Consider the following 60,948-nt stretch of genomic DNA (forward strand, 5'->3'; position numbering starts at 1 on the left):
CCCATACTTCTTTCCTTCTTTCTTCCTCTCACCCTCTACTCCACCCCCCCCCCCCTCATATTGATGTCTTAGCTCCTCACTCCAATAAGCATCTAATCAACAGCAGAGGGGATCAGATCAGATCACAGCAGGATGATGGATCTGGGAATCATTTACTGGGACTGGCCCACTCTGCTAAACCACGGGTACGTATCTGCAGGATGATAGCTTGATGAAATGATGAGCTCACCGTTCCACACCGCGAGTCCACTGCTAAATAAGAGATGGAGAAACTTCATATTGGGAATTTAGCCTCTTTCTGAGCTTCATTTTGAGGAAAAATGCTTCTTATTCATCACTATTTGCATAATAACAAACCGATATTCACCAGGTCGATACTATGATTAATCAATCAGGTACTAATTTAATGTTCAATATTTAATGTTTAAGTTCTTAATTTGATCATGATAAGATTCCAACGTCACATGAATTATCATCTTGATTGTAAGTTTAACATGATGGTCTGTATTCTCAGAGGCTCTTCTATGGACACCAAGTCATTGTAATATTTTAGATATATTAATTATTACAATAACAACAACAACAACAACAACAACAAACAACAAAAAGATCATTAGGCAACATTTTATTCATGTTCATCTATATGCGTGAGCATACATAAACTCAACATAAAAACTGAAGCTCTATTGGAACCTAATAGAATGTCACTGTTTAGTCCACCTGTAGACCAATACTACTTTCCAACTGCAATGATCCACACCAGCAACACTACAAGCAAACAAAACAAACATCTTATCATCACAATTCGGGCCTTTTTCACAGTATACATTTTGACTTGTCATAGCAGAAAAATCACTAGTGTTACTAATAATATCAATAATAATATCAACATTGTCTCTGTTCCATTCAAGTGTCCCAGTAAGCCATGCCAGTGTGAAAGTGAGCCAGCATGCACAATACCAGGACCCTGAAACTAAAGCAGCTATATGCTCATATTCTTATCTCCTATTGTGTTCCAAAGGCCTTGCTTTACACATGTGGTTCTGTTCATACTGTCCACGCATATGGACAGAGCCAGACTAGCTGTTTCCTTCTGCTTCCCATCTTTATGTAGAGCTAAGCTAATATGCTGCTGGATGTAGCTTCATATTTAGCATACAGACATGAGATTGGTGTTGGTCTTCTCATCTATTTTTAGGCAAGAATAAAAAAAAAAAGCATATTTCTATCTGCAACCCAAATCTCTAACCTGACATGCTGCTGTGTTCAGTATTTGCACACCCAAAATAATGATGAATCATGTCATGCCGCTCTCTGTGTGGGTCATGGTTCAGTGAGTATTTCTGCCCTCCATGTTGTCTGATGCCAGCTCCCCTCTCCTCTCCCAGCAGCCTCTAAATTTGCATACAAATGAACATCTAAACGGGCTCAATGACATAATTGACTTGCAATTAGAAATATTCTTGAGCTGGTCACTTTGCACTGGATCGACCAAGTGCACAAAATGAGGAACCACACACACACACACACACACACAGAAGGAGAGAAAAATGGCTGCTATTTTGCATATTAATGAGAGTCATTAGCTGTCGCTTGGCAATGGCTGACAAGGGGACTTATTTATGCCCTGGCCCTCGATGCCTTGCTGGGGGAAAGTGTCCACTTCAGCGACCAGCGCTAATTGTTTCTGAGCATGTTGTCCGGCTGATCATCATCATCATCATGGGAAATTAGGCTGGCTTCAAAAAGACGACTTGGCTGACGTTGAGGGTGGCCTATTATGATAACTCTGTGTAAGCTTTTAACTTCTGATGCTCTACAAGAGCCAAGCTTTTAACTTGTACCCATTAAGGGCCTTGTATCTTGCTGTTTCACACCAAGTAACAACTATTGAATTCCAAAAAGCTGAGCGATGAGCCAGAATAACAAGTGACTGGAGATGCAGACCATTATGCTAATATTTTGATAAATGGAAGTGGGGGAGTTGAATAAGCCAGACTTTCATGAAAATGTATTTACTTTCTGTATTGAAAACAACCCAAATGCAAACAGATATGTCCAAACATTTAGTATCCCATCTCATAGTTTCTTCACTTGAATCTAGTAATATTATTGCGTGTTACAGGATGCTGAAATGCAACCAAAACGATGGAACCTCTGTAGCAAAAGTCTTTAAGCCTCCATATTAACATCATGTCGTTGTGGCTGCTGGATGTGGCCATTCTTGACGGATGGCATAAGTTTTCCGTGCAAACTGACAAAGATTTGTTTCCATCCATAATTCTTTGAACACTGACGTAAACATATATTTTATGCCATAATGGGCTGTGAGAAATATGTCACAGCTGCATACATTTTGGATCAGGGCTCCAACAATTCAGAGCTGTCTGATATTTTAACTGTGGGCTACGCGTCAGAAAAAATCTTTCCCTGTAGATTTGTCACTGCTGTCTCAGTTTGCAGAGGGATTAAACACAGATAGGGGGGGCCTCATTCTCAAATATTTATTTCTTTTTTTTTAAGTTATGTTGAGTAAAATTTGATGCATGCTCAATTGGATGGATGGATGGATGGATGGATGGATGGATTACACCGTGTTCAATGCTGAATCCACATGTGCACTGCATGCAGAAGTTCAAATCAAAGTAACTACAACCAAACCATCTGTATGTACAAATGTTTCATTGATGAATGAGGCCCCATATCTTTATCAAACCTTTTTTTTTTTTTATTGTGCTTTAAGTCCCCCTCCCCAATAAATAATGACTTCTTGTTACTACACCTGGATGTTTAAAGTAAAATTAATCTACTGGTCAGACAAAACCAATCATTTTAGAGATATCAACTTGGGTTCTGGGAAACTTTATTAGTATTGTTTCACTCTTTTTTTTCACTATTTTTTAAAAGATAATTGATTAGTTGTTCAAATAATCTGTAGTTAATTAAATAATGAGAATACTATAATTTGCAGCCCTATATCTGAGATACTCTGTGGCTTCCCCGACACACACACACACACACACACACACACACACACACACACACACACACACACACACACAACCGTTCTAAGCTCTAATTATCATAGCTACTGTGCACTCATCTGTGTTCATCTGTGTCTTGTTATTGGTCTATTCCTCCAGGATGTAGGCGTATAGGCTTCTTTACTGAAAGGTCTCTCGCTCTGTCCTTCTCTTTCTCCGTCTCTCTCAGCTGGAGTGCCAGGCAAGCCGCTCTGCAGCGATCTGGAGATGAGGAGTGTGACAACAAAGAGGTGGAGGACAAGGAGGTATTAGTGCAGACACACACACACACACACACACACACACACACACACAGAGCAGTGTGCGGTAGTTATGGTCTCGACAGCTTTAGCACCCCCATATTGTAAACAGGGGGGTGGTGACCGCCTCCCTGTGCTTGTTAACATCATCTCCGTCATTCAGCAGACGCGGCACTGTCAGCACCTCGCTGTGCCCCGACACAATCAACATTAACCATGACACACACACACACACACACACACACACACACACACACACACACACACACACACACACATGCACACACACACACACACACACACACACACACTTGCAAGACACACCGACTATGTACATTCATCCAAACCTTTACACATACAGCACACACATACACTAGCAAATGTGTTCACATATCCTGCGATACATTTACACACAAATATGCAAACACACACTTAGATTTATACACAAATATAGATACTGTATAGTGTATGCATGCACAGACACACACACATTTAACCTCAGCCTGCTGAGCATGCACATGCATACAGCACACACACACTACAGACATCCTGGCAGCACCCCATGCAATCAGCATTATCCATGTGAGCTCCTTAATGGGCACCTCATAAAACAGACGACAGTTCTGCTACCAAGACCCATCCACAGGGGAGACAAACTACCTGTGCTGACACATACACACACACACACACACACACACACACACAAACACATTAAAAATATACAGGAATGTGAGCACAGTATTATCCATGAAAACAGTGCACATTACCAAGTATGAAACTGATATCTACTTCAGTAGTCTTCTTTTATGTTGTCTTCCTGGGTGACTCAAAATAAAGAAATATCCCAGTAGTTAACCATAGTCCTCACCGGAGTTTAAAATTCCAACACAAAGAAAGCGTAAGGTAATGGACATCTGGCCGAAAATAAGGACATACGGTGGAATTTCCGGCGGGAACGGAGCAACCCGGAAGTGGAAGGTCGTGGATATAGACCACTAAGCACATAGACATGAAACTGGTATTATCCTCCTATCTAACTCCTGGTAAGACATCAAAGAAGCCAACTTTCAAAAGTCACTGGAATTGGTCATTGTAATGTTATTACAAAATCCTTACACTAATCGTTACTGGGAAAAAAAGTAATCACATAATTGTAACACAAAGTAAAGTAATCTGTTACTGCCCAACACTAGTTATGATAACTTTGTACTATGAACTGGTTAGATCTGGCAACTAAATTGTTAAATAGAAGTCAAACACAAGCAGACGGATAATCAGACAGGTGTGAGCCAAATTTAATTGGAAAACAAAATCAAAAACAGTTTGTCTTGATTTGACTTTAACGGTTTGTACTTGTTTTTGTAATGTCACAATGGGGGATTATTATCAACATTGTGGGTGTGCTCACTTTAGGTTTCACCTTAAACTAAAATGGTTTTCATAATCTGGCTAAACTGTCCGAGCATTCTTCTCATCTCATCTCATCTTGCCCATCTGACTTCCCAGATACAGTGTTATCATAATGATGAGAAGAGAAGAGTGTCTATTGGAATAAAAGAGGTATTATCCTTTAATTGAAGACATTTTGAAGCTTAATTTTTAAATTCAAAATGAAAACGGGACTAACATTTCAGGTAGATTCAGGTTAAAATGGACAACAAAGGCCTGATCGGCTTTAGAGATAAGCAATAAAGCTTGTCAGAAAGAGGTTCAAGCAATCAGTGAACACTGCACCTTCACAATGTGACATGACATTCACGTCAACCCACTATCCAAAAGAAAACAGGACAAAAAAGGACAGAAATCAACACGCACTTCACCCACAACAGTGTTGCACTTCAAGGCTCAGAGGAGTTGAAGATGCTATCAGGAAAAGCACCTGCTGTGTATGTGTTTTTGTGTTTGTGTGTGTGTGTGTGTGTGTGTGTGTGTGTGTGTGTGTGTGTGTGTGTGTGTATGTGTGTGTGTGTGTGTGTGGTCACTGGGACATAAAGAGGGAGCACGCCACCCATGTCAGATATGCTGCCCTTTCTGCTAACGGCTCCAGAGGCCACAGAGGCTAACTGCCGCCGCTGCAGCCCACCTCTGCTGCCCACCCACCCACACAGACAGCCAGCCTTTACCCTCTTCTCACATGCGCACTCACGCACTGTCACACAATCAGGCGTGCACAGGGCTGCAGTCCACACAGCCGTGCGTCCATTCTGGACGTCTCCAGCCAGCTAGCGGCGACGTTCCCGCCACAACTGCCAGTGCATTTGACCTTTCCTGTCCAGGCCTAATCGGATTGTGTCCCTCTTTATGAAATCAGACGCTAAAGGTCAGCAGGCTGTTTAACATGGGGTGGAGGCCCAGAGCTATGGAATTTGCCTTGGCAGTAAATTACCTTTATTATGTTTGGTCCGTGTGATTCTATACCCTCCCAAAGGCCGCGGGGCTCTGGCCATGGTGATACATGGAGATGGGCTACCAGGCCACGCTTTCCCTCAAAAGGAGAAAGAAAGTCTTCGCTATGAATAACAACTGGGGTGTTGCATGATGTTACATAAATAGTGCATTTGCAACCCAGTGAGCTTTCTTTCACCTCTTGCTTTCTGTTGCGTGTCCCGGCATTCTTTGTAGTCTCTGTGTAGAATATAACAGATCAATCATAGGTGCCTTTTTTTTCTTCTTTTTTTTAACGTTATCAAGAACATCTGATGGAAGCAAACCTGACAGGGAAAGCATTTATTAGGTGAGAGGAGAACCAAATCACGACAATTGTTTCAGCCAAATAATGATATAATAATGTTGCATTACTGTTGTGCATTGAGGCGTGCACCATCTTCATTTAGCCTCAAACATCATTTCCCTGATGTTCCTTACAGGTGAAATTTAATGAAAAAGTCAATTAAAACTCTCCCCAAAATCCACTCCATTTTTAAAAAAAGCCCTTGTACGTTTATGAAATAAGGTTTGGAATTTTAACACTTTTCCCACTGAACTTGAAATATTTGCGACCCCGTGCAGATGCACACACTCTTTCCAATGGCTTGATATACAATCGCAACACATCTAAAATACACTTCTTTCTCTGTCTGAACACACCAGGCACACTTTTCACAGGGATTAGACTTTGTAACTAATGACTTTTTAATGGTTAATGAATCATGTATTAAGGGTTTATAGATTATCACTAAGCCATTTGTAGTAACACATTTTGGGTTGGCAGGTTGTGAAAAAATTCCTTTAGGTTCATGTTCAGACCGACATTAGCCCTATGTGCAGACTGATCTCATGAAATGGTGTATGTATGACACGCCAATTCGTATGCCATTATTGGCGTGTTATAAAGACGCATACTCGCTTTTTAGCGTGCTTATCAACGCCGTTTGGCCTCCATTCACTAACATGATCTTGCGATTGCGTGTAAATTTATGCTGTAGCGAGTAGTATGAAAGGGTGAAAATCCGCATAGGGGCATTGGTTGGGGTGGAGGATGGGTAAAACACAGGATTTTCACCCAGGAGACCGGGGATCGTGTCCCGTGTGTGACTTTTCCTAAACTCAACCGTCGCTTTCTTCTTTTACTAAAGCCAACCCTGTTCGTCTTTTCCTAAACCCAACCGGTTCTAAACGTAACCGTAGCTTTCTTCTCGCGATAACACGCCAAGTGGCGTGTATGTGTACGCCCGCTCTATACAGTGTAGACATACTGAATAGCTGAAAAAGCGTACAGATAACACGCCACTTGGCTTAAGAAAGTTGGCGTGTATATTTACGCAAAGTCATGATGCCATGTTGCTGTGTGAAAGAATGCAGCCCCCTTATTCGCTTGAATGGGCGCTGGCAAAAAAAACTTTTGTTTTGCCAGAACGCAATGTGACGTTATGTGGCATGGCACTAACTGCGCTGGCCAATCAAATACGTGCAAGCACACATTCCTGGTAGATTATTTTGTAATGTGAACAATGTCTTTCTCATGTTTATTTTGCTATTGTTGCTATAAAACATAAAAGGATTGCCACTTTAAAAAACTTTAAACGCAGTAAAGTCCTTCACCATAATATAATAAAACCCTGTTAACCCTGATAAGCTTTCTAATGAACGGGGTCAATAACTCAAACTGGACTGTTTAAATATTTTATTTTAATGCTTTCCTTTCTTTTTTAAGACAGGTTTTATTTTTTTATCTGAACGCTCACTAAGTCATTAATAAATAAATAGTCTGTCCAAAATGTGTCTTTAATAATGTCTTCTAAGTGATCTATACAGCATTAAAGTATTAATAAGTGAATGATTGAATATTAATAAATGTGACAACTCATAAACCATTAAGGTACGCCTAATCAGATCATAATCCAAATCAATGTGATTGTCTATCTCTGTTTTGTTTTTTTTGTTCCAGCTTTTTGCAACTGATACTTGGAATTCTCAAACACTGACAACAAACTGCATTTGAATTCAGGTATAATATTCTGGCTAAACCATAAAGATATTAAATTCATGGAGAGAAGAAAGTCTCACTTTGACACGTATGTTTGTACTTGTATGTATGTGTATGTAAGAAAGACACAGGGAGAGATCAGAGACGATCTATTATATCTAGACTATTATAACTACTACTTCTAGTCATTATCTTTATTGTGACTATTATTGCCACTGTTCATCACACCCCCAACCGGCACCATCAGACACCGCCTACCAAGAGCCTGGGTCTGTCCGAGGTTTCTTCCTAAAAGGGAGTTTTTCCTCGCCACTGTCGCACTTACGCATTCATGATTGCTCTTGGGGGAATCACTGGAATTGTTGGGTCCTTGTAAATTATAGTGTGGTCTAGACCTACTCTATCTGTAAAGTGTCCTGAGATAATTCCTGTTATGATTTGACACTATAAATACAATTGAATTGAATTGAGTGATGAAGATAAAGACAGACAGAATGACCGGAGATGAAGAAAACACATCATCCCAGATACTGGACGCTGTCTATTTCAGGGCCTGATCTCTTTCTATTTCTCTCTCTCTCTCTCTCTCTCTCTCTCTCTCTCTCTCTCTCTCTCTCTCTCTCGTGTTGTCCATTTGAGGAATGTTCCCGTCAACCAGGAAGTCCTCACCTGGTTGTCATGTAACCCTTTGATCCATCACGCAAGCCACTTCCTGATCCTTCACCCCTTCATACCGAATGATCATCACTCACATGACACACTCCCCACACGTGTGTGTGTATGTGTGTGTGTGTGTGTGTGTGTGTGTGTGTGTGTGTGTGTGCGCGCTACTGAACACATGTTTGTGTCACTAACGGACAGAAAGGCTGCCGTATTCAGGTTGACATCAGACGTGCTCCTGGCTACTAACCGAATGATATGAGATGAAACTGATATGTGCAGACAACAAAGAGAAAACGTCTTCAAGGCCTTTTTACGCACTGTGGGTATCATCAAAGACTGCAGATGGCGGCGGACGTTACCAAAGACGACCGTTATCCTTTAAATCGTTACCCTCGTGCCCAATCGCTCATTTAATTGTGGCTGTAAAAGCAACATTCTTACCCTTTGGTATACATTGTGGCAATGTGTGGCACTGTGGTCACCCCCAAACTACATCCACTTTACCCTTCATAATTTCAGCAGTGATGAGTTTTGTATCTCTAAAATGAAGAAAGAAAGTGAAAGAAAGAAAGAAAGAAAGAAAGAAAGAAGGCGAGCAGTGGATTCTAATAGAATCTTAACTCATCTCTCACTAAAAGCCTCCTCCAGAAACAATTACAGATAAAAAATGAACATTGCCTATTTCAAACAGAACATGCAGACATTCATAATCCCCTAAACCAATTGTAAAAATGGCCCCTTCTCTGGATGAGCTGCAAATGTTTTCAGACTAATACCATTTCCCTCATCAATCGGCTGCTAATGACTGCGAGGTTTCAGAGTTGATGTGAGGGAAGGGTCGGTGGCACATAACTTTGTCTGGAGAACATTGTCTGCAAACTCTGGGGAGTGATGCTTTACAGTAAAGGTGAAGTCCACACAGTTTACGTATGTGATTCCTGTGATCCAGGACTCTTTTATCAATATCGACTAACTTTCTATCTGAGCACGTGACTAGAAAGAGCCAAAATTATCATTTGTGATGTTATCGAGGGGCGGAGAGATTTATAATAAATTGCATTGGACTTTGTGAACCTACGGGCTGTTTCTGCAACTTTTGTGTGAAAAGGAGAACATGTAAATCTTATGCTTAAAACGGTCAACTCTACCATTTTTCACAGCAGACATTTTGACTTGTCATAGTAGGAAAAGCACAGTTATTACTAATAACATTAACAATGGTTCTGTTCCATTCAAGTGTCCCAGTAAGCCATGACAGTGTGATAGTGAGCCAGCATTAACCAGGACACTGAAACTGAAGCAGCTACATGGAATTCAGATGTCCTTCATTTAATTATTCACACTGTGCATTTTTCCTTTTGTGGCATGTCAAAATGTCTTCTGTGGAAAAGAACTATTACAACAAGTTTCTCATACATGTGCTCCTCTTTCTGTTCAGCTTTGCATTGTGGGATACAAATTTCTACACTCACTGATGAAGCATAATAATATAACTTTTTCAATTCTTATTGAAAGGACAGGACATTAGTACAAACTATGTAATGTGCAGTTCTTTAATGCACACGCATAATTGCAATATGAAACCAAAACTACCCGGATCAAATGTATAAAATGTCACAAAAACATGAACCTTGGTTACTTTCAGGTGGGAAAAAGCCCTTAAAGGCCTTGCACAGACTTTTACTGTTGTTTTCAATTATTCTGGCTGATTAGGACTCTTCTTAGGTATGAGTTGGACAAAGCGATGCTGGGAACTGTGACAGGTCACCAAACTCTACGAATAAACATGATAAAGGTGTAAGTTGCACCCTAAAAGAACAACAGAACAAATAACGGAGATGGCAAACAAGTAGTCCATAGACACACGCACAGCTAAAGCACGAATGGAAGCTGTGAGGCTGAAGAAGTTTGACAAAACACAACAAAATGCTCATTACCCTAAGTCATAAAACTATAATACACAAACTTGCATTATAAAAAAACTAATTTACACATTAAACACTCTACACTTGTTAGGCTATGACTCTGTTATCATTACAAAGTCCACCACTTAAGGCTACAACATAAATACAAGGCTGCGGCGGGCTGTACAGTAAAAACACTTGAGGGTGCACATGCCTTCCATCAAAAATTAACTTGAGTAGCTTTGATAATTATACGATGGTGTAAAATATTTAACAGCGAGTGGAGAGAGAGCTGTTTAGAGCGGCACGAACGAACAGTAATTCATCCAGAACAATAACAATTACAAACTGCTTACTGCTCTCTCGGCTGCTGAGTATCTCACTGTGTCTCACTTATTCCACTTTGGCTCTTTGGTTCTCTTTCTGCACCTTTCTATTTGCAACCCTCCCTCCCTCCCTCTCTGCAGTGAAGGGAGGGAGAGGAAGGGAAGGGAAGGGAAGGAGATGATTTAAGGTAATGAGAGGAGTAAAACATCATTAGTGCAAATTAACTTTTGTCAGCTGAGGTGATCTTGGTGGGGGCACTTCTGTCACCGGCGGCAGCTCAAATAATGGCAATTTATGCATTAACGTGTGTTACAGTGTGTGTGTGTGTGTGTGTGTGTGTGTGTGTGTGTGTGTGTCTGTGTTTCGTTTTGTGTGTCTTTGTGCGTGTGTGATGATGGCCACCGAGGACGCTTACAGTCTTAAAGGGCAAGTCCAATCTTTTGAAAGGCCTCAACCCTAGATGTTTCCATGCTAGCTAATCTGAATACTATAGTTGTTTTATAAAGGCGAGAAGTCGTCTCCATAAGGCACATAACCGGCAACTTGAAAGAAAATGTTGCATTTATGTTGAAATTGTGACCTAAATATCTTCCTGATATTAGTTCCAAACGTATTACAATTCTCCTGACAGTTAAATTGAATTGTTGTACAGCGCTAACATATTTCAGATTTTGCAATGTAGGTACCTTTGTTGTTATATGTGTATTTTTTTTAAGTCATCTGAAGTGTTACAGGTGCATGTTGTTCTCTGTTGTCGCCTCTCTCTCTCTCTCTCTCTCTCTCTCTCTCTCTCTCTCTCTCTCTCCCTCCATCTTTCTGTCTTCCCAGCTCTGGCAGCAGAGGGAGGCATGGTCATGTTTAATGCATGTGGTTTGTGTTGCACTCAGCGCTGGAGAATGGGCTCCAGTCCATTAATTAGTAACAAACGGTCGTTGGAAACAAGACAGGCCCAGCACAGGTCAACCAGCTTCCAAGGTCTGGAGTGATGTGGACACTGATGTCTGCCCTGGGCCATCTACAGTCTGCAGCTGGCCTCCACACCGCCTCTTAACTGAGTCACAATGTGTACAACACTGGGCACATTCTGCCCTGAATTACTTATCTGGGATGCCAACACCGGTGGCTGCTGGTGCATGCATAAGCATAGTCAAAAGGAAAAGGGCATACTGATATGCAGTCACATTCTAAAAGACTCCAAAAGGTTCAGTATACATTGAGTTAAAATAATATAATTTGTATGGAACATGGACATTAGATGAGAAGGGGGGGGGATGATATGTCCCTGGCTAGAGTTGAACCAGGCATGCTGCAATTATATGGTCAGCATCCTAAATCCTGAGGCCACCAGGACACGCTTACACTTAATATCAGGGTTTTCCTGCTTCAATAACCATTAAGACATTCTTGAAATATTATTTATGGACCTGCATTTTTTTCTTCAACAGCAATTTAATACATTCAGTAATTACATCTATAGTAGTTTTTATTGGTAGTGGCGGAGTCCGCACTGGATTCAGATCGCCTACCTAGGTACAAGAGATTCACAGGAAACAATGCACGCATGTAATCCAGCACACTTGTATCTCATTGAGATTAGCCTCACTGTGTACTGTTTGCTCTCTTCCAGTTGTATCAGAGCTGTATTAAGTTACTGCTAAGGCCAACAGAAGATTTGCATTAACAGTAAGCAGTTGCTCCTCTGTTGTATTTCTGACAAAGTAGCGACTCAAGGAGTGTTTGCTGTATTACTAATGCCAAATCAACTAGGACTGAAATATTAAGGATTACAAGTTAAAATAAATGACAATTAAGGCCTTGTTTGATGTAGTCAGTGTTGTTTTAACTGCTAATATTTGTGTGAGCATCAGAAGTTTAGTATATTTAAAAAATGGCAATATCATGTTCACTTCACATGTGTGTTGATTGTTTTTCGTTGTTGAGTAATTACAGCAAAATCAACTGACTGAGTTTCACTCTTACCTATTTAAAAATATTTCCTGTATTTTCAGGACTCTGTGCAAAGCATTTCGGTTAATTTAGCAGTAGGAATAAATTATTTGTAATTATCACCACAGGACAAAAGCACAGAAAAAGACAGAGAGGGAGAGGAAGAGAGAGGGGGGGGGGAGGAAAGATAAAACTCTTGTATGTTAATCAAGCCATGATGAATTGTCCATGTTCATACAAACACTGCCTCTTCATGAGTCCCCTGTGCATTCCTCTCATACGCACACTTACACATGCACGCACGCACGCACGCACGCAAACAGCACAACAGAGTGGGCGGAGAGGAGAGAATTAATTCTATGAAGTGAGTTGGCAAGAAGACACTGTATGTAGATAAGTGGTGGTGGTGTGGACGATGTGTGTGTGTGTGTGTGTTTGTGTGTGTTTGTTAAGTGTGTGAAAAGTATGGGATTAACTGACCAACAGTATGTGCATATGTGAGACTGTGCAGAATGCCAAGCAGAAGTGTGGCTGTATACAATAGAGCGATGTGTTACTGTGTGTGTGTGTGTGTGTGTGTGTGTGTGTGTGTGTGTGTGTGTGTGTGTGTGTGTGTGTGTGTGTGTGTGTGTGTGAACATAAGTAGTGTACTATTGCCATCCTGGTCGCGGTGGCAATGACATATCTTAATCTGCTTAGTTAGCGGCCAGGGGTCTTTAGCTAACGGATTATCAGCCATATTTGAGTAATATACTCCTCATTTAGCTTTAATGCGTTTTGCATAGAGAGCAACCTCCCCTCATCACTCTTTAAGATGAATCGGCTTCCCAGCTACAAGATAAAGGGATAAAAAAAACTTCTAAAGATATTACTCTGCCAGCAACTGCATAAATCATAACATTTTGCTAATGGAGGCAAAGTTAAAACACTTACACAGCCTCTGTAGTGCACGGACACTACAATATACACACATACACACTTGGGTAAGCAGACATACACACACATAGTGGTAATACTATTTCAAATGAGTATCCTTTTTTCTTAAATTTAACCCTCCATTACATTGGTAGGTTCAACCTTACTCCTAGTCCTAATTCTAGCCCCCTCACCCTTCCAATCCTGTTTGGCTTAAAAAGAATAGTTTTACATTTTGGGAAATACATTATTTTCTTGCCACGAGTTAGATGAGAAGACTAATGTAATCACTCTTACCGTATATCTATACACTAAATATGACACTAGAGCTAGCAGGCACTTATCTTAGTTTAGCATAAAGACAGCAACACTGGGAAACAGCTAGCCTGCTGTCCAAAGGTGACAACATCTATGTACCTCTAAAGCACATGAACACAACATAGGCCTATCTTGTTTGTTTAATCAGTACAAAAACCGAAATGTAAAAACCACAAGCTGTGGTTTTTACGGGGAGCTACGAGCCTTCTTGGCCAGGGCCAGGCTAGCTGTTTTCCCGTGCCAGGCTAGATGTTTTCCCGTGCTTCCAGTTGATGCTAAGCTAATAGGCTCATTGTGTTTGTCAAGGTGGCAGCTGAATGCTTTCAGTTTTCTATGTTCTCCAGGGTTGACTTTTGTCAACTTTTGTCTTTTTGCTATATCTGCATCCGCCCGCTTTCTGTATGTCCAACGAAAGAGTGATTTTTCCCCACTTGCTTTATGTTAATATGTTTTACTTAGAGGTCAAATTAACCACTAAACCACAAGAAAAAAAGGCAAAGATTAGAGTCAAGTCTAAACAAAACAAAAACATAATCACCTCTTGATTAGCTCGGAACACCATTGCTTGGATTAGCACTGCTCTACTCTGCCTGCCTAATAATTCCAATTTAAATGCTAAACCTAAATTCTTAATTAACAGATTACTTGCAAATTGTACTCACTTAAGGATTTTTCTAATTTTGTTTCAGTATCGTAAGTATATTTAGTCCTTGTAAATGTACAAAACAGTGATAACACAAACAAACACACACACACACACACACACACACACACACACACACACACACACACACACACACAAACACACAGTAGGACATCCTGTAAATGATACAATCCTGACATAAAGGTTGCCTGTATTTACATCTGTTTCTGTCCACATTCCCTGCAGGAGACCTACAGCTTTCTTTTTTGTTTTAATGATCATTTATCATTAATATATCATTATATTATCTCACCCACCTCAGTGTTTTAACAGAAAATGAGTTGTCATTTAGTTGCTTTGATACCATTTTTGTGAATACAGGTACAAATTAATGTTGTATTAATTCCTGGCTAACATGAAAACATATATGTAAACTATAATAATAATAATAATAATCACTGATTGTTTAGTATTTGTTTTAAATGGTGAAAAAACTGAATAGCTTATTTTTCAAGAGCTGCTGGATTTGTAGACCTTCAAACTCCTGTATAATCATATAAAATCGTCTGAATGGAAATATAAGTTTACAGTATGCTCAGGCTGGTGTGTGTGTGTGTGTGTGTGCGTGTATATGTGTGTGTGTGTGTGTGCGAGTGACACTTACTATACACACCTCATTATATTCTTTCTCCAATCCAATGTTTGTGTGTATTTGTTTATTGCAACCAAGTAAAAGATGCATGTAAAAAAGGTGTATGCCACAAAATCCAAGTCTCTTTTTCTCTCTCACTCACGCACGCACACACACACACACACACACACACACACACACACACACACACACAAACAAACAAACACAGACAAAGCAGCCCAAGGCCTACCACTGCCATCATACATGCACCTTGGCCTGTCTGTGTGACACACACAGTTTGTTTGGTAGTTTTAATTTGACAGGGCTCTGAATAGAGCTTCTGAAACACACACACATTTGCACACACACACTTTCCCAGACCTACACACACACACCTTTAATTTGACAGCGCTCTAACAAGAGCCTGCTGCTTGTCAAATGTTCTCCAGTGGCAGCAGGGATCCGCAGAGCCGAGGGGGTTCTGTTCAAGGACATCTGTGAAGAAACACACACACTCCTACACTCACACACACTCGCTTTGAATAGGCTGAGAGAAGCAGCCTGCTGCACCACACGATGGGAGAGAGGCTGCACACACGCTGAGGGGTTTCTACACTACTGTTCCTCTCACTTTCCTTCTTCTTATGTCTCTCTGTCTTTTTTTCCCCTTTATCTAACATTCCATTGCTTTTTTTTGCCTCTTTTGGTCTTAAGTAGAGGTCTGAGGGGCTGAGATAGACCAGGGGAGATTTTGATGACGGCTCCCTGTCTGGTCCAACAAGCCGATTCCCTTCTCAAACTGCACACACACACACACCACATACAGACGCACACGCACACATCAATTTTCTCTTCGTTCTTCAATCCAAAACGCCAGGAGACCTTTTAAAGTTACTCAAAGGCAGATAGGACTTTGGTCCTGATCCCCTGGATTTCATCCCACAAAGGTGTGTGTTTGTGTGCATGTGTGACGCATTTGTTCCTCTTTGTGCGAGTGTACTTGTGTGTGTGGGAGCTCCCATGCTGTCTCGGACTCTGCTTCCACGAGGCACTTTGCTCATTAGAGGGAGGCGAGGGTGACTTGAGTGACTTCTCGCCGGCTCCCCGCTCAACTTGATCACAAGGCCGGTGCCGTGGAGAAAGAGAGAAAGTCAAGGTTTTGACGCCGTGTGTGTTGCCTGAAAAATACAGCGTGACACACCTGGGTATGTGCGTGGAAGAAGACAGATAACAATGGGAAGTCTATAAAGATTACAAGGAGGGACGCAGTAATGAAAAAATGGGATAATTTATCTATGAATCTAACAAAGTGATACAAATCCTAGTATAAAAAAACTAAATTTAAATACATAAGCATTATTGCAAGTACCAGAGCTTTTAATTGCGTTACTGCTGACCTGCGTGTAAAGGGAAATTCCTAGAAAAAGAATCATAGTTATCACTGACCATAAAAATCACAGTATGTCAGACTTAAAATCAAAATGTCAAACATTGTACAAAATCACTTCAAATCAGTAGAGAAAGAGGCACAGAGATTTGCCATTAGATCATATCTGTTACTGAGTGTGCCTGTCAGATAAAATTCTGCATTTCCTCATGCAATGATCTAAAAAGGGGGTTTGTGGGGAAGCATCCAAAATGTCAACATGTAGCCTACATAAATACAAACATTGCTCTTCGATTTGGAATGACATTAAACCAAGGGAAAATTGTTGCCGGGAATAAACTGATCTCTGAAAGAAAGTTGGTTTTGGGGACTTGCATGATAACCAGCAATCCAAAGTGCATAAGGGAAACATTGCCATGTTTGAAGGTATCAATTGTATTTTTTTCCGATAAAACTGGCGCTGATGTGACTCTGTACTGAAGATGCTCGCAGGTCTTGCGATGATGAAAAGCCACCCGGATTATTTGAATCCTGTAAATCACAGCTAAAAGTCAATGTGTAAAGCCAAGGTCTATGAAACTATCAGTGTGGAATAGAGAACATAGACGATATGTTACCGCATTGCCAAGTGCCACCACTTAATACCATTAATCTACCCCTCCCCCATCTCTCTCACTCCATCTCTGCACTGGAGTGCTTGGCGTCCTCTAAAAGTATGGATCTTGACCGCAGCCATTTTCCGCGGAAGAGGGAAAGGCTAAAGAGAAAGCGCTGACCCCTCTTCGCCGCAATTTTCCCCTCATCAACTTGTGAGACTTCATTAACTTCCATGGGGTAATTTCGTCTCTCAGTGCGTTTCTGAGAGGGGGGAGTTATGACGTTTTCTTCCCATCCATTCTCCTTTCTTGCCTTTATCTCCCATCCTTACATGAAAAGACTCATTCTGTCTTTACTTACTTGTGCTTCATTCTCTTGTGTATCATCGGTAATGTCAGACAAATGACAAGAAAAGGAAAGGCAGGATCGTAGGAAAGTAATGTTGCTATTTACCTGAATAACCCCAATATTTTAAGTGTGAAGTGTTATTTGTTAGTGCACAAATAATCCCTTTATTTTTTTTACAAATTCACAGCAGTGCAAACGTGCACAGGAATAGCTTCTGAAGGTAACATTTCACAGCCTTTATCCCTCAGGAGCCCAGAATAAAACACCCACTGCTGAACCTGATCGTGGTCCGCTTAATGCTCAGTTGAGGCCTCAGTGACATGACACGTTGCATGATGGGAACTGTGAGCCAATGCTGCCCTCTTCAGGGTTATTAATGCCACTGAATTTATCAAACGTCATTCAGACATATGTATGGATGTTCTGGGGTTCAGTGTCAGGTATACAATCGACCAAACTGTGTTTATTGATTTGATTAAATCCCTGTACATGTATTGTGATAGTTGCTATGATATGGTGGTACTTTGCTAGTTTGCATGGGTATTTTATTGTAAATTATACCTATTCTTGTAATGTGGGTTTAGGCATGTTTACCCAATTGCAGTGGTGGAAGAAGTACTCAGAGTAGAAGTAAGAAGTAAAAGTAGCACACATACCACAGTGCAGAAATACTACAAGTCATGCATCCACAATTTTACTTAAGTAAAAGTAAAAAAGTACTAGCATCAAAATATACTTAAAGGACAAATCAGGCGCAAAATGAACCTAGGGGTTAATAACACGTGTACCGAGTCGACTGTTCTCTGGGATTTGTTTTCATGCTAATCGAATGTTACCAGTTTTATCGCAAACCGCTAATTAGCTTATTACGCTAGTCGTCGGGGCACGGGTAAAGTAAAACGAAATCGCTATTTCTATACCATTATCAAGGCTCAAAATAGCACCACATTTCCACGGTAGCATAAGGAGGGTCCCTACATGTACACCGAAGCATTGAGAAATTTGTAAGTGTACAGACAGTTTATTAAAAAGATAGTTTAGAAAGACAGTACCGTTCACGTATACAGGCGGGTGCCATCTTGGGAAAACAGTCATGACGAATGCCATGCAACCAGTAACCAGTAACATAGCTCAAGCACGGCGTTTGTCGTTCGACTGGTCGTGACTGTTTTCCCAAGATATCCCAGAGAACGGTCGACTTGGTGTTATTAACCCCTAGGTTCATTTTGCGCCAGATTTGTCCTTTAAAGTACCAAAGTAAAAGTACTTATTATGCAGAATGGGCCATTTCAGAATAATATGCGTTATTGGATTTTAATTGATGCATTAATGTGTACATCACTTGAATATTACAGCGATTAAAGGTGAAGCTTCTTTTAAGCTTGTTATATACCGCTGGGTAGTCTGTCTACTTCCCCCCCGGGGATCTATAATGTATCTTACCTTAACATGTAATAATACATCATCATTCTTTTTGTAAATTATATTTTGTATTTTTAATCTCAGTCTGCAAAGTAACTTAAGTTATCAGATAAATGTAGTGAAGTAAAAAATACAACATTTGCCTCGGAATGGTAGTGAAGTAAAAGTATAAAGAAGCAGGAAATGAAAATAGTAAAGTAAAATAGACCTTTTTCACGGCAGAACATTTTGACATGTCATAGTAGGAAAAGCACAGGTGTATTCAAAACTATTAATGATGGCTGCATTCCACTTAGAAGAGGCCCTGGTGTTGTGCATTGGTTTTATTTCAGTTAGCCTAATAGCTGGTTTGATTTGCATTGAGAGATGATTTTATGGAAAGTACCCCATGCCAATCTCTAGGTATGGTGAAGGCTATGTGATGATGTGGGGCTATTTTAATTCCAAAGGCCAAGGGAACTTTTTATCAGGATGCATAGTATCCTGGATCCATGAAATAACTGGCCTTTAAAAATAAAAAAAAGCCTGCCTCTATGGGAATTTAACATAGGGGTGTACTTACTTATGCCCCCAATTTTTCCTCATTTTTTAAATTAAGGCATTAAGGCATATTTTTTTATTCCTCTTTTTAGTCAACTTTAGCATGGGTGTCCTAATTTTTTCACATGACTGTACCTTAAAGTAAAGTGTTACCGAAAGTTCTATAGGGGTAGCTTATAGTGCTTTTATCACTTAATTTTTAACTTGGTGTTTATGCTGTAGTTTATGTTGTGCCAGTCATTGTCAATTCTCTTTTTTTTTTAATTATCTGCTTTGGCAATAGAGAACGTCTTGTCATGTGAATAAAGATAGCTAGACTATGATACAATGCAGTAACCTATAGTAGACACGTGGTAAAAAGTAAGTACATTTACTCCAAAACTCCACAATTTTGAGATATTTGTACTTTACTTAAATACTGCCATTTAATGCTAATTTATACAAACTCCACTAAATCGAGAGGGAAATACTTCACTTTTCACTCTATGACTGATGCAACTTTCTTACTACTTAACTTACTAACTATACTTTGCAGATTCCGCCTTTATGTATGAAGCCTATTTGTTTGTAATGATCATTACAGTATACTATGTAGTTGTATCGTGTAGTATAGTGTATGTTGTGTAGACTATAGAATAGTATGTGCAAACATTTTTTTGTCTTTTTTTCTTATATTCTGATGTGCAAATCTTGTACAACCGAATTTGGCAATACTTTACCTAATATGGTCATGCCAATAATTTTTTGGGCTTTTCCACCTTTATTTTGACAGGATAGCTAGGTGAGAAAGGGGAGAGAGAGGGGGAAGACATGCAGGAAATCGTCACAGGTCGGATTCCAAACCTGGACCTCTGCATTGAGGCATCAACTTCCAAGTCTATGTGCGCCTGCTCTAACCACTGAGTCAACCCGGGCACCAATAAATACATTTTTAATTTGAAAATTTGCTCCACTTTGGCCAACTATTACACTTAAATGAAGTTTACATAATAATCCAATGATATAAAACATACAATATGTTTATAATAAAGTAGGGCTGTCAGCGTTAACGCGTTAATCGCCATGTGATTAAGGGCCGACGCGACGCGTTTCATTTTTTTTAATCGCATTACTCGCATGGCAGCATTTATTCATTTATTTTACACTTCACTCGGCTTTGCGTCGTGCCTAACAGGCTACTATTTTGACCCTTTGCAGCACCGTTACTTATCATCAAGCTGACACTTCCTCGTATCACATCCTGCTGCTGCAGGCATGATGGAGAAAGGCAGCAGCAATGACTCTGAATGGAGCTTTTTATTTTCCAAAACTCCCGGACGGCTCGTAGACAAGTCGAAAGCCATATGCACGTTGTTTAAAGCCGAATTAAAATATCACCGAAGCACGTCAAGCTTGAGCTACCACCTACGGAGCTAAGCATAGTAGTACAGTTAACGTGATGCTACCTGCTAGCAGGCTAAACAGGTGGCAACTAACTGCAGACCTGTCAGCATCGTAGAGGACTCGGTCTTAAAGACATACTACGGTTGACCTGTCTCGTTGCCGTCGAGGGAGACAGTAGTTTCACCATACACATACCACACAGAGAAAGCACCCACACTGGAACAGCTGCAAGGTGCTGCAAACGCTGTCTCATTAACCGATCACTGGACGTCAGTGAGTAATCAACATTATTTAGGAGTTACTAAACACTATACTGACTCTAGTAAGGAGAGGGATTTTTAGTTTTTTAGTTAGGTATTTGGAGGAATTGTGCAATAATGACAAATTCACACATTTTCCTTTTGTTTACAGTAAATAAATACTTACAAATCTTAAAATCAAGTTCATAAAGTAACTTTCTTTGCATTCGATTCCCAATCAACATACACTGGTAACAATTGCTTTCCATTGTTAATACGTACTTAAAAACTGTTCTGAAATGCAAAATAATAGAATTTTAATCATGTGATAAAATATGTGATTAATCGCGATTAACTATAGACATTCAGCGATTAATCACGATTAAAAAATCGTAATCGTTTGACAGCCCTATAATAAAGGCATGATTTTGAATAATTACTTTGCTGCTTATTCATCTGTACTTTTGCTTATGTGGAATTTTCAACATTTAATTGTAATGGATTATTTTTACATTGTAGTATTTCGCTTTACTTTCGCTCAAGTAAAAGATCTTCATGTCCCTAAATGGGATTCCATTTCCAATCCTGCAGACTGTAATCCTGCAGATACAGTCTGTGACATGTGTTTCCAAAGATAACAGTATTTGTGTAGAATAAACAGGGCCACGACTGAGCACTTCTTATGTCATTGAAACAATGCAGGAGACCACCGGCAAGAGCCGAGCAGCCTGTCTCATATGCACTCCAGTAAGCGATGTTCATCCGTCTCTGCCGATATGTAAACTTTCCTCTTTCTCCCTTTCCTCCAAGCAGCTCTACATGATACATGAAGTGCCAGCGCGAGGCCTGGCGCAGAGACAAATGCCAACCACTCGCTCTTCCAAATGTCAAATCTGACATGTCGTAGACATTCGATAGCTATGCGTGCTGGACCAATTCGGAGCCACGCTCTTCAAACAGTCCCTGATGTCTCATGACGAGCGGAGGGGAAATGGCCGGATTTTTATCTGCCTCTGGGTATGACATCACACAAACATCTTGTCTTGATGTCTTCTTTCCAGTGAGCCCTCCAGCAAAGGAACACAATCAAGAGTTCAACTCAAGTTAAAGGAAAACAACACTCATAACCAATAAAAGAAAAGAGTTGCCATAAACCTTCCTTATTAAAATGTTAGAAATGCTTTCTTTAGGCCTGGGTTTTGACTACAGCCTGTCCATTGTGTAAATGAACAATAAAAGCAGGACTCACTAACTTTCACTTTACATTTTAAACTAAAATAACTTACATTTGTAGACCAGTATCACAGCATTTCATGTATGATACTGGAACAAGCTTTTTGCAAGCCTGCTGCAAGGGAGAAAAGCAGCATGACGACGACAAAGGTATTGATATTGCAAAACGGCTTTACAAAAGGATTTTACTATCACAAATGACAGACCAGTATCAGCTTATTAATTGCATCATTTTGTAATAAGGTTGCTGCACCAAGCATTTCTGAGTGATAATATTACTGCAATTTGAACTTTATTTCACTGCATGGAAGCCATCTTTCATTTTGGAGATTCCCAATAAGTCAACTGACTCACTGGCCAGTTAATCAGAGGCTGAGATGCTTTCAAAATTCATTTTCATCTGATTTTGGAACCACTCTTCAGCCACTGTATTTCCATAAACCTGAAGACAAGCACACCTATTTACTTAAAAGGTGCTGTAGGTAGGACTGTGAAGATCCAGGACTTAGTCAAAACAATTGAACATCGACAACTTCTCAGGCCCCCCCCCCCTTCTGCTAAAGCCCAAAACGGTCTCCTAAGCCCCTCCCCCCACAAGGGAGAATGAATGCGTGTGCATGAGCAGTGATTGACACGCAGTTAGACACCCCCCCGGCCCTGATTGGTGCATCTGAACATTGCAACACAAGCATTTAGAATCATTCAAAAATAAATAGGTGGACACACTTTTCTATGATCATTCTACTTTATTGAAGGCACATCAGTTAAAAAGAACACAATATTTGTTCTGGACATATACATTCATTGTCAATCACTTTTTCCTTGAACTAAATCAACTGTGTATCACGTATTAGGGCTGGGTGTTCTACAATTTATGGACCCAAAAAAAAGGCATTTGCTTATTAAGGCAACAATTGAGTCGTTTTTTTTTTTTTTATTCCTTTTTGAAAAGTATTCATTTTTGACTGTCGCCTTTATTGTAAATGCCCTTGGGATCTAATATTAATGACAAATTGTAAGATTAAAACTATAAATACATTGTAAATGTAATAAATACAGCCTCAGATTTAGAATCACTACAACTAATGTACAATGCATCACATTTCACAGCAATATCAAATATTTAAATTATCCTAAAGGATTTATTTTCCAGTGTATAGCAATTGTTTGTATAGTTATTTTTTACATAAGGTATATGACTGTTGCAAAAACATTGGAGTTGGCAGGGTTAGGCCATACACTTTGAAGTATATGAATTACAGTGTTTCATATGGCTGGTTTTCTAGACATGGATTAGTACACCTAGACCACATATCTGTGGAACCTTGCCATTATGTGCACTGGGACAGAAAAACATTGAGATCTTGTACTAGTTCTGCTCAAATTCCAGCAGTCTTGCAAAAAAAATGCCTCCTTTTCTAACCGATTTTTCAGACCACTGAGAAAAACCAAAGTTTGTCGGATTTTCTTCGCAAGACAGCTTAACAGAGGGTTAGCAAAATCGTGTGAGCTTCTCTCCGAGTTTCACTGATTCGGAACCCTCTGTCTCTTCTTTGTCTTGTTTCCTTCCAAGTCCTTCATGCAAGCAACCAGGAAACTGCGGCACTTCAGAGCATACTGCTCAGGAAAGTCCCGGAAATGACCAACGTGGGGACTGGAAACAAAATCAAAGCTGTCCACCGGGACGCCTTTCTGCTTCAGGGTCTCCACAAAGACCTTGATGTCTGTGTGCCTGATCACCTGGTCAGCTCGGGAGTACAGGTAGAAATGAGGCCAGGCAGGCGGACGCTCCTGCACGGCGTCATAGTGGTTCTTGTGGATGTACTTGGTCAAGGGGTACAGCACGACTCGCAACAGGAAAACAGTCACTGCGAAAAGCGCTAAGAGGACGTACCTTAAAACAGGAGTTATTTTGGGCCCCAGGGTGGCCGTCAGTGCACGCAGGGCCCCGCGGACATTCCCACTACCTGGGGCACTGTCCACTAAGGCCCCAATCACACACAAGGAACTGAACTGTTTATCATTGTGCAACAAATCTGCAATGTAACGATACAGCATGAAGCCACCATTACTGAATATGTGAAAGAAAATAGGACTGTTCTCCACCTCATAGTCATAGAGGATCTCCAGCAACTTAAGGGCCGTACTGCTCAGCTCCTTGTAGCCAAACGACTCTGAGATAAAGACTGTCTTCAAGGGAGCTGTGTAGCGGATGGTGACACATCCCTAAAAGTGAGGAATAAAGAAAGAAAGAATTAAATAAAATGAGTTTGTGATGTTAATGCTATATGCTATATGTAAAATGCCATAATGCTGCTAAATTGATAGTACAAATTAGCAGAATGCCTTGTGAGATGATCGTATTTAGTTTTCACCTGTTCATTGTAGATGGAGCTGTATTTGGAGAGGTGTTTGTCTTTGCAACCAGCCCAGCCCAACAGAATCACAACTGGCTCCTTTGTCCCCTGCCAGTGTCTCTCTGAAAACAAGACAGACGATAAAACAGCACGCTACCAAAGCTGTCACAGCAAGCTAAGCTAAAACGAAGCTAGCGAGCTAAGCTTACACAGCCGGCAGAATTACATTTTTACGGCTTCTTTGTAAGATAAATGTTAGCATGTACGCTACGCTAACTGAGGTATTGACATACAGTACAATGAAATGATGCTCACCCGATGTCCCCGCATCTGGAAACACGATATTGTAGTCTATTTCATCGTCTGCCATTTCTGTATGCGAGAGTATCAACTGTTGTTCTCCAACGTTAACGTTCGGTTCATTTGGCTGTTGAAAAAAGGGTTATAGAGAAGCTACAGAGCGCTTTAATTAGCAATGGCAGATTGTAACAAATACGTTACACACTGCAGACAGTTACAGCACTATTACGGTCCCGCTTCTTCTTCTTATGTGGTTGAACGGCGGATAGCATCCAGCTAATACTGCAATACCGCCCCCCTCTGTATAATAGTGTTATATGTCGGACAAATTGGTGAAATTCTGCATAATATTCCACAAAACTATATATAAAATAATCTGGCAATGCGAGACTAGCATATCACTCACCATGTTTAAGAAAACATATGAAGAGACTCCAAAATTCCTAAAACCTATCCCACACAATATGTTATCTTCTCCAATGACATGTTTCTCGCCATTTAATTCAACCAACTTTATGGTTTATTTTCTTCCATTGTAAAGCAATAAGACATTTTTGCTTGTAAGATGCACGTCAAAATGTATATTCCTTTCTTTTCAATCGAATGACATGGCTGGTGATAATTAGTTTTTTTTCTATCATACAATTCATATCTTTCCAAAATGTCTTAATGTGTTCACATTCCTACATACAGTGGAGTAACTTTATCTTATTGCATTTCACGTCAGGAATATTTCATTGTATTTAAGCAAAGTAACTGGGGTCACACAGGAACCCCTTGTATTGCTATATTTAATATAATAATAAATTAAATAAATATATTTAATCATGTTTTTACCATTTGGATTTGAGCTTTCTTGCATGCCTCTATCCAGTCACTCACATGAATCTCCTTTAAATCCTTTCTCCACGCTTCTGATCTGGAGTCTGACATCAGTGTACCTTTCACAACAATGAAGTTAAATCTCTAATAGTATTTCTTTTGAACTCAATTAAATACAATTTGTGATTGTGGTACTGATGTTTTACTCCTGATTTATTAACTATATACTTTTTTTTTACTGTAACCTATTCAGCCTGAACACACAGCAATTCTACAGAATTATTTGCAGTAGTACCGTACCTTGGACTGTTCATTCACACTGTGTGTACAGAGTTATATTTATTTATTGTGCTGGCTACATAAAGAGATTTTAGTTCAGACCAGTTTATTCTATAAAAGTAAAGTGTGTTCAAACGTTTGACTGGTACTGTAAACCTGGACGACAGAATAAAGAAACATTGTTAAAGAGCATTAGTTTATTTTCCACAGGTAACTTCAGAAACCGTTAATGATACAAAATCTGAAATGTGGTATAAATGCATATCAATCATCATCTCACTTTGGCTGTTTCCATAGAAACCATAGAGATACTAGCTGACTAAATTAAAACAGATGCCTCTCCATTGTATATATTGCTGGTTTTACAATCACAAATTCCATTTTTTATCTTTTTTTTCCAATAGTATTTACAGTATGTTTAGTTAAGTCTGCTAAAGAAATACAAATAATATGGGAGCATAAGAAACGGATCAAAATGAATGAATAATTTGACATTCTATCCCCCTATTCCTCAAAATCAACAGAAATCCAGAAACTAGCTGCTGGCATGGCTAAAAAAAAATCTAATTGTGAACCTGCACATGTACAGTATACGCTATAATGCTGTGTGCACACTACACTCTCCGTCCCCATACTATCTCCATCTTCTGCACATGGGCCTTGGATGATTTGGAGAAGGTGCTTTTAACCACATTGAGAGGCGCTGTCTTGCGGCTGAGGTAAACCTTATTGACACATGTAGGAAGCCACGACTGCTCCTCTTCCTTCTGCTGCTCCTTCTCTCCAGCTCCCACTCCTTCCTTCTTGATGATGGTACATGAGTGGGCAAAAATGTATCCCGTCATAAAGGCATCAAACCCGGCCCGGTGCGTTCCTGGGTCAGCTTTCTTCGCCTGATCGCCATTCTTGGGTGTGGGGTCACTAAACCGTTCTCCAACTGCATCTTCTGTTCTGCCTTCTACACCGTCGTTTGTGCTGGTTTTTGTGTCTGCGTCGTCTTCATTTGTGGACGTTGGTGCAAGGTTTCGGAAGTCTCCGTTGTCTTCACACACTCTGTTCCCCTCGCTGCCTGTGTTCATGGCCTCTCCTTCGTTCGGTTGGGTGTTCCCGTCACTGACCGTTAGAGGCCTTCTTTCTGGGGTCCGCTCAGCCCCTTGCTGGTCCTCTGGCATTTCTTCGGGATCCACCTCCATGTGGGGTATTTTGCTTTCGGGGGCACCATCAAAGATGGAAGAGCCCTCCGCTGCTTTGCCTCCACCTTTCTTCTTCTCTCTATGTCTCTTCCTCTTTTTTCTCTTTTCGCCCGTGCCTTTCTCGTCCTGGAGGATGATCAGGTCAGTGTCATGGGATAACGGACACTGGTTGCCATTCGTACACCAGCCGAACCCCTGTCAGACAAAACACGTACAAACCGAAAGACAGGGTAGTTAAAAACGTTTACACAAATACATACCGTCTACTTGGCTTGTAGGTTGTAATTGACACACAGAAAGAACACGCACAGAGGGAGAGGGGAAGGGAATTTACATTTAGTTTGAAACTTGAAAAACTCAAATTTGTTTCATTTCACTTTAGCTTGAGAATTTCGGTAAAACTGAAATTTTCCTCTGGTTACGAAAAGGTTCAAACTTACAGAGAAGTGCTCGCAGATTTCAGTCTGTCCCTCAGCAGAGGCCACAGCGGGACACACTCTGTAGTCCACATAGCTGGACATGTGACCCGGGTACTGACAGAACTCTACATGAAAGTGAGGCCCGCTCCCTCCAGAGGTCACACTGCGACTGTTATCCAGCTTACTGAAAGAGGGGACGGAGCGGGGCATTATGAATGATTAAAACAGACGCTTTAAAACACCGGCACAACTCCCTTTTTACAGTAATGATACTAGCACAGTAATGCACTCTGAGGTTTCTTGATATTGGAAAAAAAAAAAAAAAAAAGTACACAGCAGAGGAAACACCTTTCTTCTCTGCTTTTTACTTCAGCAAACCTGTGCATTATGGTTGATGTAGATACAATTCAATTTAATTCAAAACACTTAACTTGTCCCTCCAGGGCAATTCTGACGCACACACGCACACAAATTCACATATTTAGCGCTAGGAAATGTATATAGCGCAAACACTGGTATTCTATATATACTGTATTATATACGTTTGTGTTTCTACTGTGTCGATAGTTCACTATAAACCAATACTCACCATTTCTTATAGGCATACTCCAAATAGGAGGCAGTGAGCCGGAGCTCAAACTCAGTGACATATTTGGTGTCATAGATGCCAGCAGGAAACATCTCAGACAGGTCGGATGTGAAGTTGGCCAAGCGGTCAGGCAGATATGCATAAAAACTCTGGTAAAAAAAACACAGTCATTAATAAGTGCAGTGTGCTGTGAGAAAGGCATGGGCTTTACAAGCCAATACAAATCAAGAATTATATTATGAGGATTTTTGACACGGTGTGCACTCTCTTGTTTTTACCACAGCTAATGGTAACCCTTGACAAAGACCATTTTAATCTGTAATGCTAATGTTGATGATTATTAACTTGCGAAATAACGAGAAACCAACAAGGTCTGCAACTACAATTGATTTAATCCGTGAAAATAGGTTTCTTAATTGTTATTTAAGAAAATATTGATAAATGTCCATTACATTTTTCTCCGGACCTTGGTGGCACCAACAGTCCAAAACCCAAAGATATTCAGTTTACAATGATATAAAATGAAGTGAGGCAGCAAATCAAACTGGAGAAGCTGGAACCAGAGAACCTTTGGTGTGTTTGCTTGAATAAAATACTTAACAATACTCAAACAATATATCAATTATCAAAATAGTTGTTGATTAATTTCAATTACCTAATAGAGTAATCGACTTTGCAGTTCTAATACCAACGGCTAAGTAAGATGTAACAAGTGCAAAACATTTTGCTGTATGTTGAGAGCAATTATTTATACAAAATTACAGATTTTAATTATCCAGTCAGTATTTCGTTACCTAATATTTGAAAAAAAAACGGTGGTACTTTCTTTTCGTAAGGAAACATAAGTGAAATGAACATCAAAAAGACAAAAGGAATGAAAGTGAACAGCAACCACAATAACTTGATGGTACCTGGTAAAGGAAGACCATGTCGATGAGGCCGTTGTGGAGCACCAGAGGTTTCCTGGCACGCAGCAGTTCAGTGAATAAGGCTCGGATGCGGACACCCTGATCGTCTGATGCTCCCTAAAAAAGAAGGTATAGAGAAAAAACACAGTTAAATGACTGACTGACAGACAGACAGACAAGTTCCTATGGTGTTCAGTTCTGTCTATGGTCTTTTCATATATGATGTGCCCTGTACCGTTAGATGCTTTAGTACTATAATGATGCTTGCATCTTGGCATGCATGAGGCAGTCAAATAAGAATTTTCCCATTAATAATAAACAAAAAAGAATTAAAATAAAAGAGAAATGTAACGGATAAACCCCAATTTAGACATGATCTATTGCGAGGATGTTAATGCTGTACAGCCGACAGTGTAATTAGCATACCATAATTCATTTCCAAGGGGAACTGATTTTAAACATCAAAGTCTGTTTACAGGTTTTGGGGAGTACTACTGCACAGTACAGGTACAATAGAGACCAGAGTGGGCTCAGGACAAGATTCAGAACACACAGCACAATACAGAACAGTATCATCACCTTATTATTGCCCTTACAGTAAGGGATTCCGTGGGCGTACTGCTTGTTAAAGTCAAATCCATGCTGAACCAGGAACTGGACTGACTGGGGCTCTATGATGTACTCCTCTGAACACAGCAGGGTGAGGTTATACACCTGGACCAGGTATGTGTCTGCAGCCTACGGAAGGAGAAGGCAGAAGATAAACTTCACAGACATAACACAGAAGCCGGCAGTGGCAAATTGTCATATCTGACAAGCACAAGATACATGGCACACAATGGTGTGGGAGACCATGGACTAAGTAGACAGCAGTGTCCACAAGTTGAATGCAATCTGAGAAGGGTTCATCTTATTGTACCTTGTCGTCCAGTTTCTTGTAACAGGCGATTCCCAGAGAGAGGATGGAGCGAGAGCGAGCTGCATGGCATACGGCTTTATACCTGTCCTCTATACATCTGAAAGATGACAGCAAGGGTCAGGGCGAACTTACAGAAATGCAAACACTAATAAGCAGTAAGAGATGGGATGGCACGTGCTCTAAACCGCATATTTTGCAACTGTGGCTTCTTGCACAACAACCTGTTGACACTCTTTCAGGTGAGTGTGTATTAGAAAGAAGTGCAGAAAAGATGACGATGATAATGTTTTTACTCACTCAGCCAGCAAGGATTTTCTGTTTCCAAGACCACTCAGCTCCTAGAACAACACAGGGAGGACTTGCTGCTTTTAGATTTAAATATGTGATAGCATGTGACAAAACAAAGAGTGACAACGAATAACAAACATACAGACGTTTCCAAAGAGACCGATAGCACCACCGACAGCAGGTAACTGTTGCATTCACGTGCTCCTCGGATGGTCGTTCCTTCGACTACAGTGTATTCATGAGCGTTAGGCCTAAGTCGTGCATTAAAATAAACATATTATATCTTTATTAATGTGAACTTATAAATGACTGGTAAATGATTTGAAGAGAAGTTCTGTGGGGCTGGCAGCAGCTGTGTTGTAGTAGCTGACATGCATGAACTATAACAGACTGTGTCATTGAGAAACTGACGCCATATTTTGCAAAAAGCATCAAAACTCAAAAGGTTCGATACATTCACGTGTATCAACTTGAAGGAATTGATTATGTAAAAAGAGTTGGCCGGCCCTTCGCTATTGTGTAGAGTCCTTGGTTTTTGGAACAGGTATAAATGGTTGTTTTGAGAAATGGTTATTCTCTGAAAGTGAAACTAGGCACATTGTGGTCAGTCTGATTAATCAATTCAATTAGTTATTGTATTGGTTTGCCAGGTAAGAATAAAGGAAGTGTGCTGCTTCAAATCCACCATGATTTGTCGTTCTTTGCAGTGTAAATTCTTAAATTTTAGATTTCCCCACAATAAAAATGGTTAGCTAAGGAGTTGATGGAACTTGTCTTTGTTGTTGTTGTTGTTTTTTTTTGTGTGTGTGTTGGCCTTTCACGTACAGGTTGTTCACATGTTGGATCTCATCTCCGCTCATCGGTTCTAGCAATACTCACTTGTAACAGAGTAAATAAGAGGGACAAATCTATGACTTTAAAAAAATGATGATTCCACTTAAGATTAAATTGCAAGTGGCTGTTAAGGCTGTTACGACACTCGCACACAACTACACTTACCGTGTCCAGTGCAACGAAGGAAGACGTTTTCATGGCCACTACCATAGCAGGCCAAAGCTCTTTGAAGTTATCATTCTGGACATCAATAACTGGAACAACCAGTGAAGATACCATGTTTGTCTCAACTTGTGTAAAAAGCAAGCAGCTCTTATTCTTGAAACGTTGTCAGCAGTTTACGACGGCTAACGTTACCTGGAATATAAGCTAGCTAAGCTAACTACCTGGCAAAGGTTTTCATTATAGCAGCTCTATGCAGAGCCCTTTAATTATTTGTTGCACGCTTGATATATTATCTTCATACATTCGGTAATTATTTTAGAAGTTGTAACTTCATTAGCACTTGATCAGGTCGACGACAGCTAACGGCGCTTCCACCGTAAACATTTCAACGTGCTTCTCGGGGTCTTATAACAAAAAAAAAATCCGTAGTAGTTGGACTATTGCCTGAGCGGAAATAATAAACGTTTGCCACTTAATGTATGCATAACGTTTGCAAAATGAATTTCTATAAATCTTTGATCTGAAATTCTGTACTTACATTTTTAATTTGAATTCTCTGTTTGACGTTTTGCTTTTCAATATAAATTTCAAGCAGGCGTTTACGATAGACAGAACTAAACAATACGTCACTTTACTTAGCTAACTGTCGAGGTGAAGTGCGCCATTTTGGCTCAAACAAAGTCAGATTTTTTTTGTATCCATAAAATACGTTGTAAAAGTCTGCAGGGCGAGAGTCTAGTTTCCACCAGTTAACATGTAACTAATGCTAATGTATTTTTTTTCTTGTTTTTACACCGCGTAAGTAGCTAGTTAGCTTAAAGTAATGATTAAAATCCCCAGCTGAGCTTCACTGCCAGCCAAGCTATCTTGACGTTTGCTAAATTTAGCTTTGCTGTTTGCTTTAACCTCGGCAATGGGTGGCTGCTCCGCTCCAAATTGCTCCAATTCAACCAGCATAGGCAAACAGCTGTTTAGGTTCCCCAAAGACCCCGTCCGTATGAAGAAATGGGTGGTGAACTGTCGACGTGACTTCGAACCAACTCCTCACTCCAGACTATGCCAGGTAACGTTAGCTAGCTAAGTTTACACAGAGACTGAAATCTAAAGAAGACCCAAAGTTGAATGTATTCTAGTGTGTGTGTGTGTGTGTGTGTGTGTGTGTGTATGTGTGTGTGTGTGTATGCATGCATATATATATGTGTGTGTGCATGCATGTATGTATGTATGTATGTATGCATGCATGCATGTATGTATGTGTGTGTGTGTATGTATGTATGTATGTATGTATGTATATATATATATATATATATATATATATATATGTGTGTGTATGTATGTAAGTTTTGACCGTCAACAACTTAATTTTCTGCATTTGGAAACACTTTAATGCGCCAATTTACAGTGGAAGTACCTTTTATTTAGCCTATTATAAGAAAAAGAACACAGAATTCAATTCAAATATATATCAAAAATATAATGGAAAGTATGTTGTTGCGTGTCATTGGGTATTTTCAAGTGGGTATATGGAAATCCTGGAGCTTTCTTAGTGGGTATACTGCATATACCTGTGTATCACATAGACTACACCACTGGATAGGACAATGAATCAAAAGTGTAGTGTAGAGATTCATTTATTTATAATGGTAACGTTGCCTTTTGTTCTTGGTTCTGTTGATTGCCACGCTTTATCATTAACGTTGCTTTCGATCTGCCACATAACGTTTAGGTCGCACTCACTGTATGCATGTTCTTGTTTTGTTGTTTTTGGGTGTATTATTAGTTGGATACAATGTATGTGTATTCCTGTCTTGTTCCCCCAAGGACCATTTTGAGCAGAGCCAGTTTGAGGAGATAGCGAGATCTTCAGCTGGGGGAAAGAAGCTGAAGCCCAATGCCATCCCCACTCTGTTCAGTTTGGGAGAACCTGCTTACCGAGTAATCCCTTATCCATACAACTTGCTGCCCATAAAACGTGAACCAGGTAACGCATTTCAGTTACTTTGATTAATGTTCAAACGAGTATGCATCTAATAAGTCAGAAACGTATTGCATTTCCATGCAGGTTTTTTTTGCATGTATCCACGCCTAATTAGCCATTTTTACAATGCCAAAGCATGTATGCCTGTACGTTGAGGTACATGTAATATGCACCAGATTCCAGACGGGAAATACAGTACTAGTTAGATATTGCTTTGTGTCTGTAGTGGAGAAGGAGCTGAAGCTCGGGGACCATGGGTATGCCAGACGCACCCGTCTGCCCGGCACAGTGGAGGAGGATGCAGACAGGACTGCAGAGGACCGGCAGCCCTGCACACAGTGCCATCTCCTCAAGAAACAGCTGGAGCAGGAGATGCAGCACACTGCAAGGCTACAGAAGGAGGTAGGATTGCTGCTGGGGTCTCTGTCAACAAATGACTCGTTGTTTTTCTTTTGAAGGGGCAATGTGCTGTATTTTAACACCAATAAATCATTACCAGAGTTGAAATTGTCAACATTGGGTCAGATGTAGGGGTGTGACAAGACACTTAGCTCACAAGATGAGGCGATACACGAGATTGGGTTCACGAGACAAGATTTTAACACTATTTTAAAGAAAACTTCAGTGACGAAATGTGACTGGGAAAATTGTCTTTCATTCCATCGAAAGTCATGAAACGAAAGGTTTTGCCACAAACTGAGTGGCTTCTCTCCTGTATAACTTAACTGTTACACCGTTACTTATTTCATATGTCCGGTGGAGAGAGTCTCTTCACTTAAAACCCAGGTTACAACGCAACCAAGCATTTTCTGGCAGTACTAGAGACCAGTTGTACAATAGAGAGAGAGAGAGAGAAAAATAAAGCTGAATTTACAATTGTTTCAGCGTGATTACGTTCTAAAGCACAAATAAATTGCCATCAAACACTCAACAGATGATTTTTATTGAGGCAGATGCTCTTTTCTCCTCCTCCTGGATTTTATTCAATGCAGCAAAAACAAGGAAGTAGGCTGCTCTAGTATCGATTTATGACCACGAGGGGAGAACATTTCACTTTGTTCCGACTCATTTTCACAAAGAGAGAGAGAGCGCGCGATTTGCGCGAGTGTCTCGGGCAGAGCGAGAGAGAAAGTGGAGTGAGCGGCGGTACCCTCTAAAAGGGTTCTAACGCTGGGTTTTACAGGCAGCTTCTTCCAACTGCAACTCCGCTATCGCTCTGCAAAAGTTAACTCGGGTCAACTTTGGAGAACGGGGGGGGTCCTTCTATGCTAATTTTGATGTCAAAGCCAGACTCATCCGTCATGTTGGCTGCTGCTCTGAACTCGTGTACGGACATTGCGAGACGCTCGTTACCTCGATGAAAAATCTCGTCACATTTTAATATCACGCCTTGTAGTCGTGCCTTGTAGTCGTAGTCGTGCCTTGTAGTCGTAATCACGCCTTGTAGTCACGCCTTGTAGTCGTAATCACGCCTTGTAGTCACGCCCAGCTCTAGTCAGGTGTTATGAAAAATGTACTACAAAATGTTTACGCCAGTTCTACTTTCTAACTTATCTTCAGCTTACATCCCCTAGTTATTTGATCATTGACTTTGATGCTGGCAGCTGCCATTTTAAGATCCACAAATAAGATATTAAATAATAAATAAAAAACGAAATCGGTTAGGGAATCCTGAGTGTGAATGTTTTAGAACTAGCCCTAATAAACCATTTTTCTTCTCTGTCAGGCAGAGGAGATGAAGAAGCGCCTGTATCGGCTCGACAGGATCGAGAAGGGTCTCCGGAACTTTCTGTACGAGGACCAGATCCGTGCCCTGTCCCTCACCAAACGCTCCCGACGGGCCGTCTGGTCTCCAGAGACCATCCTGAAGGCCCGTAAGATCCGCCGCGAGATTGGCACAAAAGGCTACGAGTACATGAGAGAGCTGGGATACCCTTTGCCCTCCTACAGGACTTTATGTAACCGCCTGGAGACTAAGATAATGGTGACGACCGACATGAGCCGGGAGGAGCTGGCGGAGCTGGGCCTGGGGCTCATGGCCACCTGTGACAGTCCCACAGAAGGTGTTGGGGTCAACGATGATGAGGAGGAACTCATGGGTGTTTTGTCCTGATCGTTGAGTTTGCATGACTTACTGACTCTAACCAGGGGAAGAATGTGCAAAATTTGCTTTGTATGCAGATATGACTCTTATCTACAACAGACTTTAAGCGTCAATATAAATGTATGCTTCGCTTGATAGAGATTGTGAGACTCATTTGAATTGCCAGCGGGTTGTGCTTGTGATCTGCACCATTAAGACATGGCTTTGCTCAACTGATGTGAAGTGCTGGGGCTTGCAGTTAGCCTAAAAGTACATTTTGTTGTCCCAGATATAAACTTGTGTAAAAACAATACAGAAAATACAATTTAACACAGCCTTTCCCAACTGTAATGCTTTAAAAAAAAATTAAATTATATATTTATTAGGGCTGTCAAAATGAACACGTTGACACAAATTACTTTTAACACCACAAATTACTTTTAACACCACAATTTTTTTAAAAGCACGATTAACGCACAAACGTTCTGTGATTTGAGCATCGGGCCGTACCGTTGTTTGGGAAATCGGGTAGCGATGCAGCAGTAGCGTTGTACTTCCATGCTTTGTGGATGGCTAGCAGAAACGTACAGTGTTCCGTGATAACATCAAGGGGATCACCGGACATGTGGCTCGCCGCGGCGGAGTGAAGCGCATCTCCAGTCTGAGCTACAAGGAGACCCGCAGTGGGCCGAAGGGAGAGAGTGATCCGTGATGCTGTCAGCTAAAACCGAGCACGCCATTAAGAAGACGGTGATCGCAATTGATGTGGTGTACGGCGCACCCAGTATGGCTTCGGAGGTTAAAGCTTTGGTGCGTAACTTTTTGATATTAATGAACGTCTGTTACATTCAACGCACGATCACAGAAGGCTTGTATCATGTGGACCCGAGTTTTGTTGTCATTACTTACTACGCACTATAGCTTTAAACCCACACAAATAAAAGAATATCGTAAGAGCCACACACTTAATCTAAAGAGAGCCTTCCCGTTCTGAGTTACAGGCTTTATTACGTACAGTTTAACTAAATCATTCATCCATCCATCCATCCATCCATCTTCATCCGCTTATCCGGGGTCGGGTCGCGGGGGTAGCAGCTCCAGCAGGGGACCCCAAACTTCCCTTTCCCGGGCCACATTAACCAGCTCCGACTGGGGGATCCCGAGGCGTTCCCAGGCCAGGTTAGAGATATAATCCCTCCACCTAGTCCTGGGTCTCCCCCGAGGCCTCCTCTCAGCTGGACGTGCGTGGAACACCTCCCTAGGGAGGCGCCCAGGGGGCATCCTTACCAGATGCCCGAACTACCTCACCTTAACTAAATCAATGATCATTAAAAAGCTGCTCAAGACGCCCCCCAAAAAACAAAGAAACAAAGCTCCTTTAAGCAGAAGTGGATAAAGAAAAGGGTCTTTCTTTCTTTTTTTCGGTAACAAATTATAGAATTTATTCAGGAGGACACCCTTAGATCTGTGTATAGTCAACAAGGAAATGAAAGTAAACCCTCAATTGGTAAATAGCTATAGGAAGTGCGATTCTACACTAGATATATTGTATATTTCTGGCTGGAAGTATTCAGACATGCATTGCAGTTGTAGTTAACCACAATGGGTATAAAACAAATGTTCACATTCAATATCCAAAACATCACTGACACTGAGAAAATAAAGTGATTGTAAAGAATTACCTGTGCTTTTCATTGTGTTTGAATGTAAGAGAGAGAGAGACATGTTGTATACATTAGTGCATGTAGGTCTGAACTGCATATTAGTAACAGATAAACAGTATTGTTGCCATAATTACATGTGTTACATTAGAACTGACAAGACAACTCACTACTCTGCTAGTTTAAAATAAATAAATAAATAAAACAAACCACAGGTGTCCTTAAATGACACTGAAGCAACTAAATACCCACACTGGCCTATTAGGTAATGTGTGTAGCTTCTGTCCAAGTTATCTTCACTCATGCATAAAGCAAAGAATAACTTGTTTTACTTAAAGGGATGGTTCGGAGTAATTTCACCCTAGGGTCCTTTGCACCATGACCTCTAGCCAAACACCCCCCCCAGAAGCTTTTTTCCCTTGGTCTAACATTGGTCGAGTTAGCGCTATCAGCTGAATGGCTTAGTGCAGGCGCTAATGGAACCAAAGGTGTATATCGTAAATTACCCCACTAATAATGCCCGGAATGGTACCAAACTTCTACAGTAGTACAAATAGGTTCTGTACTCCAGTACACCAGGAGTTTATTTAACACTTGCCTGATGGCTTCTACTCTCTGCTGCTACTGCTACCGCTGCGTCGACGTCACTTCTGTGATTTGGAAAAAAACCTGTAGGTGTAAGGGAAAAGCTAGTGAATTCAACACTCTATAGAAATGTATTTATTTTGGCTTTTTTGGGTCAGTGGCTTTACTAGGGTAATGGAAGTCGTCTTCATCGAAATGTCTGCTACAGACACGGTAGGGCTTCTTTAGCACTTCTTTAGCGCCTGACTGCCGTCGTGATGTCCATTTTGAGAACGACTGTTGTAGAAGCTATGGGTCATTGTAGCGAAACGGCAGCTCATGGAAGGTCTCCGGATTGAACCTTTTAGCTTTTATACTGCAGCCGGGATAGATACAACTGGGTGGCATCTTGTCCTATCTTTTAACTTGTGCTGCAGTAGTGTGAAGTAACTGTGTCTGAATATCTCACAACAATCCTCTTCTCAGTCACGTGTACACAGTTTCCGTCAACAAAGTTTCACGCGAGAGTATAAAAACGTTTCGCTGAATTTTGAAAGTTTTATAAATGCTTGTGTTTTCAGGTCAACACTTAAGTATTTCAAATATCATCCAGTTATCAATACATTTCTGTGTTGAATTCACTAGCTATTCCCTTACACTTGTGAGTTTTGCAAAGGACTTTTACGGGTTTTTCTCAAATCACGGAAGTGACGTCGACGCAGCAGTACCGGTAGCAGCAGAGAGTAGAAGCCATCAGTCAAGTGTTATTTAAATAAACTCCTGGTGTACTTACAAACTTTCGTTTTATAAATACAGAACCTATTTGTACTACTGTAGAAGTTTGGTACCATTCCGGGCATTATTAGTGGGGTAATTTACGAGATACACTTTTGGTTCCATTAGCGCATGCACTAAGCCATTCGACTGATAGCTCTAGCTCGACCAATGTTAGACCAAGGGAAAAAAGCTTCTGGGGGGGGTGTTTGGCTCGAGGTCATGGTGCAAAGGTCCTTAGAGTGAAATTACTCCGAACCATCCCTTTAAGTTGGACTTTGAGCAAATGATTTGCTGCAAATCACTCACATGAGAGATAAGATATTTGTTTTGCAGTTAGCTCGTTACTTGAGCTGAACTGTAACATAAAGACAACGTTTCGGTAGTAAGATTAAAACGAGTGAAAAATGCTGTACACAGGGTTGTAAAGACTGACCAGTTCCAGCTTTACAGGACAGTTTACCTCAGCTTATTTGACCGACAACACAACACCGCAGCGAGTCCGTAACTGAGTTAGTAGTGCTGATTGTCATTGATTGTAGCCTCTGGCCTCTTAAAGTGGAACCAAGGTTTTGTTTGTCACATGGTGCCATTCACCTCTACACAGTCAAAAGCCTGAGCCATGCATAGTAAAGTAAATATTCTCAGTAACGCGATCAATATCCCATAAAACAAGTTTTTGTGATGGAAACAAGAGTCTGCAATCGTGCTGGGGGCTCTGTAAGGGATGGCGGTGCTTTGAGCTAAATGCTTGACATGCTAACGACAATGCAAATTCAACGTTCACATCTTGCGTTAGCTTGTTAACATATGCAGTTAGTACATCTGAGGGATGGGAATGTGATTAGTTGTGCAGGTATTTCTCACAAATTTTGGGCCAATTAAAATCTGAACCTGGTGATGGCGTTAGAGAATCAGGAGCATTTTTTGGGAATCATGAAAGTCTGAACATAGGTTTTAAGATATTCCACTGGATGTGAAATCTTTGACCTGCTGGCGGTGCAATAAAAGAGCACAAGATCACACCAATGCACACCAATATTCCACTATTATTCCGAATATGACAATCTTCCGAATTTGATACAGGTCATGTAAACAGCATATTCCGGTTGGATAATAAGGCCTTTTTCTGAATATAGCATTTTTTTGATTAAGACACATGGAATATTCCGGTATTATTCGGGTTTTAGAGGCATTCTTTGGACGTTGGATGTATACAGCGCATTCGGAATATGCGTCTCAATTTAGAGTTTTTACCGGCCTCTTACCTGTTTACGGCTTATGGTCAGCTCTATGCGTTGCTATGGTTGCTGTACACAAACCAACCAGCCAACAGTTTCAAAGCCTGCAGACCCGAAACGAAGGAGAAACACAGCTGCTTTTAAACATTATCAAAGACTTGATATCAACAGGTTTTTGGATATGCGCACACATCGCTACACCGACATTTTCAAGAAGCTGGTTGAAGGAACGAAAGAGGGACGCTGTGTTCGCATGGTCCAACAAGTCCACCACCGCTGGTAAACTTTTAAAAAGAAAATCGTATTTTGCACGGCTACATGTAAACGGGAATATTATTGAAATATTCACTTTCATTAGCCATTTAAACAGCTTAGGCAGAATATCGTCTTTTTTCGGAATAGGGGCAAAAAACTGAATATTATGTGCACGTTAATGTAGTCACTGACGTCATAAGGCTTCATCCTCTGGGCACCATAAACATCTGTCCAACATTTCATGGCAGTCCATCCAGTAGTTAGACTGACCAACTCTAGAGCCAGCTGCTAAGAATAAGAAACACGGCACTGGCATGGCAATTGTATATGTTTACATGTCTCACAGTAGGAAAATCACAGGTATAACCAACATCACCAATGGCTCTGATACATTTACATGTCCCAGTAAGCTAGGACATACAGTGAGTCAGCATGCCCGATACCAGGCTCTATGAATTGGTAAACCTAAATGGTATGCAGCCATCGTTCACGTTATTAGTTTCCCCTGTGCTTTTCCTGCTCGTATGTCAAAATGCATACAGTGAATGTATGTATCTGAATGTATTTGCATAGCATTTTGATACTTTCATATTAAAGTTCTGATTACACACTAAGATAAGATAAACTTAGTGTGTAAGATAGTGTAGAGATACTGTCTCTCTCTCTCTCTCGCTCTCTCGCTCTCTCTCTCTGTTTGATTTGGGGGATGTGCTGTCAACCCCAGAGGCTTTAAAAACAACAGGGGTTTACTGTTCATGTGGTCAGAGGACAGGGAGTGGTCGGAGGTAAGTTTAGACAGTGTTTCTTTTTGGGCTCAAATTAGTCTTTTATTTTGAGAGGTAAATTATGCAATATGCTAACCAATTGTGTTTTGTTTGACATTTTTTCAATAGAGAGGTAGTTTTTGTTTTCTTTTCTAGAACAACTTTCAAAATACTATATTCACTTTTGTTTTGTTAATGCACTTTTAGCCACTTAATATCATTTGTCACATAAAATCGTACAAGTTCCAATTCCAGTGAAATGTTGTGTATGTAAACGTCTGCAAAAATATAATGTGAATTCAGCAGGTAGCTAATGTGTATGCGTCACACAAATGCAATTCCTCCATGCTGGTAAAACTAGAGCTGTAAGATGAAATTTGCAAGTAAATTACTTAAACTCAGTTTGAATTGAATTTTTTTTTTTATTTGGATGGCACTGTGGCACTGTGGCTGTAAATATCTCTGTCCCAGCCTCTGTCTTTCTAAATGCCAGCCTGTCTAACCCATTAGCCCCTGGCATTCTTCTGTCTGTTGGCTGTTTACCCCATAATAAACTCTTTTTGCAGATTATCTCCACATGTGATGAGAGAGACAATAAGGGTTTACTCTTTTAATTATTGGGGGATCAGACTGACTGGGCTAAAAGAAGATTCTTTGGCAGGTTTCCCCTGCCCTTAACCAAATGTCCAGACTGTGCATGTGCTGCCCTGCACACAATTATATACAGTGTATAAAAGCTTTAGCACAGGTTTTGTGAAGATCTTAGCTTGATGATGACTCACCTTCACCGACTACGAAACGTATCTTTCATTGGAATTTTGTTTAATTATATGCATGTCTTAAAATATGGTTTAATGATGTTTAAATGGCTGCATGTAGCACCTGTGTGACAGTGTACAAAGTGCCTTTTGGTCAAGGTGACAAGGAGTATTGCACGTCTTTCTGGTCAGGTAGATTCAGTCCAGCCAGCCAGGGAGAGACAATGAACCCTCTCTCATTGCTGTGGCTGTACGCGGCCCTGCCAGGTCTGCTGTGGGCCTCACATGTCAGTCTCACAGTGGAGGGCGACAATGACCCATCCAGGATCTGCAAACCCGCCCCCAACTGGGCGATAAAGGGACATTCACCAATGCAAGAGCTACACGGAAACGTGGTTGTGGTGGCGCTACTGAAGGCTAGCTGACAGTTCTGTCTCACTCAGGCCTCCAAGTAAGAATACGTACTTGTACACAGTGTAAAAAATGTAATTTGAAATTAGTAAGATCATTATTTTATAACATCTTTTATGGTTAAGGTTTTTAAGGTGAAGTTCTCAGTTTCAGGGTCCTGGTATTGTGCATGCTGGCTCACACTGACATACTGTCACGGCTTACTGGGACACTTGCATTGAATAGTCATTGTTAACCCTTGTGTTGTCTTCCTATCAATTATGAACTTGTTGCCCTTTTTTTTACTTTTTTTTGTTTTTCTCTCTTTTTTTATTCATGGTCAATAAACCTAATTTATATATTTATATATATATATATATATATATATATATATATATATATATATATATATATATATATATATATATATATATTACTTTAATATATACTTTAATTAGGATTTAGGAGTTAAGATCACAGGATGTTGATTGAATCCCAGACTGGTTTATGTTATGTTAAAGTTTAGTCAGGATACTGTTTTGAAACCATTTAAACAGTTTTCAAATGCTATGAATTTGAATAAAACACCCCAAATTCTATGAAAGTAATCATTATTTTTACATTTTTACAACGTACATCCGTGCATCCATGTTAATTTTGGGGCAATTTGGTTGAAAGAAACCCATATTAATGACATTAAAAACTTTAAAAATGGGTCGACCTGAGGACAACACAAGGGTTAATGTTATTACACATGTACTTTCCCTACTATGATGGAAAAAATATATTCTGTCCATCAAAACAATCAATGTTATGGTTTACTGCACGCCTACATGAATTGATGAATGGGTTTGTTTTTTTAATGAGTTTCATTTGGGTGTTGTTGCTTTTCCAAAATTGTTGGTAGAAGTGATTCAAGTTTGTAATAATAATGATTTACTGTCTAACTACTACGTATACTATACTGAACATGTGAGTTCTACAAGAAAAAGAAAGCGGGAAAAGTTTAAAAAATGTCAAAGACAGTGCTGTTTGGAAGATATTTCAGTTTCAAAAGAACAAGAATACAGGCACTTTTTTAACCACAAAATTAAAAAAAATCTTTCATCTTCATGTCTAATAACCTTGTGGCACACAAATTATTAAGTGGCTACAGCTCACACACTCTTGATGGAGTCAGTTGCAACATAATGTGTTCTGTCACTTCATCAGACTTTTTCTTACTTGCAAACTTTGGATTCTTTGTTAATTAATACCCAACTAAAGCACAGAACATGATAATATAATATCCTGCCATCATCCAGAATAAACGCATGTAGTAAATCGTGACCTTGTTTGAATGTTAAAGGGTTGAGTGTGAGCTCAACAGAGAAAATGTCTAAATTGCCCCGCAGTTCAGAGATAGTTCCTTTCAAACGGTCTTGATTAGCAGTGAAGGGAGATTATCTCGTTCTCTGTCTGTCCCTCTGTAGAATTGGAGGCCTGCGTGACAAGCTGAACAACAGCAACCTGACAGAGGTGTCTTTTATGATAGTAAATGAGCGGGAGGCTCTGTCCAGAGCCATGTTCTGGGAGCTGGAGAGAAGAGCGCCCCCTGGCGTTCCTGTCTACCAGCAGGATCCCCTTCAAAATGACGTGTGGGAGGCTCTGGATGGTGACAAAGATGACTTCCTGGTCTATGATAGGTAAGTCCTCTTCAAGACATGGAGATTTTTTTGTTAATGCCACAACCCCCAGTAGTTTAACTCTTTAATGAGTGCGAACATAAAATGGTTAAAGGACAAATCTGGCGCAAAATGAACCTAGGGGTTAATAACACGTGTACCAAGTCACCAGTCCAACGCCGAACGCCGTGCTTGAGCTATGTTACTGGTTACTGGTTGCACGGCGTTCGTCGTTCGACTGGTCATGTCTGTTTTCCCAAGATGGCGCCCGCATGTATACGTGAACGGTACGGTCTTTCTAAACTATCTTTTTAATACATGTAGGGACCCTCCTTATGCTACCGTGGAAGTGTGGTGCTATATTGAGCCTTGTTAGTGGCATAGAAATAGTGATTTCTTTTTACTTTACCCATGCCCCGACGACTAGCGTTATAAGCTAATTAGCGGTTTGCGAAAAAACTGGTCACATTCGATTAGCATGAAAACATATCCCAGAGAACGGTTGACTCTGTCCACATGTGTTATTAACCCCTAGGGTTCATTTTGCGCCGAATTTGTCCTTTAAAATATAAGTCCCAGCACCCTTGACTTGCCAGTTTTTACGGTCTGGTTTGGAATCGTTCTCTGCTTTAATAATACATATTTACAATCACCCACTTTTTGGATTATAATATAGAGAAAGGTTTTAAAAGTAAAACTATCTCACTATGTGAGCACATACAGAATACAAAAAATAATGTGCTTTGAAAGGGCCTGGCATGGTATTCAAAAAGATTTTTTGAGATAAAAAACATAACATGTCTATGTCTTTTGTTTGCATTATAGTCTGTAAAAGGAATCAAGGCAGGAACCAATACAATTGCAGTGATTCCCATCTCTTTCTCCCTTTTCTCCAGGTGTGGTCTGCTCACCTTCCACATTGTGCTACCTTACAGTTTCCTGCATTACGTCTACGTAGAGGCTGCAATCAGAGCCACCTATAATAAAAACATCTGCAATTGCACTGTGAGTAATGAAAAAACACACACACACACACACACAGTCAATATGTTTATATTGTGGATCAAACAAATAGCTATACGTAATGTGAAAGTGGAAAACCCACAGAATGGTCACCCAGCTCACCTTCACCTCATCTCTACTATGTATGTTTTACAGCTTGTTCTGCTGCCCCGAGTGGCCAAATAAATACAACAAATGCAGATAGAAAATTATTATAACATGCATTCTATCTTTCCCAGGTTAATTCTACTTTATCAAGTGACCAGAACGAGACGATGCAGTTAAATGTCAGCCAGACAACTACAACACCCATATCGCAACTGGACGCCGATGATCCTAAGGTGGATCATCACCATCATCATCCTCATCGCCACCACCACCATCATACCAGTCATCATAATCAGTCCCAACATCAGCCTGATACAAGTCAGAATAAAACTCTTCATCCTCTCAGTCATGATCACCCTCATCCTCAGCATCCTCACCCCCATCATCATCCTCATCATTAGCAGCAGCCTGGCAACCACAGACATCCTGCTGGGATGGAAGTGGATAATCAGTATGCCAATTAAATTACAAGTGTTTTTGCTGGCTTTTTCTTCTTAGTATTTTACTTTTGGTGACATGTTTTTTTTTTTTTACTTTGATGACAGAACATACAGGTAAACTGAGCCGTTGAATCTGTTTAAGCTGTAATCGGATTGTGTTTTTCTCTGCTAGCATCGCCACACCTCAGTCCTCTGTGTGGAAAACGTAGCCAGTGCTTTGCTGTCTTCTCCCACTAATGAAGTCTATGATGTAAAAACCTGCCTGCAGGACGCTGTAGATGGATGTGTATGGAGAGATTGGATGTGCTGATGGTTATTGCCACCCAGACAGAGTCAGAGGATGTGGTGCACTGCTAGTGAGCAAACCTCAGTCAGATTACTGTTCAAACATTTTCCTTCCGGTTCCAGTTTCTGCTTCTGTAAATCATGTCTCGTGCAGGATCTGGAAGTGATATGCTATGCTATTTCATTACTATTTACATATAACAAGAGGTTCAAATGCGGTCTTTTATTCATTTGAAAGTGGTGTAATCAATTTAATTAGTACACTTAATCCAATTAAATCATTAGATATTATACATCACACCAGCAAACTGTATGTTTCACTTATATTATATGCAGTATTACTGGATTAACATACTGTACATTGCTCCAGGTAATACATTTTGCATATTTGCTGTGGATTTAAAACTTTGTTACTTGACCTCTGATTAATTACCTGAATGTAGAATGAATGTTTAGATTGTTGTTCTCCATTAAAAAGAAAATACATTTATAAAGTGTTTAGCCTGTACAGTTCCTGTAATTGAATATGGAAGGTTATTTTGTCCTCTTTCACAATAAAGAGAATAACCCGTTTCACAGTAGAGAGATATTAAAGCAATAGAGCAACATTTTGGGAAATTTGGGAAAAGTACTTATTTGCTTTCTTGCAGAGTTTCAGAATCATTTTTCTAGTGTTTGGTGTTGTAATACTCATTTTGTCCACAAGAGGCTGAAATGCACCACTACCTCATGTTCTAAATGGGACTAAAAACCATCATGATTTTTCCAGGTGAGATTTAATTTCTCCATAAACCCAAGGTACATTTCTAGCCAAAAGAAAGACATGACAGTAATGTTAGATAACTAAATTTAACAATATATGTACCTTGTACATTTCCACCTGTTTTTGCAGATGATGTCTTTGGCTAGACATTCATTTAAATAATGTTTAACTGAAGTTAAACTAAAGTGTCGACATGTTTTGATGAATGTACCAACATCACACAGAGGAGCTCAAATCCAGACAAAAGACACCAAACAAACTCAACTATCATCTGAAATATACTGTAAAGGAAGATGGAGAGGAAGTAACTGACCTGTTGTGTGCAGATCTTACATCTGTAAACACTAGATGGCAGCACTGCCATTATGTTAGGCAATTCCTCACCCTGCTGTCCACATTAGGCAGCCATTCATCAAGGGGATTATTAGTTATTATGCATTATCAAGAAATACGTTTGGATTAGTGAACATAATCCTTGAATTATAATCCAGATCATCTCTGGGTCATTTAATCAACTTTGCAGAGGGTGCTAATCTATAGGTAAGACCTTTTAAAGGAGGATGTTTATGAGCATTAAAAGTCAGTTGTTTCGAAATAATATGTTTTTGTTGCATATACCCAATACAGTATATAGCAATAGCATCCCATTAGAAATTGTTGTAATTTGTATAACTACTGCAAAATTACTTTTTTGCACTTACCTTCTTACTTATACTGGCTAATTACAGGCATTACGATCGTACCACTTTTAATATGTTAATGTGGCCAAATACATTTTGGATCACCTCTTTAGATAATATAATATGTATATATATATATATACTGTATATACACGTCTGTTCAGGTATGTAAAAAAAATAAAAAACATATCTAAGCATGTTCTAAAAGTATTCAACTTTGACGAGCCTAACATGAGGCCTCCTGCTTGGTTTGTCATTGTTCTGATTGGCCGTTGACGCAACTGGACGGATTAGCAGCGCTGATGCTCCTCAGCTAACTGTTTTAACTAACTGGACCATCTGTTTTCTACTTAAAGCGTTAATAAAGAGCGATGCTTCCTATAGTTTTTTTCTCCTTTTATATGGCTGCAGCATATATAGGTCAGTATGGTGGCTGACCATCATTATGTAACAATAATTGTACTGACCTTAGAGGTGACCCCAAAGCCTTCATTAACAGTTGGCTTCATACTTTGGTGAACTGAAGCTGCGATAGCTGTGTTGATTGGGGAGATTATATTTCTGTGGTTGTTTTTTCTTTTGTGTTTTTGAGAGGTAATTCTTAATTACATTGGAAGGGGAGGTGTGTGTGGAGTGGGGTGGATAGATGTGCAACGTCAATAATGTTCATTCATACACATACATTAAGTCCTGCCTGGGCCCCGAACACTATAGCGGCCCTATTAAAGATATGAGTTTGAGTTTATTGAAATCATGCTCACAGTTAAACAACTGAATAAAAAGCAGAATTTATATTGGTTTAAAACATAGAAAGTCTGCCCCTATGGATATAGAGTAGTCTACACTATGACAATGACAGCTAAACAGTGGCGACATTTGCCTTTTTAGCAAGTGGCATCCTCTGGGTTTAAAGGTGAAGCCAATGCGGAAGTGCCTTAAACCTGCATTCTTTCAAATGTCCAAAAATATAAAAATAATAAAAAAATTGACCTAAAAAAAATAAAACAAGTTGGAAAACAGGAAGGGTGTACTATCTTCATGTTTCCAGGCCGAAGGAGAGATGACAGAGGGGATATTAAAAACAATTTCTGCTTGCATGCAATGTTGACTTCATGTTGATATATGAAAACCATCACTCCCTTCCCCCAACTGCTAATAGATGAGACTTTCTAATCACCAGTCAAGTCGCTTTATTCTTCTCTTACACCCATTGGCTGGCAGTCACAGCCAATCAACTGTTGGCTGCCATTAGGTCTGTATCCATCTATTCCTCCCCGTTTTAGATCAGGGTTCCCCTCCCCAGTTTCTAGCATGTAATCCCTCTTACCAATGAGGAAACCACAGCCCACAACCCCCCGGGCTCCATCTGTCATAGAAGTATAATTGCCTGAGTCCAGATATCGCATCCCCTCCCCCTTGTGGACAGAAATGAAAGAGCTATTAGAGGAGTAACTGAATTGACCATATCTGCTTCTCTTACATTGTATTTCACCTGCCATTACCTCTTCTTCCCATTTTTCCCTATGATATTGGTTTCTTCCAAAAGTATACAGTATGAAATAGGTTTGCAACAGCAGGTATACACCAGGGCCCCATGAAGTTCACAGGCTTTAAAGCAAATTAAACATAGTTGGCTGGTCACGTGATGTTCTCTGGCCGAAAAAAATAAATACTTTACCCCATAGATTAACATGGCTAAAGAGACGTCTGTAAATCAGTGGATAATTTTTTTTGTATGTCACAACGTCCGCGAAATGATTTGTTTCACTATCAGAATTTGATCCATTTTTTCTGATAACATTTGGAAAGTCTAGAAGAGCCACACGATGAAATCATTTAATCCCCATTCAAGTTAGCGGAGCGCTAAACCGGAAGTAGCCAGCTCGGCCGGTGAAGGTCTCCAGTGTGCATGCGATGGCGATTTTTGATGCTCCATGATGGCCTCATGTGCCACTGAGCAACTCTCATAGGAATGAATGGGGCTGTGCCATCCAGTTCTATTAAACATCAATGTTACGCACACACACACAGCACTCGGTTGGACATTAATGCTGGAGGAGATGTAATCTACAGCTGAACAGTAGCCTATGTTGCTGAAGGGGTTAGTAGAGCTTAATCCCTTTTTCAGTCGTGTGAAAATGAAATGCAATTTGTTATACAAAATTGCATTTAGGAAATATAGGCATAGCTGGTTTGCAGGATAGTTGGCTACCAGCTAAAGTAGTGTGTGTAGGTGTGGTTACAGGTTACATGCACTTAGGGTAGTGGTGATGATGGATCTTTCAAGGAGGCTGAACATCTGTCTAAGCTTTTATTGGCAATGGAGCAGTGCTATGTGATCAGCACGGCCTCATATACTCATGCTGCTCGCTATGCATTGTGTTTTGAAAATACAGCTGTATTGTATGTTGGCAGGTTCATTTCAACTGTGGCTTTATTATCTATGTTGTCTAAATGAATTTGCACTGTGGATATAATCATTTTATCAGAATTTATGCCCCTTAAATTTTTTGGATGAAGCAGACACAATTTAGCAGTGTAGAAGTGAGAGAATAAGTGAGTATTATTTCAACAGGAAAAATAATTGACATGCACATCTCTAAATAAATATATAGTATTTACCCTAATATAAAGCCCCCACATCCCCCCTCCCAGAAATTTGGACTTCCATGATGCTCCTCTTGTTCATTATCAATATATCTATACTTTTAGCTGCAGCAGCGTATTGCTTTTGACTGTGCTCGCTTCCAAATTCAACAGGGGGGCGGACAAAAAAAGAACACTACATAAAAAAAAATACTTTGAAGTGACTAAATCAAAGTTCCGGAGGCAGCTACTCAGGCGAGTCATTTTAATACCAATCAGCACAATGTGGCAACTTGACAAATTTCAGAGAATCACCGCTTCACATGTGAGGTTTTCAAGTAGACATAAAACAAGTTTTTTTTTCTTCTCTTTCAGTCTTTTAATGTACACTTGAAAAGGGTACACAGACCTTTTTGTGGACATTTTTAAATGTCACAGCAGAATAAGCGCCCCAGTGGCCCCATCTTTGTTTATATCCCATGCACAAACACGAGGATGCACATGCGTGACATTCATTCAGACTGAAGGCTAGCAAACAAGGATTTAAACAATGCAGGTAATAAGGAAGTGGTTTCAACACATTTGTCAGGCCTCAAGGATACACACAATGCACTTTGGTGAGGAAAGACTGAATGAAAAACAGTTTTTTGTAAAAAAAACTCCACAGACTATCTTTAATTTTATGTTTTCATTTATTATTACAGATTTTGCCTATGACACTCGGTAGTAAGCATTTTGCAGATGTGTGTGTGTGTGTGTGTGTGTGTGTGTGTGTGTGTGTGTGTGTGTGTGTGTGTGTGTGTGTGTCACACTGAGTGCAATACAGCACCGTATGGTCAGTACTAAAATAACACAGGACACACTTGTGTAGCATTAAAAGCCATATTTTGCTGCTGGCAAGTACTTAATCCGCTCTCCATTTCAAGTGTGATACAAACACACACACACACACACACACACACACACACACACACACACACACACACACATTTGAAGAGTGATGGCCCACAGCCTCGCTTCAGGCACAGCTCCAGGTTGATTACTGCTGAGTGCCGTACAGCTCAGGCATGACTGACTTTCTGGCACACAGTCGCTTTGATCAACTTATGAATTTGCAACCAGATGATGGGTTTCATCTTGAGTGTTTAGTGAGTTATGTCGCTTTTGAGATGATGCCAAGTTAGTTACAGGTGTAACCTAAATATGAGCACTTTCCCTTATATTTGACATGAATAAGGTTTGATCGGCATGCATGTTGCTTCAAATACTTAAAGCACAACGGTTTATACAGACACGAATAGACGGCTGTGCTGTAAACCTGCCTAAATGTGGATGTCCTGATTGTTGTTTGTAAATGACTTTGTGTCGGTCACCTTGGTAACAGTGTTAGACAGTGTTTGGGCTGCGGTCAGCTAGAGACAGACTGTAATTAATAAAAGCGCTCTCGAAGCTGCTGCTACTAACTTCCTAGCTAGTGAAAGGGACAGGGATACACGCTCACAAGGACACACGCGCACACAGACATAATTGTTGATAGTGAGAGAGGTTTGGGAATAAGAGGCTGGTAAGTGTGCTTGAAGGTGAGCCACTGGGTTGTTTCATAGAATGAGGGTTAACAAGAGGTTGCAGCAATCTCTCCGTGATGGGAGCACACTTAACCAGCAGACAAGCTAGTGTTAATCAGCCGACCAACCATCTTGTAGCTCCCTGTCAAGTGTGTGTGTGTGTGTGTGTGTGTGTGTCTGTGTAATTAACAAGCATGGAGCTCTAAGTAGTCAGCAATACAGACCCTTGGAGTCTTTATCCCCTCTCTCTACATTTTAGAACCTCAAGTATAGATGACATTTAACATCTGTCAGTCACTTTGTCATCACTTGTGTCAGTGCGCATGTGCATGTCCATGTGTTTCTTTGTTTTCAACAAGAGAAGCCCCATCTGCTAGCGACATCGTCTCCATTTATGGACAATGGGATGAACCCAATGCCACCTGTATCTGTGTTATCACAGTTATATGGGGGACGGGCCATTTGTCTTGACAGGCTTGATTTATGGCTTTTATTGTTTGCTGTGGGTCAGACAATCTCGGATATAAAGAGATTTCTTTCAGCGGGGCTCAGGCCCACAGGGTATTTACTTGATTTGATTCCTATTTGCATGAATCTGATTCTGTAAATTTGCCCTGTTAGCTCAAAATTGATTTCTGGTACGGCTGTCACTTATTAGCCATGCTAGCGGCTAGGCTCCGTGAATCGCAATGCCGGTCGGTGGGTTCGTCAACCACTTTGGTCCAGACTGCAATAACTCAAACATGAATGGATGGATTGCCATGCAATTTTGAAAACTAAGTGTGTGCTCCTTTAAGTCAAGGATACAATTATGTATGATGGTCAGTTCTCTTTGTCAGTCCCAGAACATTTTGGACATTTTGTGATTTCTGTTACATGACAATTCACACAAATCTTTCACTGGTACTTGTGGTTTGCTGATGTAGTTACCTTATTTACTAGTAAAAAATGGATTTCATTGTTCCAGAATTAGACTTTTTGCATCCATCAGTAGCCAGAATGAAACCTCTGTGTTTTCATCATTATTTCTTTGTCTGTGTATTTCCAGCATATAAGGCAGGTCAAATAACAGACTTTTAAATGAAAATTGCTATCTTTGGCACCATAAATGCAACATTACAGGGCACTTTAAAGCCTGTAACCAATCACTAAACCAATCACTGTGCCTAAACTGTGATCCCCTTCTCACATCTATTCACATTCACAACTAAAAAGTACATGATTTTCTCTCAATTTTGAGCAGATATTTAAGGCTACAGGAGATGAGAGTCACACATAATCTGCCACAACAAACCAGCTAGCCTTCAGTGTGAGCTTTAAGGTGTGGACACACAGAGCCGATAATCGGCTGTTGGACAGTCTGGCGAGGTCAATGACTCGAGTCTGTTCGGTGTGTTCCGTGCCGTCGTCCGTCCGAGGGGCCGTCGTCCTTCATTTTGGCCGATTTTACATGTATAATCGGTGGGGCGGGCACTGCCGGCAGTCGGACTCAAATGACCCATCTGATTGGTAGAGTGCTAACCCGGAAACGGGGAGCGGAATGAGCGTGACTAGAGTCTCTCAAAATCTGACGAAAATCTTTTAAACTGACCTTCGTTGATCTGAAATGAAGACAGATTCAGCAACTGCATGGCCTATTTCTCGCTTAAAATGTTTTCAGAAACACGTTTCGGGGAACTATTTTATTAGTAAAGCTAATAGAACTAGATGTTTCAATCCCTTTAGTAGGAAACTCTTGACAGTAGCAGTCGGTGTGGAGTGGTGAAAAGGAGGGTGAGGTATGTCATTGGGGTCATCGACGTTTCGTTGATTGAAGCCCAAAACGTCTCCAGAGGGCTCAACAGTGTACCCAGGGTCCCAGGTACACCCCCCTCCATGCCATACCCTCCATATCCCTGATGGGCTCCCTGAGTCGGGCCTAAGCCTGACCGCATACCATCTGTCTCTACCTTGCTGCCCAGTTGGAGTCCTTACGCTTGATCCAGAGCCAGTTACTGCTTTTCTCGGCAGCACTTGACATAGACTTGATGGCCTGTTGGAGGGAGCGACTCTTCACCCCTATTTTTCTCAACAAACTGGTGGTAGATGTAGCAACAAATCCTCTGCATCCCACCTCTACTGGGAAAATGCTGGTCTTCCAGCCGCCCTGGGATGCTTTAGCTGCCAGGTCGGAGTATTTGTTCTTTTTCCTCTCATAAGCCTCTTCAACCCCATCTTCCCATGGTACTGTTAATTCCACAACATATGCCAGCTTTGTTGTTGGAGACCACAGGACGATATCTAGCTGGAGTGTTGTAGCTACTATTTCTGGGGGAAACACAAGCTTCTTATCAAGGTCCACTTCCAGTTTCCAATCCCGCGCTGACTGCAGGATGCTTGCATCCTTAGGTGTTGTGTGATGCTCTTGATGTTGGCCAGCTGGTACGAAATTTGTGAAGTTGACCTGTCCTGCTGATGTTTGTGGAAGGTTGTTTGTGGTGGATCGCTTCTCTTCCAGTATTAATGCCAGCTCTCTGAGTACCGCCAAGTATAGCACCTTTGGGTGAGACTTGTAGTGCACCCTGATAGAATGTGCCTTAGGGATGCAGGTACTTGACACAGGGGACAGGCGGGATCTTCTCCATACCACACTTTCAGATTTTGGGGGGAGGGTAGCAGGTCGTATGTGGCTCTGACGACAAAACTCAGCCGCGCTCCCTCCATCTGCCAGATGTCACACCAGCTGAGCTTTTTCTTCTCCAGGCCCTCCCAGTTGGTCCATCTCCCCTGCTTGGCCATTGAGACGGCTTTGGCATGTCACTCTCCCTCCTCCTGTCTCCTGACTTCTTCTACCACTAGCCATCTCTTCTGCACTGATGTTGCTTTGTGCCACAGAAGAGTTTTTGGGATGAGTCCGAACCCTGCCCTCCCATGCTGTACATGTCCAACCACATCTCTGAAGTGAAGACTTTGCACTCTGAACAGCTTCTGATGGAGTCCCCTTCCTTCACTCTACCACCCGGGGGGCCGCAGTTCGAATGACTGCATCCTCAGATTCAGTTAGGGTCATGACGAGCCTTTGAACTCTTCCACAAGCCCTTTTATTGGTAATTCCAATTTGCCATAAAGTCCAACGGAGCTTAAACAATGTGGAACTCCAAGCCACTGCTTCAGCTGTGTGCTTATCAGCTGTTCCACCTTTTCAACCTTGGTGATAGGGATCTCATACACAGTTAACGGCCACAAGAGTCTTGGGAGTATGCCAAACTGAAAGCACCACAACTTGAGTTTTCCTGGCAACAAGGTCTTGTTGATGCGCTCCATATACATATTTTAGTACAATATGAGATCATATTCTGAACAAGCCACCATGACAGTCTGTCTTTGAATTTCCGGAGAAACAAGACCCATGTGACGCGTTCATCCAATCAGCTGCCGGTTTCATTTTTGGGCGACAGTACAGATTAGGGCCGCCTGCTGTTATGGAGATGTATTACGTCTCGTTGCTTTGGTGTGTTCTGAGGCACTTTTTTGACCAATTTGGGGAGACTGATCAGCCCAACTGCCTTTTCTGCCGACGTTTGGCTGTCGGCTCTGTGTGTCCACACCTTTAAAGACATTAAGCCCACTTTTAGGTCAGTATGACAACTGCATGACCACTTTTCTCCTTGTCTCTGGTGCAACAATGTTATTCGCAGACCTTCTCGTCCTCAGTCTTTAGTGAGACTTGGCAGGTCACATTGACCAAGTCCAAAATACAGACATTGTCCCAGACAGACTGGTAGGGACATTAGACTTGTCAAGGACAAGGACATGAGGAAGGAGAATATGGAGCCCCTGTAGGATCATGGTGGAATTCTTTGGTTTTCTGAACTACTTCTGTGTTCCCTTACAATACATTTTGCTTCACCTCACATTAGATTTTAGCCACTGAAATAGAATTCAAAAGTCATTTGACTAGTTCAAGAGAAAATGGTGATACTAGTTGTAATGGTGACAACACACATCAGTGGGGCATAAAATAAAGTGTCTCACACTCACTAGTTTGAGGCCTTCCTCTAACTCTAACACTAAGCCAACGTTTTTCTTTGGTCTGTCTTATGTTGATGATCATCGTTGTAGCGATCCTCAATTCCTCTCTAGCAGCAAGGCAATGAACAGTTTTGTCGCAAAAGCTCATCTCTGCAAGTACACAACTTTCCGCAAGTTGGTTTATACGGTAGTTTATGCAGAAATTAGTCAGTGGTCACAGTTCTTTGCAATGGCAACGGTGCACATAAAAATAGCTGCCGCTCTGACTGACCATCTCTGTAGATTTGAATAGGAATGTTCGTTTTCTATATTGTGTTTCCCTCCAAACCTTTTGCATGCCCCCTGATCCATAGGAACATTTAGTGTGTTAATCAAGTCCAGTAATAATACACTGCTAGTTTAGACTTCCATGCAGACAAAGGGAGAGAAATGAAGAAAAAACTTTTAACATCAATATCATGAGGCATAAATTCAACTGTTTAGCCTAGCTAAGAACAAACATTAGCAGAAGGGGAAAACAGCTAGCCTAGCTAAATGTCCTTTAACAATTTAGAAGTCGTCATATTAACACATTGTATCTTCTCTACACATGTAGCCTATAAATAGAAATGGAGACATTGAAATTAACACACAGTTAGCCTATGCATCAGAGCTATGGAAAGCCAAAGTCCCACCTGCTCTTCTAGCTAGCTAGTCTCTGTTTCGTTAGCTTATGAGTTTTCTCATAGGATGTTGTCATTGGTCTTTCTAAAGCTATGCTATTGTGGTTGTCGTTCTTTATTTGGTGGGGGCTCTTTTACTCTTGTACATTGAGCACCTTAAACCGTGTTTCTATCTGACGGTAATACGTCATTGTCTCTTGATGATATATTATGTAGATAAGCTGATAATTCAAAGCTAACTAAAAATATTAAAACTTCTATTCACTGGCTTGCTCTCACGTGTATTACAAACCTCTTTGTCCTCTGTTCAGCCCAACGTACCGTACGCCTTCACCTCTTTACATTATTTAAAGCACCAAGGTATTTCTCTACTCCCCTTTCTTCTCCTCCCTTCTCCTCTTCCCCTTTAGTTTTTCTTTTGATCTACTTGCATTTCATCTACTCTGCTGATATATTCTCACTTTACTTTCCTCAGCTTTCATATCTCCTCTCCTCTTCTTGCCTCATCTCTTCTCTCACTCGTATATATTCTCTTACGTCACTTTATTCATCCCACCTGGTCTTTCTTCTTCTTCCCCCTCAACTCTCAACTCTTTTCCTGGCTTTACTTCTTATCCTCCTTTTTCCTCCCTCGTCTCCTTCCCGCCATCATTTCCTCTCATCTCCCTCCATGCCTTCCTTTCTCCTCCTCCCCTCCTGACATCGCCCCTCCTCTCACCACCCCTGCACCCCCTGATGATTGCCGAGCACATTTCATTTGACATGAAGACAAAGGGCTGAGTACACATGTGGTTTCTCTGCAAGTCCTGTGTAATATGAAATATTAATGAAGGCATAATTTGGCTCCCTGGATGAGGTGGGGGCTTTATAATCACCAGTGACTGCCATTTCCTTCCCCAAAGGATGGTAAGGCTGTCAGGATGGATTGAGAAACAGTAAAGATAACAACAACAGAATGCTTACTGTTCGTGGCCTATTTCTGTCTCTGTGTTTAATGGTTATATTGGCTCATTGCCAGAGTTACTGAGGCAGCTCTCCCTGTCAGGCTCTTCAAAGTTAAAGTTGCTTATGTGCAGCATTTTTTCAACAGTCATGGTCAAATTAGTTGTGATAGACTGGTATAATTACCATAAACAATTGGTAGCCTCTCTTGCACACCAGTGCTTTTTCTAGTCAGATGTCTCATATTTGCCATTAACCATTTTGCTGCAAAGACAATGAACTACTACTACTTGTCCTAAAGTTTTCATTCATTTTTTTTTTGAATCATCACATAGGTCTATTATGAGAGAGCACAAAAAAAATTGTAGTACTGGACTGTACTCAAGTATTACTTTGAAGAACTTCAATATGTCAATTTAATGCAACATATTTCTACATCACTACATTTCAGAAGGAAGTATTTTAACTTTTTACTTCTTTACATTTGAGAGATATATTACTTGTTACAAATTGTATATACAAAACCAACCTGACCTCACAGAAATGCATAACATAACAACAAACTCTTAAGACCGCATTGCGTGGTGGTACGTAAGTTAAAAACAAGTCAACATTGACTTTTGGTTTCACACGGGACACAAACAGTGGTCTACTAGGTGAAAAATAAGAAAGTCACGTACGCAAATTAAGTACATTATGTATTTTCAATTAGGGTTAGTTTTGTAAAAAAAAGCTCTCTAAACACAATATTGGCATTTACCTTAAAAAGTTGTTGAACATGTTAGCAAACCACATCCTATTGAAACATCCAGCAGACCCAGAGTAACATTAACATTCATTTTGAGTCATATTTCTGGCAAGCTGACACATGGTAAGTCCAATATTTTCTTTTATCTCCTTTAGCCTCCAACAACTGGGTAAAAATATTTGGCTCTTTAGCTGCTAAAACAAAAAGATATGCTCCAGTTTACCAAAAGCAGCAAAGCGTAGTTAGTTGAACAAGGGCAATCTTTATAAAAACTTATAAAAACATGTTCAAGACAACTAAAAAACTGAAAATCACACCACATCAAATTGCATTTCATCATATGTTGCACAGTTTGGTTAATTAAACTCTCTCTATCACGTGTTGGAGTGTGTGCTTGTTAAAGCACATGTATGTGTTGCAGTCCTTTGTTCACTTATACCCCTTTCCATCTCTATCTCACTCTTTTAGTAGTTCATTTGATACCTAATCAAACCGGGTGAGGCTGTATTGTATATGTATGTTATACATAGCACGCAACTTTATCACAGCCAAGCGTGTGCACGTGCACACACACACACACACACACTTTCCCATGGGAACCTACTTTTTGTGCACTGTCTTTCACTATCTCTCTCTTACACACAGACACACACACACACACACACACACACACACACACACACACACACACACACACACACACACACAAAACTAGTGAATTACCATGCCGTTCCGCGTTATTAAACATGACACTCAGCCCAGATAATGGAGCCTTTCTTCATCTCAATTTGGAAGGCTAATCTTATTGCTTTGATTAGCAGCAGCTTCATTTGCATATCAAGGCCTCCCCTCTTTTAATTCCTCCATCGCAAATCCCCTCTTTATAGCTGTAGATAAAAGGAATCTATCTATATGTATCTTTCTTTAGAATCTTTTCTTCCTTCCCCCTCTTCCCCTTTTTTTGTTCTTCATAAACTCCTTGTTCATTTGTTCATATTCTTGTTTTTTTCTTGTCTTTTTTTAATAGTCATCGTCAGCCCTGCTTAGTCGTCTTTATGTCTTTCCTTCTTAACATATATCGAAGAATGCCGATCATAAAACAAGAAAAGAGGCAAGAGTAAAGCATGACTTCAATGAGGTGCGATTGGATTACAGGTAATGGCCAGCAATTCTGGTTACTTATTGTCCAGTAGGATTGACACCCACGGAACTAGGAGATCAGAAAAACAGAGAATGTTTCATCAAAAGTGTCAATTACAGCCTACTATTAAAGTGTAACCACAAGGTTACAACATCGGCAATAAACGTCAACAACTGTACTTTGCTCATATTTCACTGCTGTGAATGGTTATACCTTGGTTTGACCTTGAGACAAAAAAAGTATTTCTTTAGTCCAGGACATTCTGCATAAAATCTAATTCTGGTGGCAGGAGAAACAAGTACCTCAACAATTGCATCATTATTTTTGACGTTTGGTTAGTGCTAAGACATAGCCTATCACTAGATTTGATCAAACTTAACCTTCTATTTACCTTGACAAAATAAAGCTCAAAGTGGGTGGCTTCCAGTGGCTCCATCTTGGCAGTGCCTGGCATCGGCTAATCCAAAAATAGGCAAAGAGGTGGAGCGTGGATGGAGCTGAGGCGGGCTGAATGAAGCCTTCAGTCTATGCTAGTCTCTTGTGAAGGCAGCCACCTGTCACTCAAAGCAGAACACCCAGAACTTGAAGCCTGGATATAATTTAAACAGGTACAACAATGGAGAGTCTTAACAAAGAATTCACCCCCCTCACAGTTGTCATGAAGGGGGAACGTAGCTATCAAGACTAAAAGCATTTTTTTTTGTACCAGGCTGTAAACATGTTTAATTCTACTGTAAAGTTGGGCATTTTAACATTTAGGTCTACGGGGATCGACTCCCTTTTGGAGCCAGCCTGATGAACTTCATTTTTTGGCACTTGTGCATTTGCTTCATTTTTCAGCATCAGAGGTTGCCACTTGTAATTAACCCATTTTTATTGTGTGATTTCCCAAAACTCTCAAAGACTTAGGCCTAGTGTTGATACACCCACTCTTACGTCCGTAGCGGAAGTAATACTCTGATAATTTACTTAATTAAAATTAGCAAAACCACAGTGTAAAATAGTCATGCATACTCAACACACAAGTCATGTAAAAGTACAGTACAATACAGTATTAGCATTAAAACATAGTACAAATTATGCAGAATGGCCAGAATAATATATATCCATCCATCCATCTTCGTCCACTTATCCGGTGTTGGGTCGCGGGGGGAGCAGCTCCAGCAGGGGACCCCAAACTTCCCTTTCCCGAGCCACATTAACCAGCTCCGACTGGGGGATCCCGAGGCGTTCCCAGGCCAGGTTGGAGATATAATCCCTCCACCTAGACCTGGGTCTTCCCCGAGGCCTCCTCCCAGCTGGACGTGCCTGGAACACCTCCCTAGGGAGGCGCCCAGGGGGCATCCTTACCAGATGCCCGAACCACTTCAACTGGCTCCTTTCGACGCGAAGGAGCAGCGGCTCTACTCCGAGCTCCTCACGGATGACTGAGCTTCTCACCCTATCTCTAAAGGAGATGCCAGCCACTCTCCTGAGGAAACCCATTTCAGCCGCTTGTACCCTGGATCTCGTTCTTTCGGTCATGACCCAGCCTTCATGACCATAGGTGAGGGTAGGAACGAAAACTGACCGGTAGATCGAGAGCTTTGCCTTCTGGCTCAGCTCTCTTTCCGTCACAACGGTGCGAGAAATTGAATGTAATACCAGGCTGTGCCCAACCAGGCTCCGTGGCAAACACGGCCACCAGACGCTCGCTGACGAGCCCTCCATCTGGGCCTGGCTCCAGCTGGGGGCCCCGGGCTTCCTCCGGGCAGGGTCACTCCATCTCTTCCTCGGTCACTCATAGGGTTTTTGAACCATTCTTCGTCTGGCCCCTCACCTGAGACCACTTTGTCTTGGGAGACCCTACCAGGAGCACAAAGCTCCAGACAACACAGCCCTCAGGTTCATAGGGACACACAAACCTCTCCACCACAATAAGGTGATGGTTCCCGGAGATAATATATATCATATTATTATAATCATTAGTGTGCAAGTAGTCTCGCTTTGCCAGACCCTCCTTCAAAACGTCTGGCTGATGGGAGGAAAACGTGTTCTGGTTTATTGGCATTTCTTTAAACCCATCACAATCATCTTGGGCGGTGCTAAGCACCGGGAAAAGCCGCGGGGCCGCTGCAAAATAGCCTCGGGAAGGAACTTGTTTCGGTGGAACATGTGTACATTCAAAAGTTGTTTTAGTCGTGCGAACGAAAACTCAGATTGGACAGATAGTCTAGCTAGCTGTCTGAATTTACCCTGCAGAGATCTGAGGAGCAGTTTCCATGGACCATAGTCCTCATAAATCGATCGGAGTTTAAAATGCCAACACAAAGGAAGCCCAATGCAACGGATATCCGGCCTAAGTAAATGAAATCCGATGGATTTTCCGTCGGCAACGGAGCAATCCCGGAAGTGGAACGTCAAGGATATAGACCAGTGTGTAAGCATCATTAATGTTGCAGTGGGTAAAGGGACTAATGTTGATTACTTTATGTACTGTCAGGAAGTTTAACCTACAATAATACATCAGAATGTATAAGTGGATTATATTTTGTATTAAATACCCTGAATCTGCAAAGTAACTCAAGATCTCAAATCAATGTATTTGAGCGAAAAGCACACTAC

The 60,948-nt window shown here is 40.8% G+C and overlaps 4 protein-coding genes across 4 annotated transcripts; 2 read left to right on the plus strand and 2 right to left on the minus strand.

Annotated features, from left to right (window-relative positions):
- Positions 1 to 22,932: 22,932 nt before the first annotated feature.
- On the minus strand, positions 22,933 to 25,112 carry tmem53 (transmembrane protein 53). Its single transcript, XM_078263509.1, has 3 exons — positions 24,879 to 25,112; positions 24,582 to 24,685; positions 22,933 to 24,432 (listed from the first exon to the last, which is right to left on the minus strand). The coding sequence occupies exons 1-3, from the start codon at positions 24,931 to 24,933 to the stop codon at positions 23,731 to 23,733; spliced, it is 861 nt and encodes a 286-aa protein (XP_078119635.1). The 5' UTR covers positions 24,934 to 25,112; the 3' UTR covers positions 22,933 to 23,730.
- Positions 25,113 to 26,143: 1,031 nt separating this feature from the next.
- Positions 26,144 to 31,696, minus strand: toe1 (target of EGR1, exonuclease). Its single transcript, XM_078264786.1, has 8 exons — positions 31,280 to 31,696; positions 30,290 to 30,330; positions 29,993 to 30,089; positions 29,653 to 29,811; positions 29,077 to 29,190; positions 28,166 to 28,314; positions 27,598 to 27,760; positions 26,144 to 27,352 (listed from the first exon to the last, which is right to left on the minus strand). Exons 1-8 carry the CDS (start codon positions 31,391 to 31,393, stop codon positions 26,579 to 26,581), a joined length of 1,611 nt encoding a protein of 536 aa, XP_078120912.1. The 5' UTR covers positions 31,394 to 31,696; the 3' UTR covers positions 26,144 to 26,578.
- Positions 31,697 to 31,902: 206 nt separating this feature from the next.
- Positions 31,903 to 37,018, plus strand: LOC144526987 (uncharacterized). The gene is made up of 4 exons (XM_078264787.1): positions 31,903 to 32,342; positions 33,101 to 33,260; positions 33,484 to 33,659; positions 34,984 to 37,018. The coding sequence occupies exons 1-4, from the start codon at positions 32,193 to 32,195 to the stop codon at positions 35,368 to 35,370; spliced, it is 873 nt and encodes a 290-aa protein (XP_078120913.1). The 5' UTR covers positions 31,903 to 32,192; the 3' UTR covers positions 35,371 to 37,018.
- A 4,446-nt stretch (positions 37,019 to 41,464) lies between these two features.
- On the plus strand, positions 41,465 to 44,599 carry selenop2 (selenoprotein P2). The gene is made up of 4 exons (XM_078263330.1): positions 41,465 to 41,808; positions 43,220 to 43,432; positions 44,308 to 44,416; positions 44,570 to 44,599. Exons 1-4 carry the CDS (start codon positions 41,465 to 41,467, stop codon positions 44,597 to 44,599), a joined length of 696 nt encoding a protein of 231 aa, XP_078119456.1.
- The last annotated feature ends 16,349 nt before the right edge of the window (positions 44,600 to 60,948 follow it).

Source organism: Sander vitreus, chromosome 12 (genome assembly GCF_031162955.1).
Source record: "Sander vitreus isolate 19-12246 chromosome 12, sanVit1, whole genome shotgun sequence".
Taxonomy (NCBI): Eukaryota; Metazoa; Chordata; class Actinopteri; order Perciformes; family Percidae; genus Sander; species Sander vitreus.

Excerpts from the sequence above, each read along its gene's own strand:
- tmem53 (XM_078263509.1), bottom strand. The coding sequence starts at position 24,933 with ATGGCAGACGATGAAATAGACTACAATATCGTGTTTCCAGATGCGGGG. Across the intron at positions 24,686-24,878 it reads TCCAGATGCGGGGACATCGG|AGAGACACTGGCAGGGGACA; the intron begins GTGAGCATCATT and ends TCTTGTTTTCAG. Across the intron at positions 24,433-24,581 it reads GCTCCATCTACAATGAACAG|GGATGTGTCACCATCCGCTA; the intron begins GTGAAAACTAAA and ends CCTCACTTTTAG.
- toe1 (XM_078264786.1), bottom strand. The coding sequence starts at position 31,393 with ATGGTATCTTCACTGGTTGTTCCAGTTATTGATGTCCAGAATGATAAC. Across the intron at positions 30,090-30,289 it reads AGAAAATCCTTGCTGGCTGA|ATGTATAGAGGACAGGTATA; the intron begins GTGAGTAAAAAC and ends GTCATCTTTCAG. Across the intron at positions 29,812-29,992 it reads ACAAGAAACTGGACGACAAG|GCTGCAGACACATACCTGGT; the intron begins GTACAATAAGAT and ends CTCCTTCCGTAG.
- LOC144526987 (XM_078264787.1), top strand. The coding sequence starts at position 32,193 with ATGGGTGGCTGCTCCGCTCCAAATTGCTCCAATTCAACCAGCATAGGC. Across the intron at positions 32,343-33,100 it reads CTCACTCCAGACTATGCCAG|GACCATTTTGAGCAGAGCCA; the intron begins GTAACGTTAGCT and ends TGTTCCCCCAAG. Across the intron at positions 33,660-34,983 it reads CTGCAAGGCTACAGAAGGAG|GCAGAGGAGATGAAGAAGCG; the intron begins GTAGGATTGCTG and ends CTTCTCTGTCAG.